The following is a 72089-nucleotide window of genomic DNA, read 5'->3' as shown; positions in this document are numbered from 1 at the left end:
ATGATTTTAAAGACATGTAAATAAGCAAAGTCCACACTTAAAATTTGTCCCTTATTGAGTACTACCAACTTACTCCTGTACTACTAGCTACTTAGCTGGCTGAGTTCTGAATATTATGTTTTTAAGTTGGTCTTAGCAGGAAAGCCAGTGAGACTCATCTCCAATTAATTATCAGTAAATCAGGAAGTGGAGCTATGGATCAAGGATTAGAGTGCTAAGTTTAAGCTACAAACCGGAAATACACAACCTAGGCTCTCAGTTCTCAACTTAGTTCTGACAGACACTCATACAAAAATTAATACCCTATGTGCTTACCACCAAGTATTGTACATTTATATACTTGTAATTTAAGAAATTTTATTTTCTGATGATTGGATAAAAAAGGAACAGAATAACTTAAGAGAGCTAGGCACTGGTGGCTCACACCTGTAAACCTTACTTTCTCAAGTGTCTGACAGCCTCAGATTTAAGATTACAGGGCAGTTTAAAGCTCAAATGGGCATAAAAGTCTGTGGGACTCATTTCAATTAACTACCAAAAACTTCAAGTGGAGATTTGGCTCAAGTGGAAGGATGCAAATTTTGAGGGAAAAAAAGAAAAAAGAAATTTTAAAAAAATCTCATAGGCAGTGCCCAGACTTCGAGTTCAATCCCCAGTGTGTTTTTAAAAGGTTATGGAGTATGTTATCATAAAGTCCAAACTACATTTTTCTTAGAAGGTTTCTATGCTGTGACAATGTACTAAAGCAATAGCTTCAAGGGTTTTAAAGGTTTTTTTGCTCCATTTCATGAAATTTCCATTTAATGGTTAATTGCCTGCTACTTAGGCATCTTTCTTGAGAAGAATTGGTGCAGGAGCATGAGTAAAATCAAGATTTTCACTGCATCGCCACTGGATAAGTAACAAGAAGACACGTTGGAAGTGGGGTCCAAATAACCCTAAGAAGGGGAGATATGTGCATTAGCTTGCAGAATATTTTTAAATCTTCAAGAATAAATCTTCCTCCTTACTCCTCATCAGTCAAAAATTAGGAAGAGGTAACAAATAATGACATGAAAGTGAGGAAACTCTATAGGGGATGGCCACTAAGACCTAACATTCTCACCATGAATTTCCACCTTGTAAAAGTCTCACACTTGTCTGTACTATAACAGGCTAGATAAGAGCTCAAGGTTATAGAACATAAGCCTTTTGTGGTATGATGTGGAATATAGGTAACAACATTCAAATAACTGACCAGATTTATGTGCATAAAATACTTTGGTTGATAATCCCCTTCTTCAAATTAATGGAAATTTTGGAGTGTGTGGTAGAAGTCTTAACAATTACTGACATGTATATGATTTTCCTCAGCATTCTCACTCTGTCTGTAGTGATAGTTGTGGTCCTGGATTCAGGAAATCCCCTCAGGAGGGAAAGGCTGCCTGTTGCATTGATTGCACTCCTTGCTCAGAGGATAAGATGGCTAATGGGACAGGTAAGTTCATGACAGGGAGAAAATTCATACTTTCTCCTGTTGTCCCCGAATCCGTACAATGTAGCAGTTGTGTATTATGATTGTAGCATTGAAATTTTTTCTTCCTTCACTTAGAAATTTAATTGTAACCATGGATGATACTGCTTATTGAAAAAAAATGGGCTCTGAATAACCTGTAGGGTTAATTATTCCATTCTGTTTTATGCATGTTTATTTAAGTAATCATTAATATAAGTTTAACACCTGTCATATTAAGTTGAAAGTATTTTAAAGATCTCCATTTTCTTCAAAATTAATTTTAGAATACAAAGAAAACAGAGATCTTGCACGTTTATTTCCTCATGCCCCAAAATGTTCTTGCAACAGAGCAAGTGCTGGAGTTGAATTTTGTGTAAAAAGCAAGCACAAGGTTTCTGCACAACTTAATTTTAGAGCTTGAAAAGTGAGTTAATTTTTTGTTGACCGATTTCTTATAGGTAAGTAGGAGAGACAAATAAAGCAACTACAAAGAAGGGGTATGGGTCCTTATTTATATTGTCCAGAGACATATGGGGAACACAAGCCTTTATACACACTTTTGGGTGAGGGTTATGAATAGTGCACACAAGGCTGAGGAAAATGAAGGCAACGTGAAGGGGTGTAGAAAAATTTTGGTAGGATATTGGAAATGGCAAGAAAAAATAGGTGTGACAGTCACTATGGGTAGACAAAAGAGAATGTGAGAATGTGTGTTCAGATATGGAGAAGAAATAAAATAATACTCAATATGTCTGGTAATACTTGGTAATATTTGATTTTATGGTAATAAGTATTGAAATATTAGAATTATCTCTATGTAGGTATTTCCTGAAATTATGAACAATATACTAATGGTTGTCTTCCTCACCAGATATGGAGCAGTGTGTGAAGTGTCCATATCATCAGTATGCTAACACACAAAGAAATCACTTTCTCCAAAGAGCTGCAAGATTCCTGGCTTACAGAGAGCCCTTGGGGATGGCCTTGGCCAGCATGGCCCTTGGTTTCTCTGCATTCACAGAAGTTGTTCTTGGGGTCATTGTGAAACATCGGAACATGTCCATTGTCAAAGCTAATAATCAGGCTCTCAACTACGTCCTGCTCCTCTCCCTCATCTTCTGCATTCTCTGTTCCTTGCTGTCCCAACACATTCACCTGCCTTCTATAGCAAACCACATTTGGAGTTGTTATTACTGTAGCTGTTTCTGCTGTCTTGGCTAAAATGATAACTGTGGTTCTGGCCTTCAAGTTCACTTCTCCAGAGAGAAGGATGAGATGGCTGCTGGTGTCAGGGGCTCCTAACTTCACCATTCCCTTCTGCACCCTGTCTAGGTGACTCTCTATGGTCTGTGGCTGGGAACCGCTCCTCCCTTCATTGACACAGATGCCCACTCTGAACATGACCACCACATCATCCTGTGTAACAAAGGCTCCCTCAGTGTATTCGATGGCGTCCTGGGATGTCTGGGCTCCCTGGCCCTGGCCAGCTTTACTATAGCTTTCCTGGCCAGAAACCTGCCTGACACCTTCAATGAAGCCAAGTTTCTCACCTTCAGCATGCTGGTGTTCTTCAGTGTGTGGCTCACCTTCCTACCTGTCTACCACAGTGCCAAGGGGAAGCTCATAATGGCTGTGGAGGTCTTCTCTATCTTAGCCCCCTGTGCAGGGCTCCTGGGCTGCATCTTTGCCCCCAAGTGCTACGTCATCTTATTAAGGTCAGATAGAATTGTTCTACATGGCTTCAGGGACAAAACACACATTGGGAGAAATAAGCCCTCTTTAAATGAAGCTTACTTACTTGATCAAATGTATAGAAGGTCTAGGCTAAATCTATATTTCTTTTTTCATCTGATATGAGTTTATATAGCTGGAATCACCTCAGTGAATAAGTGAATCTTACTCATTTCTCTAGGCATGGTACAGTTATAAACTGTAGCCAGAGTCACACAAATTTGAATTTCATTCTGTGTATTTTGGTTCTACTTACTTCAGACTTACCCATCTCCATTAGCACGTTTTCTTTGTTCACTCATTTTCCCAATTTTGCATTTTTACTTATTTGTCTAAAATGTCATTTTGTTGCCAGTTCTGGAGCTTGAACTTAAATCCTGGGTGCTGTTGTTGTGTATTTTTTCCCTTTACCACTTGAACCACAGGTCCACTTTTGATGATGTGGTGTTTAACTGGAGATAAGATTCTTTAGAGTCTGTTCCTGAGATTTGCTTCACAGCATAAACGTCAAATCATAGCTGATTTATATTGAAGTTCATATTTTATGTTTCCTATTGATTTGAACAATTTCATCAATATGGTTGGGTTAGTATCGCTCAGAAAATCACTGACTATTCATTAATTATCAAGCAGTCAACACTCATTGTAATATATGAGTTCCTCAATAGCCACTATGCAGAAGACAGAGAGCATGTGGCTATCAGAAACAATAGCAAGTTATCAACTCTGAGTAAGAAAAATGATAAAGCAGATGCTCCTTAAGACATCCTGAAAATATTGTACAATTGTTACAGTCAAATGTTGAAGAGAAGTTTAGATGTTGACACTGGTGATAATAAGACAAAAACAGAGGACATTCAAAAGCTTCCTATCCACTAAAGGAGGGGTCATGAGATCAGCAGGGCACTCAAACTTGTAGCAAGTATCACAAGGAAGTACATATTAAATAGACACATATAATGTTTTCTATCTATATAGTTAGTATTACCTGACAAGAGCAAAGGTGTGGTTGGTATGAACCCCCTCATAGCTCCATAGCATGATGTTCCCAGACTTTTGATCTAGTAATCTTTATATTTGAGGTACCAAAAGAGTTGCACTCTGTTACCATCATGGTAAAATGATGTCACAAATTTTTATTTTACAGTTCCTTCAGGAAAGGTAGAGAAAACCATATTCTCATGCACACACACACACACACACACACACACACACACACACACACAATCAAAGGAAATAAAAATCAAAAACTCTTCTAGATGCAGAGAATTAAGATCAAATGCAACCCACAGTATCCATGCTGGTGACAGAAACCAGAATCAGCAAGACACTGGTGGCTCACATTGAATTCTACCTACCCAGAAGGCTAAGATCTCGGGATCATGGTTCAAAGCCAGCTTTGGCAGGAAATACATGAGACACCTTTCTGCTATTGATCAACAAAGAACTAGAAGTGAACCTGTGGCTCAGAGTGGTTGAATGCTAGCCTTGAGCACAAAAGAACTGATAATAAAAAAGACTCAAAGCACCAGCAACTTTGTTGAGCTTAAATCCATACAAATGATGAAATAGGGAAATAATTTATTAATGGAAATTAAACAGTTTCTGACAAATCTCGGACAAAAGACTTATTAGACAACCCTCTCTAGCAACTGTCACTAGTATAGGGCTGACAGAGCATCTAGTACACTTGAAGACCTAGGGTCCACATATAACACTATATGAAAGTGACAATGAACACGGTAATTCATATTTTGAGAACAAAAATGTCTTTTTTCACATATGAAATTAGTGTCTATGTAGAAAATCCCCAAGACATCTGAAAGCATTCCTGAAACAAATGGATTGAAGCAGTATCATACCACACCAGAATAATACACAAAAATACATCATGGCTATATTTACTTAAAAAACTGCACTTTAATAAAAAAAAGAGAGAATACTATATATGTTGCAGAAAGTGATAAGAAAAACAAGGAAAGGAGGTGTTGTTCTTTCAACGGAGATGGTCCTCGGGGATAAGGGCAATGGAGTCACAATGCAGACACTGGAGACAGTTCTCAAGGGCCAGGTCTACTTTATTGCAGAAGCACAACAGCCTATATACATTTTTTACTGATTATAATACCCTACTCACCCTAGCAACCCAGTGTAACATTACCTTAAAGGTTAAGTTATTTACCAGGAAGGTGTGGTGGTGCCTGAGGTGGAAGAACTCCTGACCCAGGGCAAATAACACACAGTGATCTGTGTGGTCTTAGGCGCACAGTGTGCTGTCATGCTATGTCTCTTAGGACAGTGGCATACACTCCAAGGCCAGGCTTGCCTCCCACATCTTCCCCTTCCTTTTGTATTTGAGCAAACATCACTTATGCTAATAAGGCAGTTTTTAATCACCTGGGCTTGTGTAAATTTTAAGAAACATTTCCATAACAGCAGCAACACTAAAACAATTAAGCTAAGCAAGGCATATAGCACTAATTTGTGCCAACTAAATCATCCTGTCAAAGCATCCTATACCTTTCCAAGAAACCCATGCAAAGCCTCAGGAATATCTAGTATATCCAATCGATTATTATTGAGTGTTAAAATACCTTGTTCCATTTGTAGCACGTATTTCTGAAACATTAAATTCCAAGGACCTTGCATGAATAAAGACATATTTTTAAAGATTTTTTTGAGTTACCATGCACTTTATAAGGTGTGACATAAATACTTATGTATCTTAGGTTGCAGAATAGCATAGCAATCTTCCACAACTGAACAACATCCTCCCTGAATAAGTCCAATTGCTGGTGGATAATCCCCATCCTGGTCATTATATGTTGGTTCACCAGTTCCTGTATTTTAAAGGCCTCTGCCATACTGGGAGAGAGAATTTACTGTTTCTACCCTAGCATCAGGTGCCATTTCTTGAGCCTGATTCACCAGATTCTTGATGTCTCCCCATGTGATGTTATGAGCCATATGTCCTCTGGGTCTGCATCCTGTATGTCCCCTCTTGTGTGGTGGTAGATGAGTAATCGTGGTATTCTCCAGTTCCTCTGTCTCCTCCAAGGTCATCTCCTGCAGGTTTTCCAGATCTTCTTCTCCTGTGATTGGTACTGGCTGGACTTTTCTTGCAGGTATCCATAGGATCTTGTCCTTTATCTCTGGAAAGATACAAGCAAAGCCTCTGCCTTGCATTAAAAGGGGAGCAGGTTCCTGCCATTGTTTCATGATGGGGTCTCGCCATCCTACTAAGGGTAGTGTTCTGGCAGTACATGACATAGGACCACATGTCTGTAAGCTGCTGTACGGGCAGATGCATCAAAAGTCAAGAAATTTAAAGTACACAGTGTGAGAGTAAGTACTTCTTGGGGAGTTCATCCCTGAGTTCCCCCTTCTTTTGTATTTAAGCCTTTAACGTTTTGTGAGTCCTTTTAATCATCCTTTGACCATGTGGATTTAAGTAAATAACCGTAATATGAGTAATATGTAGCTGTGAGCACAATGTTTTAAAGGCCTGAGAAGTATGTAAGCAGGACCACTGTCACTTTTAATTTCTTGAGGCAAATTTTACAAATTGTAAATAAATGTGTAGTAACATCTTTATAAGCCTATCCTATGTGACAGGAGGTAAAAAGCAATTCACAGTAAGTGTAGGAGAAATAAAGGAGCAGGCAGTAACATAGTGATCATCAGCAAACTGAAATAATGGTGATGCGGGCAAATGAAAAAGTACTTGCCCAGGAAAATTGGCCATGGCAATTTGCAGGAGGTTTGTAAAAATTCAGTCATAGTCATGCGCAGAACTAAGGCATCAAGCTCACGCCCATTAACTGAATATACAGCATGCCTTAGAACTAAGTGAGGAAATTAAAGCAATCAAAGGGTTAATTACACTCATGAAATGTAAAGCAAAAAATATCCATTAATGGGAGCATTCTGCCAAAGAACAGCAATAGGGAATTTAATAGAATCTAAAATATATAAAACAATAGGTTGAGAATAATCTACATGTACAAGTTGGGTCTCACTAATTGTACACTCAATGACTTTTAAGGCCTCAACCACTTTAGATGTAAGAAGTCTTGGAGAGGCTGTGTTAAATTTGCCCGTAAAATCTGGAAAAGAGGTTGTAACTGTTTGGAAGTAATTTTTAATGAGGGGCGAATCCAATTAATGTCCCACAGCAACTTTTGAAAATCATTAAGAGTTCGCAACTGTTCAGTCTCCTTTCCCTTGTAGTCCCAGACCTGACATCCCATCACACCATTAATTAACCATTTGTTGAGTAACAACTGGGCTGGGACTGTGGAGTTAAGCACCCATCTGAGACAGCACGTCATGCCCCAAAGATTTGCTGGGAGATCAGGCAAAACAAAGGGTTGAAATTCACCTGAATGACTCACCTTGGTTAGCCACCATAGCGTGGCAGAACTCTTTTGAGTAACTTTGGACATGCCTATACCCTGCAGCAGGGTGAGGCTATTTTGGGGGACCAAAAGGGGGTGGGCAGTGTAGACCAGGTATAACAGAAACACCGCTCTAGTGTCAACTAGGACTGTAAAAAGCTTTTTTCCTATGTAAAGTTTTAGGGGTCATTATTGTCCAGTTCTCTGAAGCCAAAAGGCCTTATCTGTGGATCCAAAGCATCTATTTCCCTGGTTAGGTTGAAGAACTCAGTAAAAAGAGGAACTAAAGGAAGTAAAATTGATTGAGCAATGTGAGTAGACGCAGGAACAAGCAATGTTCCTCTTTCCAGTACAGGCATGATTTTAATTTCTCCTGTATAATCATTATCAATAACACCTGGATAGACAATCCTTTTATAGTCCAGGTGAACATGCTCAATACTAACCCTACTGTCCCAGGAGGCAAAGTCTTAAAGAACCATCATTTAGCCCCTGTCTGATCTTAGACAACTCTCAGTCCTGGCCCCAGAAGTAGGAAGCTTCCTCCAGATTTTGGTTGCACATTTATTAATTTGCCCATAAGCAACTTCAGGGTAATTGACCTGTTGCTGAGGGTCATAATATTCATCTGCACCCACCAGCATGTCATAAGATAGAGATGTTGGTGCAGCTATTGTATTTTCCACCTGATCAGACCTTTCCATTCATTCTGCCTTTCATAGCAAATAATCTCCCCCACTGAAGCAGGCCAGAGCAACTGTCTTCCAATCCCTTGGGCATAATGCCTGTCAGGCCAAATTATCAATTACAAATAAATAAAGGGAGCAGTTGCCTCATATTGAGAAGTGGAAATCTTAATTTCTTTTAATTCCTTAAAATTTAGAATACCATACTGCCAGTTGCCTTCATCTAGTAAGACAGGAAAAAGTTGGAAATCCCCAGTATCCTCCCATGGCTCCTTTGCAGTCAATATAGCCTTTTGAACTGCAGACATAGGTGGAGCAGTCTGAATTAGGAGCAGGTGGTAGTTGCCTTCCTCCTTTATCACAGGAAAGGTGGCTCTCACAGGGCCAGGCACGGGGAGGGGCCCATGCCCTGGAGGGTCTTTGTTTTCTTTACAGAGAGTGTCAAAAGACTGACACAGACTTTCTATACTTTTAATGCTCTCACTCTGATGGACCTAGAGGAGGGTCTCTTTATTTTCCTACTGAGACAATGATTTTATAGAAACAATTTCAATTTGGTGATTGGGATCCAGACTCTCTCCAATCATGTTCCCAACAGAAAATATCTGAGGTGGAATAGCATGTTTTCCTGTAATTTTTATCTGATTCTTTAATTCTTGGCCCACATTTTGCCATTTGGCCAAGTCCATGGTTTCCTCCTCAAGATTCTGTATAATCTCAAAAATTTTATCTAGCCACTTTGAACTAATCTAACAGCCCTTTTGCCTTAGAAGGACCCTTAGGGTTGGAGTCAGTGGCAGTGGATCCTTTTCACTCATTACTGCCCAGGGATTATTTCCCTGATGGGATTAGGGGGTTCCCATGGAGGGAGGGGAAAGACTTCCCAGTCTATGAGGTCTTGCTTTAGGTTAGTATATATGCCTGTCCCTTTGTCCTCTGTATTCTTTATCCCCTCTCCTCCTTGCTCTCTCTCAGCTAGATCCTTCTTTTGTTCCTCTGCTAGGAGTACATGTGTTGGGACTTCCTCTTGCTCAGAGAGCCCTTGAGTACAAGCTATGATAGCCATGATGATGGGGTAAAACGTAAGAGGGAGTGTTATTCCTGTCTCAATATCCTTACACCTAGCCAAATGGAGTACTCTGCTCCAACAAGCTCCATCCCATAACCTCTCTCATCTATTAATGGAGCAATGCGAACCACATCAGTCATAAATTGCTCCAAGTCAGTTAGTTTTACTCTACTGATATACTTCCCAAAAGGCTCCCTAGTGTTCTGGCCTGTGCCATGAAGTAAGGTCCCCCACTGAGAAGGTCCACTTACCTGTCCTGCTGCCATAGCCTGCCCAAGGAGCCCCACATTGGGCACCAAAAATGTTGTTCTTTCAATGGAGGTGGCCCTCAGAGGTCAGGGCAATGGAGTCATGATGCAGACACCAAAGAGAGATCCCAAAGGCCAAGTCTACTTTATTGCAGAAGCACAGCAGCCTATATACATTTTTAACTAATTATAATACCCTACTCACCCTAGCAACCCAATGTAACTTATTACCTTAAAGGTTTGGTTGTTTACCAGGTTCTTTTGCTCAGTTCTCAAGAATGAGGAGGGTACGGTGGTACCTGACATGGAGGAGCTCCTGACCCAGGGCAAAGAACACAGTGTTTTGCGTGGTCTTAGGCACTTGCAGTGTACTGTCACACCATTTCCCTTAGGGAAGTGGCATACACACCAAGGCCAGGCTTGCCTCCCACAAGGAGGGAGGATAGACAGAAAGAAGAGACAGTATAAAAACAGAAGTGAGTTATATTTTCAAATAACCTAAATATCACATGGGAAATCAGTTCTATGAAAATATCCCCTTAAAAGTCCAATGAAAAATGTGTGTACTTCCAAATTTTCCTACTAATTTTGAATTATTCATAATCACCACATAATGTTTCCAAATTTGTTAAGGTAATTTATGATGCAATGGGACTTCAGACAACATAAATATCATAGGAATTTTTTAAAAAGAAACAAATTGAGACATATAAGGAGAGAAATATCTAAGAAAACAACCTGAAAAACTCTTTAACATTCACAACATGTGCAAGAGTTTACAGCAGGGAGCTACCCTATTTGGTTTATTTACTTTCTATATGATTGGATGAAAAACCAAAATAACTCAGAATCCCAGATAGGCATAACCAAGGGAGATGATAAAACTATATTAAAAAATGTCTAAGTAATCCTCTGGTGCCCTCTTTAAAGGACCAAAGTGTAACTAGTCATCAAATACACTCCCAGTGACCCTGAAGGTGATGATCTGCAATGCTATTTTTCTTCCAACACTTCTGGCACCAAACCTGTGGTGTTTCTTGAACCCGTTTTCCAACACCAACTGGATGTCCCACAATGCAGTTCTGACACCCCCTAGACTTAGCATAGTCCACGCAAGTTCAGATCTCAGTCCCACCACACTGCCTCCAGGGCAGAAGCCACTGTAAAGCATGTGTTTACTCTGTCTAGGCCCCAGTCACCTTCCAAAGAGACAGAGGGTAGCAACCTCATTAATACGGATTTTCATCGTATTGGATGGTGATTATGAAAAAGATACTCAGAACAAACTAAACCATACACATAGAACAGTCCTTAAAAAAATCATACTACACAACCATATCAACCATCAAAGGCAAAAAATTAAAAACTTTGGCCAACAGACAGAACCTCAAGGTGTCTTTCAGACTGCCCCTTCTAAGGCTTTCTCAACTTCAACAAATTATACTGCCTGGACAACAAGCTGAAGGCAAAGCACAACAGGTGAAATGGATTTCCCAACTACTGTCATCTATCTGGGTAAGCAGCTATGATAACAGAACATTGATTCCAGCCTTTCTGCTTAAAAGCTCCACCATGGAGCCAGCAAAAACATACAAAAAGTTATATGAAACCTTCCACCCCCACTCTTTATTCCCATTCTTTATTGCAAATATCCACATTTCTCTAGGAACCAAAGGTTTAACTAATCAGTGGAGAAACACCTATGAAGCTAGCTTACACAAACTCCAAAAGGTAGTTTTTAAAATGTTAGCATTTGACTGTCAATAACTGGTCTATACTTAAAGCCTTAAAAGTAGCAAACTGCAACTTTACTGTCTCTCTAAAAACACGATGACCACAGGGAAAAACGTTTTTCTAGACTAAAAGCTAATTCTACAACATTCCATCTTCCAATATGAATGAGCATTTTAAAAGAAAAAGAAAAACATGTTGAGACAGAATCAATGGGCCTAATAGGTCAGAGAGGTGAACTCCTGTCTTCCCAATTAAACCTCACCAGTGCACATGCGTGGATACCCAATTATAATAGAATCAACAATGTAGGGGAGACATGAAGTTCACCAAGACCCAAGGGGTATACTTAAAGACTCAAAACCAAACCAAAACAAAAACCAAAATGCATCTCATGAGAGAGAGGGGCAAGGGGCCCATCAGGTCCTCAAGTTCCTGCCCCCACATCAAATCCATACACAAGCCCAAGTTTCCTGCCTCTCCCCCCCATCCCCCCCCCCGCCCAGCCATGGGCCATGCTTTCTTGCCATTATGAGAATATCAACAATGTGGTAGGAGTTCATAGATAATTATAATATCAAGTGGATTTCAATTGTTTAAGGGATGGACGTTGGTAATTGGGAACATCCTAAAATATTTGCAATGCCGAGGAAATAGTACACTGTAATTGAAAGAATATTGAGTTGTAAATATATTTCAGCAAGTGAGAAATCACAAACAATATACCACAATACACTTTATTTCCTACGAGACCAAAGCATATAAATTACCAAACTACAATGAGCAGACAGAAAGCCTGAGAAGTTTATACATCACTTGTAAAGTCTAGACAAATAGAAAACCTACAAACAAGCACAATCATTCACTTGATATTATAATTATCTATGAACTCCTATCACATTGTTGATATTCCCATAATGGCAAGAAAATATTTTCTATTCAGATCTGGGTACAGTCTAGATTTTGTTGCACATTCATATAATTATTACTAAAATGCTTTTCACGCTGGTGTGGTCAGAATTCTTAACATATCTTTTCCTTCTATTTAGAGAAGTCCTTTGAACAATTCCTACAATGGGGAAGTTGGTGACACAGTCTCAGCATTTTATTGTTTTCTTCAGACTATGTCATTTCATCCATTTTATCATCATAAATATGTTGTTGTTTTTAATACTCATGGAGGCTTTTTTATTCCTCTTTTGCCAGAACTCCATTGAGCAACTGTAATAATGGATTCATTTGAAAGACTTTATACATACATATTTTTTCCTGTGGTCTTTTTGATTATCTCTAATACTTTCTTGATATTTCTTGTACAAACATGGCTTCCCCTTGGTCCTAAGTTTTGTTCTCACTTTGTGCCTTTAAGCACATTTATTACACTTCTGACAGTTGTTAGAAAGTGTTGTCTCATTAGCATAGATTCTGAGATTTTTCAAAAATTCGCATTAGTAAATTATTTCCCTTTTCCTTCTGGTCCTCTGATGGCTAACTGAAGTTAACTGCCTCACATATTTCCTGCCAGGGCTGGCTTTAAACCATCATTTTCAGATCTCAGCCTCTTGATAGATCAGATTACAGTGAGCCACTCAGTGCCTGGCTGAGACTTGTTTTTATCACCAGCACATGGATACTACAGATTGAATGTTATCTTAATTCTTTGCATCTTTAAGAGTTGTCAATTTTTATTTTCTTTGTGTGTGTGTGTGTGTGTGTGTGCACGTGTGTGTGTTGTTATCAACATTGGTAACATAAAAAAATTACATATGTAATGTATAAAATTTTGTATGTATAATATATTTAAAGTAATTAAGCAAGAATGAGTTGAAAAGTATACCCAGCCATGGAGAAGCAAATTATTATGAATATATACTTTCCTCAGCTATTACCCAATAAAGCCAGTATATTATGATATACAAAGGAAGTATATTTTTGTAGCAAATAAAATCTATTCTTGAAATTCTGAAAGAACATAGAGAAAGCACAGAGGAAGGAGGAAGAAGGAAAAAGATGAAAGGATAGAGTGGGGAAAGGAAATGGAGAGGATGGGGAAAACTGGTCTAACTAAACAGGTTGAGGAATGTCGCAAATTTCAGGAGTGTGAATAGAAAAACAAAACTACTAAGAAAAATACACTCTACTGCGTATATGAAAATATTAAGAGGAAAATATTAATGAATCATGATTAAGAAGGATATTTGATGTAAAGGCAAAAACAGAGTGTACTTTAAAATTTAGAAAAATATCCATAATCCTAGCTATTCAGCAAACTGGTTTAAAGCCAACCTGCACAGAAAAGGCCAGAAAATCTGATTTCTAGTTAATTTCCACAGATCTAAAAGTAGGTCTGTGGCTCAAGTGATAAAGACCAAAAATAAATAAATAAATAAATGACCTCAGGGAGAGTACTGAAAGTTTAAGTTCAAAGCCCTGGATTGAGAGCAAAAAATAAATTTCAGACAAATGATTTAGGAAGTACAGTGAGGAAACCAGTCAACAGTTAAAATATAATAGTGGAGATGATTGGATAAGAGCACAGTAAATGGAAAGAACCAAAAATATAAAGACTAAAATTCCAATTTACCTGGCTCTGGCTACAACTTGTGACTGTACCATTACTTGAGAAAAGAGCAAGAGTCACTGATGCATCAAAGAGATTCCAAAAATATAAACTAAAATGTAATGGAAAGAAGGAGTGTAGATACATTTGATCACACATGAAGTTTAGTCTTAAGAGGACGTATTTCTCCCAGTATGTGTTTTGCCCCGGAAGCCATGCAATACATTTCTCTCTGGCCTTACCAAGATGATGTAGCACTTGGGGGCAAAGATGCAGCCCAGGAGCCCTGCACTGGAGGCCAAGATGGAGAAGATCTCCACAGCCACCATGAGCTTCCCCTTGGCACTGTGGTAGACAGGCAGAAAGGTGAGCCACACACTGCAGAACACCAGCATGCTGAAGGTCAGAAACTTGGCTTCATTGAAGGTGTCAGGCAGGTTCCTGGCCAGGAATGCTACAGAGAAGCTGGCTAGGGCCAGGGAGCCCAGGTATCCCAGGACACAGTAGAAAGCAGTGAGGGAGCCCTTGTTACACAGAATGATGAGGTGTCCATGTTCAGAGTGTACATCTGTGTCAATGAAGGGAGGAGAGATCCACAGCCAGAGTCCACAGAGAGTTACCTGGATCAGGATGCAGATGGGAATAATGAAGTTAGGAGCCCCCGAGGCCAGCAGCCACCTCATCTTTCTCCCTGGAGAAGTGACCTTGAAGGCCAGAACCACAGTTACAGTTTTTGCCAAGACAGTGGAAACAGCCACAGTGAATGCAACTCCAAATGTGGTTTGCTGTAGAATGCAAGTGACTGTGTTGGGTCGGCCAATATAGAGCAAGGAACAGAGGAAACAGAAGATGAGTGAGATGAGCAGGATGTAGCTGAGAGCCTGGTTATTTGCCTTGACAATGGGGGTGTTCTGATATTTCACAAATACCCCAAGAACAACTGCTGTGAGTGTAGATGAACCAAGAGCCATGCAGGCCAAGGCTATCCCCAGGGGTTCTCCATAAGCCAGGAAACTTGCAGCTCTTAGAAGGCACTTATTTCCGCCTGTGTTGGCAAACTGATGATCTGGACACTTCACACACTGTTCCATATCTGGTGAGGAAGTCAAATAACTATTAGTTCCTTTCAGTACTTAAAAGTAAATTAAGAAATCCCTACAGAGAGATAATTCTAAAATGTTAATACTTAATGGCATAAAAGTATATACTACAAATATTACCAGAGATGTTCAGTATTATTTGTTTTTCCTCATCATTTTCCTATATGTATTCCCACATTCCCCTTTTTTCAGTCTTATTGAAACTTATTTTACTCAGAGTGATGAGAACATATATTATTTCTCGCTCCTTCTAATGTGCTAATAAAAATGTTCTGCACTTCTTCTCATTGCCATAAAAACTCTCAGTCTTATGTGTTCTACTCATACCACAATTCCAAAATTTTGGACAGTAAAGTATGCATTTCTCTCTGTGTCTCAGTGCACTATAAATAGAAGCCCTTGCTTCCAGTTGTTATATTTGTCTCTCCAAGTCCCTGTAAAATGTTAGGCAGCAGAGAATGAAGTCAGGCTTTCAAGCTCTAAAGCCATGATATGCAGAACACTTGTGGCTGCTCTTTACACCAAACCCAAGCCACATCTCTGTTGCAAGAACAGTTCTGTATACTAGCAAACAAAGACATAGAAGATATCTGTTTTCTTTGTGTTCTAAACACAATTTTGAAGATGTAGAACTTGTCCTTAGAAAGGCTTTGCACTGAGTACATTACTGAGTAGTTGAATCAACTACATTACTGTGTAGTTGAATAAACATGCACACAAAAGAGTAGAATAATTGTACACAATTCATAGACTGAGATTTTTTTCTCAAGGAACAGTATCATCCATTGTCACTACTAAATTACAATGTGAAGGAAAGAAGTCTTTGATTCTGCATCCTAATACACAACTTTGGAGTTAACTTACATGGATTGTGGGACATGCGGACGGAGTATGGGTTTCTCCCTAAGTCATGAACTTACCTGTCATATTAGCCATCTCATTCTCTGAGCAAGGAATGCAGTCAAAACAACAGGCAGCGTTTTCCTCCTGTGGGGATTTCCTGAATCCAGGACCACAACTCTCACTGCAGACAGAGTGAGGAGGCTGAGCAAAAGCAGGTATGCAAAAGTAATCAGTCAACGTTTACTGAACACTCCAAAAAGTCAATTTTTCGAAGAGTAGGATTATGAAGCACTGAATTTCTATGCACATAATTTTAGTCAATTAATTGAATGTTATTATAGATTCCATATCTTTTCACAAAAGACTAATGTTCTCTAGCCTTGATCTCTGCCTAGCCTGTTGAGGTACTGAGGAGCATGAAACCTTTAAATTGTGGAGATTAATGTTGAGAAATTAAGTCCTAGCAGCCAGGCCTATGAACTTCTTGGAATTTCTGTCATTATATGTTGTCTCCTACTCATCTGTGATATAATGAGGAGCAAGGAAGATGAATCTTTGTAGCTTACAATGTACGCTGTAAGGTAAAGCACAGACCTGTTTTTACAGGGTTATATGAACACCACGTGCACCATATCTTATTTTTCCAGTGCCCATATGGTGAGAATCTTCTCACATGGGCTCTCACTAAAGATTCCTCTCACCAAAATTCCCCAAGTGGCAGGCCAACTTACCATCGAATGGAACATCCACAGAAGGCAGCAAAATAAACCTTTGAAACACATAAAGTAATTTTTTCAGGTAATTTATGACAGCATAGAAACCTACTAATAAAATGCAATTTATTTTTTATGATAACATTCTAAGTCAATATTTAGAAATATATTTAAGATGTTTATGGCACTTGACTGGGCAATATCCTTGGACTTCTTTTGCTCAGTTGGTACTCTACCACTTGAGCCACAGACTCACTTGAGCTTTTTGGTAAATAATTGTGATAAGTGTCTCCTAGGCTTTTCTGTTGTAAACTGACCTGTAATATTAGATCTAAGAATGTTACTGCCTGAGTAAATAGGATTAGAATCAAGAGCCACTAATGCACAGTGCTGTTAATTAATTTTGTTTCTTTTCTATCCAAGAGGCAATAAATACAATTTCTTAAGTTGGAAATATTTCGATGTGCAATACTGAGATGTTAGTAAACAAATAGGATATAAAAGTATGTGTGTGTGTGTATGTGTTTGCCAGAAACAAGACTTGAATTCAGAGCCTGGCCTTTGTGTGTTGCTTAAAGCTAGCAGTATGGTACTTGGTCTATGATTCTACTTTATGCTTTTTTTTGGTGGTTAGACTGCTTAAAGTGATTTGAAACCATGATATTCACATCTCAGCCACTTTAGGTAGCTAGTATATTAGGAGTAAGTTGTCAACACCCAACCAAATATATTTTGAGGGCTAATTTGCTTATTTACATGCTCTTAAAATTATTACAATTACATCCAACTCACCTCTATAGATTCTATGGCCCACTGTACCGTATCTTGAAATAGAGACATTTGATGTCCATGAAGAGTACATGAAGAAAACTTTCCTATTTTCACCTCAAGTTGAAGACCTTCTGGAAAATTCCAAATGTTCACAATGTCATACTCTGCCTCCAATTTCCTTTGCTCACCCAATATCACTTCATCTCCAGCAGGATTATGAAACTGGATGTGCTTCAGAAAAAGGTGCAGCTAAAAGAGATACAGCATCATATGGTGAAGAACATCCCAGAGTTAACCCTGAAAACCTGAACTAAGAAAAGCTCCTGATTGTATTTCATTTCAGATTCAGAATTCATGAGTAGCAGGCACATAATTAAGTGTATCAAAGACAATTTATGAATGAATCAGAATTAGCCTTTAGAATTCTGGTCACTCAACAAAGATATTTTATGGCCTGTTTTCAAGAGAAATCAGTTGCATGTAAATAATCTCTGTTGCCTAGATAGTTTTCTGAAATCACGAATTTTATGAATGTCTATAGCTAGACCTCTGTAAAATTTTAATATGCAAAGGAGAACTAGATAACTAATGAAAATTATGGATAACTCTATTCACCAGGTCATCTTTTGCTATTACTTAAGAAAATGATAGGGATAAGTTGAATTTACAATTTTCAAAATATTACCTATGGGACTCTTGAGGTTATTGGTAAGTAAAAGACTGGATAGAAATATGGAATACATTTTTTCCTTGTTACTAGCCTACTTTTCCTTAAGGGCACATGAACGCATGTCTAGTGTTCCTCACAGACATTTAACAAGTATTATTTCTTGGGTTTTGGGGAAAATACCTCAATCTGTAATCTCATATAGCAAGAAATCCCTGTAGGAAGTGACTTTCTTCATGGTGTGTGCCATCTGAAACAGAAGGCCATACCTGTGCAGGGGAAGGCACCATCCCTTTTCTATTTCCCATTGTTTGTACTTCTGTTTGATGAAGAAGCATTTCATGGAAAGCCTGGGCCACAGCATACACCGCGTTGTATATATTGTAACTGTCTGCAGACATAGTTATGTCAAAAACTTGCCTAGGCAACCAATCCAATGAGGCATCATTGGGACAGTTCTCCCATGTTACACAGTCAGACTCAGAAGCTGAGCAATTAAAAGAGAGAAACCACAGCCGAGCAAGGAAAAAGTCTTCTGGGTATTTGGAAGGGTTAACTGCCTTGACAAAATCTGTGAATCCAGAAACATCTGGGCGATGGTATGAAAAAATGAGAGGTACATGTAATGAACCTAGTATGAAATATCTCCTTTTCATGGTTAAATCCCACTGTGAATTCATGATAAAAACTTTGCCTTTTATTAAATATTTCTCAATGCACATAATTAAGTGTACAAATGATTCATTATCACCATATATGATGAGAACATTTGCTGAAGATTTATTCATCTGATTATAACGTGCCATGATTTTGAATATAAATGACACGACATGGTTTGGGATTGCTATATCAAAGGCTACACAAACTCTGTTCTTGGCCATTTCTGCTTTCAATTCAGGAAGAATCCACAAGCCATCATCATTTTGCAAGGTTAACAGTCCCACCCAGTTCCATCTGAAGTGAAGCAGCAAGGACACCATGGCAGTGGCCATCGATGTGTCCTTTGAGGCCATCTGATAGAGAGCAGGAAACTTGTTATGGTCAGTCAGGTCATGCTGAAATGGTCCAAAGGTAAGCTAAAGGAATGAAAATTGGATGTTCCATGAGTGACAAGGTTTCTATCCATCACGGTCCCATTCATAATATATATTAAGTAACCAATTGAAGCAGATTAAAAGCAAGTTTTTCTTTTAGTTTTTGAAAAAAGATAAATTTTACATTTTTTAAAGTTATACAAAATTTCAAGTTTTTCATCACCTGTTGGTCTTTGTCAAGGTTTCCATCAACTTCTCCCATCTATATCAACCCCACCCATTCATTGACTTTCCTTGTTCCAGTTTTGCATATGTACTTTGAATATTATCTTACAGTTGCCCACATATCTACTCCTCCCTATTCCCCTACCCTTTTCCACATCCCCATAACACCTAATCCCCTCATACAAGACCTTCTCAGCTTTCTGTTCTTCATTTCTGTTAGTTGATGTGAGAGCTTACACTATGAAATTCTATCCCTATAACTACCACACCTTTTAGTCAGATTAATCATGTATATATGTAACTGGATATATGTGTGTGTGTGTGTGTGTGTGTGTGTGTGTGTGTGTACCAATTGTTTTGATATGGCATGTTCATATTTACATTTAGCATTTCATATTAGAGAACACACAATCCCTTTTCTTTCTAAGCCTGACTTTATTAAAGATCTTATGTACCTGTGTGTGTGTGTGTGTGTGTGTGTGTGTGTGTGTGTGTGTGTTTACATGGCCACAAACTCAGGGACTCATGCACTTCTTGTCTTTTTATCTCAAGAGTAACTGAATAGTACATTACTTCCTGCATTTTTCTTGTTAATTCGAGCTAAATTTACTGAGAGGCTAGGATTACTAATGTGAGATCCCAGAACCAAGCTCAAGATAAATTCATACTTTAAAGATATTTTCAATTTCCTGATTTTTGAAAAATTATTGACAATGTTTAAAACTTCCAAATAATTCCTTTCTGTGCTATAACTTTTCTAATCGCTTTTCCAAACAAATGGGGCTATAGATAGCCCAGTATCATTGAATACTTACTGTTTGATATCACAAAATTTAATAAGTTTATAAAGCCAGTTTCTCCCTATCACTCTCTTCTAATACCTGAAATGGCACCAAATTATATATATTTTTAATATCACCCCACTGCTTCCACTCTCACTTGTGGAAACTTGTAAAGTTCCAGCATTGTCCCAATTTTTGCAGATATTATTCCTGATGGTCCTGTAAGTACTGCTATAGCCTTTCTGTCATTCTTACAGCTGTAGTTTGGAATCTTGTACTTTCCAAAGAGGCAAATGAAGGGATTTTGAAATGTTGTCCAAGCTCCAGATTCAATATCATAGGTTTCAAATCCCAGAGTCCAGTTATATAAAAGATCAGGGTTTTTGTTGATCTCTTCAACAGCAAAAGCCAAGGCCAATACAAACTGGTAGTTCTTGAAGATAAATCTGCATGATGGCATAGAAATTTGGGAGGAGTGTTTCAAAATTTATGACTTTGATGGATGGAATGCTTGCTTCTCTGCCAATGAATATTTTAACACATTCTCCCCTGTTACCACTGGCAAATGATAGATTATTCATTGTATTCTGTGTCTGTGTTTCAATTTACATTGTGTCCTGCTGTGCTTGGTTTGAAGTGCATCTGTTTCTCTTCCTGTTATTTTTGCCTTGGCCCAATTTGATTCTTAGATATACTTAAACCACTTTCACCACATTACCTTTCTCAACCCACAAGTAATGTGTTGTATATGTGGGGAAATAGCTTCAAGGCTGAAAGGCTTTACAGTGGAAGCAACATTAGTGTTTAGAGAGTCTCGTGCATAGACTCTGAACTTGATTTTCTTCAGAGGAGTCAACTACAAGGCCTCTTTCATTAGTTTCCTCATTTATAACACCTGTGCTCTTATTCCTAGGTCTTCAGCTAAATCTCCTCTAACATTAGACTTCTCTCACTCATAATTCTTCCTTAAAAACTAGTCTCCAAATTACCCCTGCCTAAGAATCTCAATTGCTTTCAAACTGATCGACCAGTGTTAACATCACACATATCAACATGACTAAACTCTAATTGTACACTTAATGTTCGCAACAACATCTGAAACCAGATGAACAAAACTAAACAAAAGATCAAATCATGAATACCTAATTAATCATGAACCTAGTGAACAATGTATCAGAAAGAATATAGCCCTCTTCCCAAAATAAAACCAAAGGGTTTCAAAATGGACAAAATCGCCATGAAAATAAAAGAAAAATGGCAATTAAAGGAAACTTAATTCTGACAGAAAACAGAGTAGGCAATCAATGACTAGAAGTTATTTCTCAAAATGCTTTAAAAAACAGTGTGATAAACCAGGTATCAGTGGTTAAAGCCTGTAATATGACCTATTGAGAATCACAGTTTGAAGCTAGCCTGGGCAGAAAAGTTCATGAGACTCTTCTCTCCAATTAACTACTTAGCAAAAGCCAGAAAAGTGCACTGTGGCTCAAGTGGTAGAGTACTGGTCTTGATCACAAAGAGGCTCAGCAACAGCCCCGGGACGAGAACAAAAAAAAAAAAAAGCTAAAACCCAGAGTGGTAACTATGACTAATGAAAAGAAAGAAAGGCCACACAAGAAATTTCATGGGCTTAATGAGACTAAACCAAGATTATCAGAAGAATTCATGGCTTCCACCAACAGAAAGATAAATCAATTAAGAGCTAGAAAGGGAGCCCAAGAGGAAAATTAGTCACCCAACAAAAGGATATGAGAGAAAACACAGACAAATCCAAGAAGGTAAATAGGTCATCGAAGACCAAAAGGAAAATTTCAATAAAGAGGCAGTAACCATCAAAAACCATTAATTAGAAGGGAGAGGGGAAAAAAATCAAAGTAGAAAGTATTGACATAAGGATTGAAGTTTCTTAATCCAAAACATAAATTAAGATGAATAGGTATTAAGGAAGAAAATAAAAAAGCGTAACAATGAAAGGGATATAAATATATTTAACAGAATAATAGTAGAGAATGTCCCAGACCTCCCAAAAGACAAGGGTATTCAATTTTGAGAAGTCTCTAAAAGGGAACATCAGAATGGTGAGACAAAGGATAAAAGGCAAACCAATGTAACAGCGATACTAACAAGACAGTATGTTGGAAATTAACTGCACAACTTGGGGGGAGGGTAACAGGGAGGAGGGAAGATGGGAGAACACTGAAGGATAAGGTAACAAGTTTCACAAATGTTCTCACCACCTTATGTAATGTAACTGCAACCCCTCTGTACATCACCTTGACAATAAAATTAAATTTAAAAATTAATTAATTAAATTATACAGTTAAAAACAAACGAACAAACGAAAGAATCCTCTAGAACTCCAAACAGACCAGACTGGAAAAGAACACCCCACCACAACATTGTAATCTGCACAAAATCAATAAGGAGCAAGGAAAGGATCCTTAAGCTATCAGAGAGAAAGATTGATTTCTTACAAAGAAAAAGTGACCAGGATAACCCAGTAGTTTTCTTAGGGATGCAAAGCTGTTTCAATATATTCAAGTCAATAAAATTCAACATATCAAGAGAATCAAGAAGAGCCCCACACGATCATTTCAATGCATGCTGAAAATTTTTTGACAAGATTAAATATCCCTATATGATTAAAACTCAGGAACTAGGAATCTTTCGAACACTCCATAAGATAATAAAGACTGCATAAGACAAACATAGAGACATCATTATACTTAATGGTGAAATGCTAAAATCATTTCCTCTAAAATAAAAAAAATGAGATGAAAATATCCACTCTCTCTACTCATCTTCAATATATTACTAGCAATAGCAGTAGTTGGAAGCAGAAAAAATAAAGGGGAACCAAATAGGGAAGTAATTAAGCTATCCATTTTTGCAGATGACATGGTCCTGTATTTCAAGAACCCTATACATTCCTCTCCATTTTGTTTGCAATGATCCAGAAATTTGGCAAAGTACCTTGGAATAAAAATAACCCACAAAAATCAGTAGCTTGTCTATATGCCAGAGGAGATCAAGACTGAAATCAGGAAGGCAGGGCCATTTGTTATAGCCTCAGCAACCAGCACCACCACCACAACAACAAACCACTCTCAGGATTAACTTAGCCTATGATGTGAAAAAAAACACCCACCTATTATGAAATTTTAGAAATCTTCAAAAGGAAATTAGAGCAAATAGAAGAAATAGAATAGCCTTCTATGCTCCTGGATTGCAAGGATTAATGTCAGAAAATGGAAATAAAGCCCAAAGATAACAACAAATTCATGGCAATACCCATCAAAATCCCAACAACATTCTTTATTGTTTTTGGTCGGTCATTGGGCTTGAGGGCTTGAACTCTGGGCCAAGGTGCTGTCCCTGAGCTCTTAGCTCAAGACGAATGCTCTACCACTTAAGCCACAGTACCAATTCCAGTTTTCTGGTGGATAATTGGAGATAAGAGTCTCATGGACTATTCTGACTGGGAAAAACAATCCTCACATTAAGAATCTTTGATAATGCATAGATAACATCTGAAGTTTGTAGCATATCTGACATAAAATAATGGCACAGTTCTTAGTTTGAAATGGCAACTAATGGTCTACAGTAAAAGGGACACACACACACACACACACACACACACACACACACACACACACACACACAAAGTCTTGGCATTTGAAATCAGAGCCTGGATGCTAATCTTGAGCTTTTTTATTCAAGGGTAGTACTCTGACACTTGAGCCACAGCTCCACCTCAACCTTTTGCTGATTATCTGGACATGGAATACTCATGCATTTTCATACCCAGGCTGGCTCCAAAGATTGATCCTCAGATATCAGCATACTGAGTAGTTAGGATTACAGTTATGAGACCCCGTTCTACAATAAGTATTTTATCAATATCCTGTAAACACAAATGTTACCAAAGAAAACTTCTCAGACCACTAGCCTTTGGGGAAGAAAATGAGTCTGAAGCCTTTTTGTACAGAGCTCATTCCACTGACTCAGAGTGTTTGTAATAACATCACTTCATCCTCTGCAGTGACTTCTAGGATGGAGAAGATTCTGGGATTCCAGGTTAAAGTGAAGAGCTTACAGACCTGGAAAGAAGAAGATACATGGAAGGAAAGCTGAGTCCTCTCCTACTAGCAGGCATAAATTTCCTGAAGAGCAAATGCAAGATACCAGAATGAAACTGAACTGTTTCTGGTACAATAGAAATGGATTGCCCTGGTAGAGAACACAGAAATATTCATGTGCGCACACGGATACTCCAGCCATTGCCCATCCTGAGAATAAACAGCACATTGAAATAAACTGATGAGTGACTTACGGCTTGGTCTCTTCATGCCCAGAAGCATCACTGTTACTGCGATCTGCACCCAAAGTGTAGAGAGGGATAAACCCAGCAATCATTGCATCTCCATCCAGGTGCGCTCGGGGCTTCAGTGTAGAAAAACAGCTAGTGCCTGCCAAGGAACTGACAGGGAGGAGAAGCTGGAGAAGAAGGAGTGTGAAAATCAAGGAGCACATCTCGGGAGCGTCTGCCAATCAGAAATTCTGAGTGAAATTGAGGCACACTGTTTCAGGTATGCACATCCATATATCTTTGTATAGGTGTATATGTATCTTTTTATTAACAGGGATGTACACTATAGTCCACATTTCAGAAAACCCTGTTATGAGTCCCTAGGAAGAGTGTAAAAATCTTTCCTAGGGCTCTACATCTGAGGCTCTGCAACCAGGAGAAAAAACATGAGTTGGAAAACATGTTTTCAGATTCTCCTTCCACCTAGGTTCAATGATTTCCTCCAAGACCATAGATAATGAGAGCCTAGGGAAGCTATTTTTGATGTAGTTGGTCCACTATCTGTGTTAAGATACTGATTGCATGGAAGCCATTTGGGGTGAGGCAACTAGATTGCATCAGAGAGTGCCATGGCAGGTGCATAGTGAAATGGTCTAAAAATGTAGGCCAGTGAGATATCAAAGTTATTAGGGACACCAGAGGGTCTATTCACCCACCCACTATCCATAAGAGACATAATATATTGCTGGTCAATCCTGCAAAGTTTCAATATGAATTCTGTGCACACAGGACACCACAAATACACCCATTTACTTATTGCCTAAGTAAGAGATGCTGCTACTGAAACCAGCAGCATCTTATTGAGGTATAGACATGGAATTTGGTTCTAATATATTTTGACAAGTAGAAAACATAGAGTTAGTTTTGCTACTGATTTACCTTTGAGTGAGAGAAAAAATGTACTCTATAACCACATGTCATGTTGTTAGAGCCTTGCATCCTGAAAAAATATTCTCAATAGGATAACCTAAACAAGCTAAAGTTAATACCAAAATTTAGTTGCATATCTGCATTCTGAACTGTGACATTCATACAAGTAATTTTTGATAAACAGGATAACATAGAACAAGACCAGGGTCTAGAGCTGGCTCTAGCTCTTGAAGTAATGATAGACACACCAACAGAGGGGCACGAGGGTATTGTCTAAGAATTTTTTTTGTGTGGACCAAAAATGAATTTGTCAGGTGATTTGTCTACAATGGTGAGAGTGAAGCTAGCATTGATCATAGTTCTCCTGCTAGGCTAAGTGCCACAGTCAGGGATGTAGCAAAATCCATCTCTGGCCTTCAATACTTAATGAATACTAGGGTTGATTATAGAGCTGCATGAGGCAACAAGGTGCTATACATTAGTGTTTTCAGTCTTCGCAAAAACAAAGAAAGCCCTGTTTCCGTAGCATACTCAAACTGTAACCTTCAATAGAGAATTTTCTTCAGCTCCACTGTTGTATTTCAGGCTCCTCTTACTTTTAGCCCAAAGCCAGGGTTGAAACCTCTTCAACGTGGGGCCAAAGCTCGTCTAGGGCCCAGATACCTTCTCTTTGTCAGTGCCTGGCATCTGAACTCTCTCATTTGGCTTTGCTGAGCTCTTGGACATTCCTCTGGACCAGGAAGAGGAGAGCACAGCATTCCAGGCATAACTCATACTTAGAGAGTTTCAGCCCAGCTAGGAAATCAGTATACTGTGTGCATTCACTGACCTCTCAGTAGTCACCCTCCACCTATCCTGATAAAGGTGATGACATTTTAGGTAGATAGGACAGAAAATGAATAAATAAACACCATGAATTTCTTTATCCTCCTTTTTCACCCTGTGTTTGCTGGGATCACTGATTGTTGCTGTTGGCTCAAAGACTAACACAACACAAGCTAAGCCCCTTTGGCTGCCTAGGCAGTGATATTATATGAAACCCAAATAGTTACTGACAGTAGCCTCTGACAGGAAGCCAGAGACCAAGTGTTCTAATTAGCCCTACCATTTTCTGAAAGATTCATAGCCTCCTTTCTCTGTCTTAAAGACGGTTTGTTACAGAACTGAACTCTGAGCTGCAGTCTCAACTGGAGTTCACAACAGTACCTACCCTCCTATATCTTCTCCCTCCTATATCTTCTTCCTCCTGTAGGGAAAGCCTCATACCTCAGGGCTCTATGGAACATCCCAATGATCACCATGCCAAAAAAAAAGCACCCACCCTGAAGACCAAAACAGACTCAGTTTGTGAGTTGGTCCTGTGATGTGAAGTTCCAAGTGGAATAGGGGAGAATTTCATCATACCTACAGTCCATGATAGCTTCACACCTACTGAACCTGTACAGGAATCCTAGTTGTAATGACCAACTCTCCATTGCCTAGAGCCCAGCAGAGCTGAGGTTTTCCTGATTATCTCAGTAAGCTGTGCTCAGTGCTCAGATAAATGCAGTTACTCTGTAGGTGGTTCATAGGTATGCAATATAGGAGGACAATAAGTTCCTTTCCAGATAATCCTGTGTGACTAGAATATCTCAGTCTGCTCTACGTCTTCCTCGCTCTATCTATACACAAGAAAGGGATACTCCTTTCTGACAGAATCTGGTGCCCCATTCATAAATAATTCTTCATTTTCTCAGGTGTCAAATAATTGAAGCTAGACCAAGGGAATGCTGTCTTCACAAGGAAATAAAGGACAGCACACTCCACAGGGCCAGCCTAAACCAGCACCTGTCTGGCTCCTAACAGTGCTGGCAATAATCAATGAGGGTGCTCACAGCAGGCCACTTCCCAGGCTCTATTTGCTAGGCTTCACCGGAAGGTCAAGACTCTCATGTTATTAGAAGTGTTATCAGCATTTGAACAGACAGTTCAATGCATATTGGGTGCTGGCAAATTTCTGGCACATGGACAGGAAGTATGGGTTGAATATTTTAAAGAATACACCAATTCTAAGAAGTAAAGTGTAGTTCTGGAACAGCTTGTGGAAGGTTCATCTGTGCCCAGATAACTATGCAAATGTTTTGTTCATGAAACCCAAATGGTATCAATGATGACAATGTACACATACAATGATTCTAAAGAGATAAGATGCTGCTTTGGTCAGTCAAATCACAGGTAAAAACTTTCCTGTATTACTCTTGTGATGAGAAATGTATGAGGTTTCCTACTTGTGTATATGGACAACTTGTCAACTATTTAATACACCTTAAATTCTTAAACACAAGAAATGCACAAGTGCATCACATTACAAGCTTCTGGTCTGTATCCTGGAAACATCTCCTGGCTATAGGAAAGAGTTCCAGTCTATGAGACAGGCAGGAACACTGTGGCTGCAAAGGATCAACATGTGTACACACAAAGTTCAGTGAATATGAGCAATGATTTACAAATGGGATTACACCAAGTAAAACCTCCATCACAAGAAAGTAAACAGTCATTAGAATGAATCAATGGCCTACAGTATTAACCAGCTAAACAACTGGCACTTGATGAATAACCAGAATATAGAAGAAGGTCAGAAAACTAAGGAATGAACACATCAAATAATACATTGGCAAATGAAGGTATAGATTCTTCTTTGGCAAATGAAGGTATAGATTCTTCTTCTTTTCTTCTTCTTCTTCTTCTTCTTCTTCTTCTTCTTCTTCTTCTTCTTCTTCTTCTTCTTCCTCTTCTTCCTCTTCTTCCTCTTCTTCCTCTTCTTCTCCTCTTCTTCTTCTTCTTCTTCTTCTTCTTCTTCTTCTTCTTCTTCTTCTTCTTCTTCTTCTTCTTCTTCTTCTTCTTCTTCTTCTTCTTCTTCCTCTTCTTCTTCTTTTTGGTAGTCCTGGGGCTTGAACTTCAGGTCTGAGTACTGCCTCTGGCTTCTTTTTACTCAGGGTTAGCACTCTACCACTTGAGCCACAGGACCCACTTATGGCTTTTTCTATATGTGTGGTGCTGAGGAATCAAACCCTGGGCTTCATATATACGAGGCAAGCACTCTACCACTATTCCATTTTCCCAGCCCTATAGATACTTCTGAAATACAGAGATAAAATGGATAATAAAAATACACAAAGAGCTTTTCAACATCTTTGGATGTTGAAATGCAAAAACAAATGACACTGAATTTTATCACTCTCCAGTAACAAAGTCTATCATCCAGAAACCTAGTAACAGTGCTGTCAAGGATGAAATGAAAGTGAGAACTTACACACAATTCATGGGGATGTCATTTTTTGTAATCACTATGGAAATATATGTAGTTTCCTCAAGAAACTATACATAGATTGAGATATGAACAGACACCACTACCTTGTGAAACTGACGTTCATTCCATGTATGTGTCAAACTAAACACTCTGAAAAGCTAACATGTACTACCCAAAACTTCAAAGTTATGAAATCCAAGGTAACGAGTATACAAGTATGAAAGGCCAGTGCAAACCTCACTAGAATGTGTTTATTCCTCCTATCATTTTAAAGTACATACGCTGCTTTGTTTATACTGTGATGCATATGTGCATCTACTATTGCAGCCTTCTGTGAAGTGTATTCACTGCCCTAATGTAGCTCTATTCTCCATCGCCATTGAGGTCTCTGCATGGAATTTGGGTCTTCTATATACTGACAAGTAGAAATCACACAGATGATTTGATATGGATTTATTCTTGAGATAGAGGAGAATGTTCGCCATTACCACATGCCCTCACACAAGTGCATCGTGAAAAAAAAATCTTGATCTATGTTAGCATGTTTAGTGAGATTTACCCATGTGAAGGTGAAACTTAGGAATGCAAATGTAAAACTCAATTTGGGCATTGACCTTGACTCATTGGATTAATTTAATTGAGGATACTTTTATGATATTCTGAACTCTGAATTTGTCAAAATGTATTAGACACAAATTTTATGCACAAATTTCAATAAAATGCTGCTGATTTCAGCAGCATCACTGACTAGCAGGGAATAGAAAGTAGGTGCATTTATGGAAACCTGACCTAATCAACCAGCAATGTTCTGTCACTGTTCTGGATAGTGAGTTTGTGAAGTGAACTTTGGTTGACATCCCACTGGCATATACTGTTTTCTGGCCATTTCACCATGCACCTGACATCGCCTCCGCTGATGCAATCCAATTGTATCATCCCAAATGGCTTTCATACACTACTTTCATGACTCAGATGTCTGACAAAAATCTATCAAAGTTAACCTCATCCCAAGGCCTCACTATCTGTGGTCTTGGAAGAAAGAATAGCACCTGTGATGAAGAAGGAGAATCTGCAATCATGTTTTCAACCTGTGTTTTTCTCCTGGATGCAAAACCTCAGATGCAGAGCCCCTGGGAAGAGTGTTACACATTCTTCCAGGGGACTTACAAGAGCTTTTCAGGAAAGGTATTTTACAATATACAACTCTGTCAATAAAAAGGCACTTATGCACATAGACAAAATGACTAAAATATATACACCTGAAACAGTAGGCCTCTCTTCCAGCCAGGATTTCAGCTTGGCAGATGCTTCAGGGATGTGCCCATTGATTTTCACATTCCTTCTTCTCCATTTTCCCCTCCCTGTTAGGTCCATAGCTGGCACTAGCTGCTTTTCTACCAAGAAGTAGAGAGCACACATGGATGGAGATTCAATGATTGCTCTGCTTTTCCCTCTCTACAGATTCAAGTAACAGGGATGCTTCTGGGCTTGAGGAGAACAAGCCATCAGTGACTCATCAATTTGTTTCCATCTACTGTTTTATTCTCAGGGCAATGGCTGAGGGAACTCTGGGTGTGTAGATGAGTGTTCTTTGTCTTCTTTACCCTGACAACCCATCTGTACTATAACTAAAACAGATCCGTTTCATTATTTTATCTTCCATCTACTGTGGATTAAATTTCTACCTGCTAGCTAGGAAAGGAATTTGATTTCCTTCCAGATAGATTGTCTTTCCGGGATTGTAAAGTACTTCACTTTAAACTGTAAGCACTTCACAATGAAGTGATATTATTAAGAACAACCTGAGTCAGTATAATGCTGCAGACACAGTTCATTCCTCACAGGCCAGTGGTCTCAGATCTTGTCTTTGGTTACACTTACATTTTGAGGACACTGAAAAAAAAATCTGTATTGTAAACTGCTGGCTTATGAGGGAATACTAACTACAAAGGATTGTGGTATCTGAGGATCAAGGTTTGAAGCCAGCCCAGGTATGAAAATCCCTGAGACACTTATCTCCATTTAATCACCCAAAGCTGAAACTGTCACTTTGGCTTAAATGGCAGACCTCTAGCATTTAGCAAAAAAGGTCAAAGACAGTGTCTAGGATCTGATTTCAAGCCCTTAGATTCATTTTCTGGCTCCCTGTCTGTTTCTTTTTCTTTGTTTCTCACTCTTTTACTTTAGACAAACCAAAATTAAGCAATGTGTCATTATTTCCTGTCACATATGCTCCACAATCCAGGTTTACCAAGAATTATTACAGAGTCTTTATGGGAGAATTTTATCTACCTAAGATGAAATCTTCTTTACTCATTCAAATGCATATCCTTGGCTATGGTCTGTAGCAGAGGGTTTCACTAACAAATGGATACGCAAGAAAAATAGGAACAAAGAATGAAAAATGACTATGGAAATCTTCAAGGAACCCTACCAGCCTATTGGACACCCATTTCAAGAGAAAATGTCATTGCCTCTATCGTGTACTCCTTTTCAACTGATGGTATGAGTGGTGTAGCCAGAGATATCTGCCCATAGATGGGATCAGTAAGTAGTCACTTTCCCTTTTGTACTTGTCCTGGGAATTCAGGGCCTTGGCACTGTCCCTTGGCTGTTTGCACAAGGCTAGTCCTCTAGCACTTGAGCCACAGCTCCACATCACACACTTTTTGGATGTTAAATAGAGATGGATTCTCTAAATTCTTCTGATCATTTTCAGCTTTCTCAAGTAGCTAGGATTCCAGGTATGAGCCATCACTGTTTAGCTTACCTTGCATTCTTTTTTTTTTTTTTTTTTTTTTTTGGCCAGTCCTGGGCCTTGGACTCAGGGCCTGAGCACTGTCCCTGGCTTCTTCCCGCTCAAGGCTAGCACTCTGCCACTTGAGCCACAGCGCCGCTTCTGGCCGTTTTTTTCTGTATATGTGGTGCTGGGGAATCGAACCTAGGGCCTCGTGTATCCGAGGCAGGCACTCTTGCCACTAGGCTATATCCCCAGCCCCTTACCTTGCATTCTTGAATGGTCTTTTCTGTCAATGCTTATGCCCAAGATTGGAGCCACAACACCGCTTCTGGCTTTTTGTTGGTTATGTGTGTCACGGACTTTTCTGATCTAGTTGCCTTTTACTCAGGATGCACAGGTCTCATCCTCCTGATCGTCTAGAAATTCAGGCATGAGCAAGCAGCACAGGTTGCTTATTAATTTAATTTTAATTTTCTGGGATTTCTCCAAACTTTAATCTGTATATATAAAACACCAACACTGCAATCATTATTGAGGGGATTTAAAAATATTTTGTATTGAATGTGTAAAAATCATAATAAGATGGGATCCATTGTGATACTTCCATACAAGAACACAGAATATTTTGAATAATTTACTTCCTTCCTTTGGTTGTTCTAATAAAGAAATAGAGCAAATTTCAGAAGTTACCTCTGGATATCAGATCATCAGCATGAACAACTAACTACATGGTTTGATTTATACAGAGATAGATCCAGGTAAAGATATTCATGAATGACAAATAGTACTATATGTTGGGCTCGGTAGCCTCTCCCAGTGTAGGGAACAAGGCTCAGCTACTCTTCTTTTCACACTCCCTTTCACGCCCTCTCCCCTAGTCACCCAGCCCGCAGATGAAGCTAGGGTGGGGTGGGGAGCCAGCACCGTCCTGCCGCACTTGGCAAATCCCAGAAAGCATGCCCACCTCCTTACCAATAGACAAAGTCGGCATGGAGGGGATTGGCCAGGATGCCGATAGGCTGAAAGCTGTCACATGATCTCCCTGAGCTAACGTCACTCGAGAGCCCTGAGCCAGGGCGGGGCTGGTAGGGGCCGGGCTGGCTAGGCTGGGAGATGCCTGGGCTGGCTGGAGAGTTGGGGGCTGGGTGCAAGGGCGGACCCAGAGAGGGCAGCCTGCTTCCGCATTCCCCCAGGGCTTGGGGGAGGGGCGTCAAGCCCCTCCATCAAGTCTAAGGATCCCAACAACTATATACAGTCCACATATGAATATATTGGAAAAGTAATCACCGAAGTGGGAAACCTCAAGTTCCCATGGCATTATGAGAAGAACTTTACAAAGACAGAAATAAGCAATGAAAACATAAACTCATTCTATCTCGATAGAGGTGATTTAAGGCACACATAGGCAGAGTTTTTCTTAACAATTTTTAACTGGAATCTGCAGGTATTTAATTCATTATAAAATTAATATATATGAAGTAACGTTTACCACAAGGGAGCAGCATTTAAAAACCATGTTTCTAGTATGCATATCCAGCCCAGAACTCATCTCCTGATTTTTTTGTGTGCTTGATATCATCATTTAAAAATGCATATGTCTTCTGCCATATTACCATCTTCCAATTCAAACACTTTTCTGGCCCTAAAATTTCAGCCTGATGTTTTCCATTCCTTCACTGCCTACATCCATTTTTCATTTCCCATGTAACTGCTATTTTTGTCTGCCTTGATGGGTAACTCATTCTAGCTTTGATATGTATTGTTCTCATGGTTTAAATGTTTCAACATTTTTTTATATTTGTTTTCCAGTTACAATTTTTAATTCTTAAAGTTTCTATGCATGTGCCTGTTAGTCAACTGGACTGTTTCCTACTGGTATTTAAATTTTGAACTATTTTATACTATAGTATCAATCCTTTGTGAGATGAATATGTAGCAATAGTTTCAGCCACTCATTTGGCTGCCTGTTTCATTCACTGTTCTTGCGTGCTTGCGCGTGCGCGCGCGCGCACACACACACACACACACACACACACACACACACCCCAGATAGTAGATGGCAAAAACTTGGCATACAACTTATACAGGATTCTGAACATTCACACAGTGAGACTAAAGGAGGATATTCTCACAGAACAGCAAAACATAGGCTCAACAGCTATATTAATATGATTTTAAACTGATGTTTACTAAAATGAGCTGCCAAGCAATGGAAACGAGATTTTTTTTGTGACTTAGCTTGTTGAGGTTGATTCTCTGTCTTCTCCTTTGTCACTGTATTTGATTTCTTTTTTGTGTGTTTTGCTGAGGGTGAGGAGGAGCAGAGAATGGTTTTACAAATGATGAACAATTGCATCACTGATACTAGACACTGGATTGAAACTGAAACATAAAAGTTCTCAGGGAATGGATCTGGAGTGAATACTGAGAGAAAATGAGGGGAAAGGTGGGATCCTTCAAAAACAAATGTACTCATTACATGATTCATGTAACTAATCTTTGTATGCCTCACCTTTAAAAATTGAAAAAAGAAAAAAAAATTGGAATAAGCCAGTGCATACTTTGTTTTTTGTTTTCTTTCCCTTCTAATTGGTCACTTTTGATGGCTTCGATATCTTTACTGAAGTTTCCTTTTTCATCTTATATGGACTCCTTTACTTCTTTTCTTTATCTTTGTCTCTCTCATATCTTTTGCTAGGTAACTATGTTGCCATTTAATCCATATCCATCTTGTGATATTCATTTAGGTTTCTCTTTGTAGATGCCACGAATTCTTCTAATACTCTTTAGTTAGTCTTATCATGCTCATGGATTCTATGGTGTAGGTCTGGGAATATGGCCTAGTGGTAAAGTACTCGCCTGTATACAAGAATTCTATTGTGTATATTTTTTTTCTTTTCATAAACATTTTTATCACAGTGTTTTTAAAGCATTTTTTTACAACTAGCTTCTAGGTCTTTCATTGCCTGCCCTATAGCCTGTTTATTTTCTGTAAGAATTAAGCTTCCTTTAATTGCCACTTTTCTTGTATTTCTATGGATACCTTCTGTCTATTTTGCATCATTTGATTTCCTTGTTGCCTCCATTGTTTACTTCTTTGAACAACGTGGATTACTTTCATGATAATAATTTTTTTAGAATGTGCATTAAAGACATACTATTGCACACATAGACTTGCCAAAAAAACTAATGCAATTTAATCCTCTTTATTCACCTATTTTCTTTCCTTTTCATTATCTCAATCTAAATATAGTGGTTACAGGGTGGGATTAGTGCAAGTTCCCATGCTGGCCTAGGAAAAGTTGGATTTCAATGTAAAGCTTCCTTAAAATTCTTTCCTCATCCCTAATGTGGGAGGTTCCTCTCTCCATGATGAGTGCCTAGAATTTGATGACTGCCTCTGTCATTATACAAACAAGATATTTTAGCTTTTATTCTGGTTGATATTGTGGGAAAAGTTGTTCATGATGTTGGGTCTGTGAGCACAGCTTGGTATAGAACCTTTATTACATGACACTTTGCTTCACAATGATGTTATTCAATTGAAGATTTGTTAGTTTGACCTACAATACACAACATAACCTGTTGTTTTGAAACACAGGGTTTTTCACACAAATAGAGATAGTTACCCGAGGTGAATATAACAGAATATATGGTGTCCCATGAAAGCCTACTCCATTTTTACTGGAAAATTTAGCTGTGGTCCATGTATGTGGTAGTGGAGATCTCTCTCTCTCTCTCTCTCTCTCTCTCTCTCTCTCTCTCTCTCTCTCTCTTATTGATAGGTTGTTCATCAATTCTTTTTAAATTATATTTTTCAAAAACTAAAAGAAAAACATAGGGGGCTGGGAATATGGTCTAGTGGCAAGAGTGCTTGCCTCGTATATATGAAGCTCTGGGTTCGATTCCCCAGCACCACATATTATAGAAAATGGCCAGAAGTGGCTCTGTGGCTCAAGTGGAAGAATGCTAACCTTGAGCAAAAAGAAGCCAGGGACAGTGCTCAGACCCTGAGTCCAAGGCCCAGTACTGGCAAAAAAAGAAAGAAAAAGAAAAAAAAAACATAGCTTTCATGAATTTCACATGATTATACAATATACAACATTACTGGGATTATAATGAGTGTAAATCTTCTCATTTATGATCCCTGTCCTATTTTCATTTCTTTTAGCTAACCTGTGGACCTTTTCATCATGCCCTGAGTGACCATAACAAGTTTCCTGCTCTCTATCAGATGGCCTCAAAGGACACATCAATAGCCATTGGCATGGTCTTATTACTGCTTCACTCCAACTGGAATTGAGTGGGACTGATCATCTTGATGAGAATGATTTGTGGATTCTTCCTGCATTGAAAGAACAGATAGTCAAGAACAGGATTTGTGTAGCATTAGAGCTAGCATTTCCAAGTTCTGCCATTTCAAATGTTTTCAAAATCATGGCATATTATAACCTGATTAATATAAATTCAGCAATTATCATCATCATATATGATGATAATGACTCCCTACTGTATTTAATGATGTGTGTATAACAATTAATAATAAATAGCAAAGTGTGTTTTTTTTTTTATCATGAACTCAAAGTGGGATTTAACCATGAAAAGAAGGCCGTACCTCTCATTTTTTTACACCACTGCCCAGATGATTCAAAAAATTTTTCAAGGCAGTTAGCCCTTCCAAATACCCAGAAGACTTTTTTCCTTGCTAGGCTGTGGTTTCTCTCTTTTTAATTACTCAGATTCTGAGTTTGATTGTATAACTTGGGAGAACTGTCCTTCTGAAGCCTCCTTGGATTTGTTTTCTGGGCACATTTTTGACATGCCTATGTCTGCAAACAGTTACAATATATAAAACACTGTGTATGCTGTGAAACAGGCTCTCCATGAGATGCTTTATCATCAAACAGAAACATAAACAATGGGAAATAAAAGAAAGATGCGGTCTCTTCCTGTTCAGGTAAAGCCTTCTGATGGGATGGTCCACACCAAGAAGAAGGTCAATACATAGAGAGGTTTATTATTGTATGAAACATTTCAGGTGTTTTTCCAACACCCAAAAAATGATACTTCTTTTAATATATGTGAGATTCTCTGTATATGTGTTCACGTGTTCTTCAGGAAAAGCCAGCCATGACAAAATGTATTGCATGTTTCAAAAACTCTCTTATTTACAAACAACCTCAAATGCAAATAGCTAATATTTTGAAAAGTGTAAAATCAACCTTTCCCTCTGTATTTATTAAGTAACTGAAAATGAAGACCTCCTGCATGGAATTCTCAGTGTGTCTCAAAAGTGATTAAGTTTTGTTCTGCTTAACATATTAAAATGTAACACGCTTAAATTATAGGCAATCACAAAATTAGTATATGTGGAAAACCAAAGCTAGCGGACTGAAAATTGTCTCATTCAAAACTATTGACATGGAGTTGTTCTCTCTTTTGAAGAGGCCTTCCATTTCTTTGTTGAGTGACCAGGATTCAGAAACATCTTTATTCCTCCATATCTTTCCCTTTGGGATATATCATTATCTGTCTCTGCTATTCTTGAATTCTGGATCCGAAATGTAAGCCAATCAGGAGTTTCACTTAGGTTAGGTTTTCCATCTTAACCCTTGTATGTACTTCACCACAATGTGATGTATCTCTTTTAGCTGAAACCTTTTCTGAAGAACATCCAATTTCACAATCCTACTGGAGATCAAGTGATTTTGCAAAAGAATAGGAATTGGAGGCGAATATGACATTGTGAACATTTGGAATTTCCCAGAACATCTTGAACTTAAAATGAACATAGAAAAATTTTCTCCATATATTCCTTCTGGCCATCAACAATCTTTATCTGAAGATATGGTAGAGTGGGCCATGGAATTAAGAGAGGTGTGTTGCATCTCTTTGTAATGACTTTAAGGACAAATAAGTAATCAAAACTCATTCTTAAAATTGGTACTTTATTGTGTGCCACCAACATACTTCAGCAATACTAGCTACTTACCTGGCTGAAAAATGAATATCATGGTTTCAAATCAGTCATAGTAGGAAAGCCTGTAAGAGTTATCTCCAATTAACAATCAATAAACATGCAAATGGAGTATTAGAGTGTTCCATTAAGCACCAAGCTCACATACACAGCCTAGGCTCTTAGTTCAAGACTTAGGACTGGAAAACAGACACACACACACACACACACACACACACACACACACACACACAATTCATTCCCTATGTGCTTACTAACAACCAAGTATTGTATGTTTAAGAATTTACAACTTAAGGGGCTGGGGATATGGCCTAGTGGCAAGAGTGCTTGCCTCATATACATGAGGCCCTGGGTTCAATTCCTCAGCACCACATATACAGAAAACGGCCAGAAGTGGCGCTGTGGCTCAAGTGGCAGAGTGCTAGCCTTGAGCAAAAAGAAGCCAGGGACAGGTCTCAGGCCCTGAATCCAAGCCCCAGGACTGGCAAAAAAAAAAAAAAAAAAAAAAAAAAAAAAAAAAAAAAAAAAGAATTTACAACTTAAGAAATTGTATTGATTTATTGTTGGATAGGAAAGGAACAAAACAATTGAACAGGGATGGACTCTGGTGGCCCATACTTGTAATTCTATCTACTCAGGCAGCTGACTGCCTCTCATCTAAGGTTACTGGCCAGTTTAAAGCTCAAATGGGTAGAAAAGTCTATGAGACAGTTATCTCAATTAAGTACCAAAAGGTCAAGTGGAGATTTGGCTAATCTTGAGGAAAAAAAAAAAAAAAAAACCTCAAGGGTAGTGCTCAGACTCTGAAATCAATTTCTAGAGTCATGTTCATTGAGGATATCATCACAAGATATAAAATGCATCTTTTAGCAGGTTTCTATGAAGTGGCATGGTATTGGAGGAATTACATGTTTTAAAGGTTTATTTTGCTCCAATGTGGAAGTCACATTCAATGGTTAGTTCCCTTCTACTTAGGCATCTTTGATAAGATGAATCAATGAAGGAGCCTGAGCCAGAAGACAATTGTTACAGTATGACCACTGGAAAAGGAAGAAGATATGATAGGCTGGGGGTTCAAATAACCTTCAGAAAACGAGACTTGTGCATTACCTTCCAGCATCCTTTTAAAGCTTCAGGGAAGATTATTTCTGCTTACTCCTCCTCAGTAACAACTGAGTGGGAGATAATCATTAATGACATGAGTTAAAGGAAACTGATAGGATTGGCAAATAGGACTTATTTCTCACCATGAATCTCCCACCTTCCTTTAAAGGTTTCACACTCCTCAATAGTTCAACAGGGGATCCAGGTTATAGAATAAAATATTTTCATGTTATGATGTGGAATCTCTAACAGCATTCAATTAACTGACCAGATTATGTGCATAAAATAATTTGCTAATAATCCTATTCTTTAAAATAATGGAATTTTTGGGTGTAAGGTAAGAGGGTTTTTTTCAATTAAATTTTATTGACAGGTGATGTGCAGAGGGAGTACAGTTACAAAATAAGGTAGTGAGTACATTTCTTATCATATTTGTTACACCCTCCCTCATTTTTCTTTCCCTTCCCTAATTCAGGTAAGCATATGTACAATATCCAGTACACCCAAATCATATACAATAACCATGTGGAGTAAGGCAAAGGAAATTCACATAGAACATTAAACATAACAACAATAATATCCTCCTGTTTCCTTCTCTTGGAGTTCTTTTTGCTTATCCTCATCTTATATAATCATATATAAATAGCAGTTGAGCTATTGTGATCCACTGATAGGTCTATCCTAGACCTTTTTATGTTGTTTAGTATTTGTTTGGCTTTAGATAAATAATGTAAAGTTGCTCACCCAAACACATGGAAATCACATTTGAAAAGAAGTCTGCAGACCTGGTCTCTACTGTTCTCCCCACCCCCCACCCCTAACAATCATATATCAAGGATCCCATGCTCCTTTGTTCTCTGTATTCTAGGCTTGCCTCATTCAACATTATTTGTTCAAGATCTGACCATTTACCTGTGAATACCATTATTTTACCATTTCTAATCTCTACGTAGTATTCCATTGTATACAGGTACCACATGTTTTGGATACATTAATCTGTAGTGGGGCATCTGGGTAGTTTCTATATTTGGCTATTGTGAATTGTGCAGCAATAAACATGGATATGCAGGTGTCTTTATGGTATCCTGAGACTTGTTGTTCAGGATAGATGCCTAGGAGTGGTATGGCTGGGTCATAGGGTATGTCTATGCTGAGCTTTTGGAGGAACCTCCATACTGTTCTCCAAAGTGGCTGTACTAGTTTGCACTGGCATCAACGGTGGAGAAGGGTTACTCTTTCCCTACATCCCCCTCCTCCAGCATTTGTTTTTGCCTGAGTTTAGATTATAGGCCATTCTAACTAGGGTGAGGTGGTATCTCAGGGTTGTTTTCATTTGCATTTCCTTACTGCCAGGGATGTTGAAAATTTCCTCATATGTTTCTTTGACATTTTTATGTCTTTCCCTGTGAAGTCTCTCTTTAGCTCCTTTGCCCATTTAATAATTAGTTTGCTGGGTTTGGAGGGGGTTAGTTTCTTGAGTTATCTGTAGACAACAGATATTAGGCCTTTGTCTGTTGCTGTACTGGTGGAAATACTTTCATATATGGTTGGCTGTCTTTCTAGATTAGTGGCTATGTCTTTACCTGTGCAGAAAGGTTTTTATTTTGTAGTAGTCCCTTTGTTGAGTCCCTCCCCTATCTGTTGTGCTCCTGGAACTCTTTTCATGAAGTTCCTACCTGTGCCTATAAGTTCTAGTGTCTTTCCTACTCTGTCCTTCAGTAGTTTCAGGGTTTCAGGTCTGATGTTGTGGTCTTTAATCCATTTTGAGTTGATCTTTGTGCATGGTGATAGGCAAAAGTCCACTGTGAGTTTTCTACATGTGGCTGCCCAGTTTTCCCAGCACCCGTAGTTGAAGAGGCTATGTTTTTTCTATTGTCTTTATCTCTTTTGTCAAATATCAGCTGTCTTTAAATATGTGGATTTATTTCTGGGACTTCTATCCTATTCCATTGATCTTCAGGTCTGTTTTTATACCAATACCAAGCTGTTATGATTTTCTCTACAATAGAGCTTGAAGTCTGGTATTGTGATACCTCCTATTCTGCTTCTTTTGTCTAGAATTGCTTTGGCTATTCTAGGTCTTTTGTTCCATATGAATTTGTGGGTTGTTTTCTCTATTTCACTGAAGAATGTAGCTGGGTTTTTGATGGGGATTTCATTGAACTTGTTTATCATTTTGGGCAATATGGCTATTTTCACTATATTGATTCTGCCTACCCATGAGCATGGAGGTCTTTCCATCTCCTGGTGTCCTCTTTGATTTCCCTTTTTAGATTTGTATAGTTCTCATTAAACAGCTCATTCAGGTCTTTAGTTAGGTTAATCCCTAGGCAATGTATTTTTTTTTAGCTATTGCAAATTGTATTGTTTCCATAATTTCCTTTTCTGCTTGTACATTGCTGGTGTACAGAAAAGCTGCTGATTTTAGTGGATTAATTTTGTAACCTGCTACTTTGCCAAAATGTTTTATTAGTTCTAGGTTTTGGGAGACTGAGTTTTTTGATCCTTCAGATATAAGATCATGTCTTCTGCGAATGGGGATAGTTTGATTTCTTCTTTTCCAATGTGGATCCCTTAAATCCCTTGTCTTTTCTTATTGCTATGGCTAGGGATTCCAACACTCTGTTGACTAGAAGCAAGTCTGGGCATCCTTGTCTTATTCCTGATTTTAGGGGAAATGCTTTTAGTTTCTCCCCCATTTAACATGATATTATCAGTTGGTATGTTGTATATCGCTTTTATTGTTTTAAAGAATGTTCTTCTATTCCTATTCTCTCCAGGGCTTTTGTCATGTATGGCTGTTGTATTTTGTTGAAGGCCTTTTGGGCATCAACTGAGATAACATTGTGATTCTCGGTGTGAGCTCTGTTGTATATTGTATGTTGTATATTGTATAATTTTCTTGATCAGTTTCTGGTTCCTGTTAGCTAATATTTTGTTGAGGAGCTTTGCATGTGTGTTCATGACTAATATTTTTCTGTAATTCTCTTTTTTGTTGTTGGGTCTTTCCCTGGTTTGGGGATGAGTGTGATATTAGCTTCATAGAATGAGTTTGGGAGGAATGATATTTATATATATATATATATATATATATATATTATATATATAATACCTTACACCTTAGGTATATACATCATATATATATGTGTATATATATATATATATATATATATATATATATATACATGGGTGTGTTCTCTGTTTCATATTTTATTATCACATTTAGATTTACCTTTCACATATGAGGGAACACATGCCCCTTTTCTCTTTCTGAACTAGACTTCATTCAACATAAGATCTTTCACTGGTATATAGGTGTGTGTGTGTGTGTGTGTGTGTGTGTGTGTGTGTGTGTGTTAGTATAGGGGCATGACCTCAGGGCCTCATGTACTCTTTTTTTGCTTTATTCATGAAGGCTAACCCTCTACCTCTTGATCCACATATTACTTCCCAAGTTTTGCTGATTAGAATTAAGTTTCCTGAGAACATAGGTATATAGATGTGAACCAGCAACATAGAGCTCCACATATGTTTATACTTTAAAGTCACTTTCCATTAACTGATTTTTTTAAAAAAATTATTTATAAGGTGCAAAACTTTAAATAAGCCTTTTGTTCTGCTCTAACTTTCCCATTCCCCTTTCCAAACAATTGGACTACAGGTATCCAATTACCTCAAATGCTTAGTTTTTTGTACCTCAAATTTTCATAGGTTCATAAATCCAGTCTCTTCCTCTCCACTTCTAGCATCTGAAATGTCACCAAATTAGACATTTTTAAATATTACCCAACTCCTCCCACCTGTGGAAACCTATAGAGGTTCAGAAATATCCCAATCTGGGCAGATATTATTCCTGTTGGTCCTGTAAGTATTGCTGTAGACTTCCTCTCTCCCATACATGTGTAGTTTGGAGTGTCATACTTCCCAAAGAAGCAAAAAAAGGCATTTTAAAATGCTTCCCAAATTATATATTTAACATTACAGATATCAAATCCCAGAGTCAAGTTATGTAAAAGATCAGGGTTTTCATTGATCTCTTTAATAGCAAAAGTTAAGGCAAAAATAAGCTGGTAGTTTTTGAAGATAAACATGTAATGAGCATAGAAATATAGGAGCAATATTTCAAAACTTGTGACTTTAGTGGATTGAATGCTTGCTTTTCTGCCAATGAATATGCCCAAACATTATGTCAGTTTGGAGTAGAATGTGAATGTAATGTCTTATTCTTGTATATATGATTATGAAAGGACATGAAAGGAATTTGTCCTGAGTGAGATTCAGAAACTCACTTAAGCAGCAGAGCCGTAGCTGACATTGCAGTTTTCTCACCCCATAGAAACTTGTACTCCTAGAAAGACAACCAGAGTAAGTTCTAACAGTACAGGGATTCTGGCCAGGAAGGAAAAATTGACTTTGCTCATGTGAAAACACAGATTTGAGCTCCGGGCGGCGTCCCGCTGCCGTGCCAGTGCCGGCGCCGGCACAGCGCCTGGCACAGCAACCTGCACTCTGTGTGGCTAAAGCACACAGCGTAGACCAGGGAGAAATCCTCCAGATGGAGGCTGAGCATGGACGACCTGAAATCGCAGAGAAAGCGTGAGTACCCCACAAAAGATATTCTCACTCACGCCCACAGAGCACCTTCTAGAAGGTAGCCTTTCCCCCACTTCCAGAGCAAAGCGCCATCTTTGCCACTGGCATAGGGTCAGACCAGATTGGAACTAAAGCGGGCTTGGGGAAAGCAAGGTCAAAGGAGCCATCTTTGAAAAGGGCAAGAGGGACCAACCAGTGAGAGCCAGCTCTGCCCAGGAGAACGCCCCCTGCCCTGGCAGGAGGCGAGTCCTGGGCCTCAACTTAGCCAGAGGTGCCCCAACCTGTCTGCTGGAATTTCTAAATTTAAAGCGAAAGCAGCGAGCAGCTCCCAGCTGCACAGAAACACCAGACGGGGGAACAAACAGTTACTGGGACAGCTAAATGGTCCCGTCACAGAGGAAGCCCAATTCCCAGCCCAAAACGGAGCTGCATTCCATAGCCACCTCCACCAAGGAGGCCACCTCCCCCAGGCAAGCAACTCTCAGCCTGGTAAAACAGGCCAGAGGCGCCCTGCCCTGCTGAGTCCACAGCCTATTCAAAGCCAGGCATCAAAGGCAGCGGCCCCACAGCAGACAGAGGAGCCACAGTTCCTGAGACTGCTCACGTCCCCATCTACAGAGGATGCCCAAGGCCTGCCTGGAAGCTGTGCGAACCACAGAGACCCAGTATTGCACCAACAAGGGAGAAGGTTCAGAAGAGATCCACCCCTTGCAAACTGAAATCAAGTCAAACCAGCCAATCAGGAAAATAGACTGCAGACCATTGCAAGGAAACCAACGACTGGGGAAAGACTACCCAAACAAGGAGGACTCCATTTTTTTTTCTTTTCAAACATTTTTTAAACTTTAAAAAAATAATTTTTTCTTTTAAATTTTTTCACTTCTGAAACGTCGTTGGTTTTTGGTTTGTTTGTTTGTTTGTTTTCCATTTTTACCGGTTTGTTTTATCAAGTTTTTTTGTTTGTTTGTTTGTTTGGATTGTTCCTTTTCTGTTTTTTTTTTCCTTTTTATTTTCTTTCATTTTTAAATAATTTTCCTCTGTTTTGCACATGTGTCTTCCAGTATTTTTACTTTATTTCTCTCTTTGCGTTCTCTTTCTTTAAAAATTACTTTCCTGTGAATAACACCTCCACTGTTTTCTGCTAACTCTCCATTGTCTATCATTTTAACATTGTTCTTTCTACTGATTCTACTCTTCTCCACATTTCCACGTCGCTGAAACTAAACCAAAATCACCACCCCCGCCCAATACATTTTACTCTATTCTCTTTATTACCTCCAACTTACCCTCCGGACTTACTGCCTGGACTTCCAGGTTCCATTGACTCCTGGTTATTGGATAGAGGGTATCCCAGATTAATCTGAGTGAATCAAAGGGGTTCATAGAGAAAGCCAGTCCTAAAAGAACTTAATATAAAAACAAGAATTGCGTATAGGGTTGTAACAGTAAGTAAGTAACTACTGAATACAGAGCCCAGGATCCGTTGTTATACTGAATTGTATTTAGGAACACCAAATCTAATTTTATACACCAGTATAAAAGGTATCTGTATATAATTGTGAACTTGTAAGATTTACACAACAGTGCTTGGTAAGGGCTGCTTTGGGTCTTAAACGGAGCTCACAGGTGCTGGTAGATGGGCATTCCCAATCCAAATGGGCAGAAGGAACACAAGAAAGATGGCAAACAATGAAGTCTTATCCCCCACTCAAAACAAGCAGGAAGCAGAGCAGTCAATCAAAGACATAGAAGAGAACCCCCAAAATGCTCTACAAAGTCTACTGATAAACATAATAAATGAAAAGTTTGAATCTCTTCAGTCAATTATTCTAGAGAGTGAGGAGGCAAAGCAAAAATTAATGGAGAATTTGATGGCATCCACAAATAGAAAGATAAATGAACTTCAACAGTCAAATGAAAAGATAGCTACCCAGCTTAAAGATTTGAGAGACAACAATCAAAGCCAAAGTAATGAAGTTAATGAAGTAAAGAAGTCCACACAAGACCTAAGAAATGACATGGAAATCATTAGGAAAGACCAGTCAGAAGGAAAAGAGATTTGAAGTCAAGTAGCTAGCCTACAGTCTCAACTAACTGAAGCAGAGGATCGAATCTCAGGAGCTGAAGATTCCTTAGATTCTATGGAGAAAGATCAAAAATCAATACAAATCCAGTCCAATTAACAAAACAGATCGCTACAGGAGATTCAAGACACAATCAGGAAGCCCAATTTAAGGATAATAGGTATTGAGGAAAACTTGGAGAAAGAGGTTACTGGGATAGACAATCTATTTAACAGAATATTAGCTGAGAACTTCCCAAATATCCAGAAGGAAAGGCCTATACAGATACAAGAAGCATTTAGAACCTCAAACCGACTAGCCCAGAATAGGACATCCCACCGACACATTGTGATCAAAACAGGATCAGTAGAGTACAAGGGAAGAAGCCTTAAAGCTGTTAGGGAGAAGAAAACAATCACATATAAAGGAAAAGCCATCCGAATTACCCCAGACATCTCAGCAGAGACCATGAAAGCAAGGAGAGCCTGGAATGAAGTATACCAAACACTAAATAAAAATAACTACCAACCAAGAATTCTGTAGTTCTCGCATCGTATACATGAAGCCCTGGGTTCGATTCCTCAGCACCACATATATAGAAAAGGCCAGAAGTGGCACCCAGGTACCCCAAAACACAGTAGAAATTAGTGAGGGAGCCCTTGTTACACAGGATGATGATGAGACCATGTTTAGTGTGTGCATCAGTGTCAATGAAGGGAGGAGAGGTCCCCAGTCAGATTCCACAGACAGTCACCTGCATCAGGGTGCAGATGGGAATGATGAAGTTAGAAGCTCCTGCTACCAGCAGCCACCTCATCCTTCTCCCTGGAGAAGTGACCTTGAAGGCCAGAACCACAGTTACAGTTTTGGCCAAGACAGCAGAAACAGCTACAGTGAATGCAACTCCAAATGTGGTTTGCTGTCAAATGAAGGTGACTGTTTTGGGATGGCCAATAAAGAACAAGGAACAGAAGAAACAGAAGATGAGTGAGATGAGCAGGATGTAGCTGAGAGCCTGGTTATTAGCCTTGACAATGGGAGTGTTGTGATGTTTCACAAAGACCTCAAGATCAGCTGCTGTGAGTGTAGATAAACCAAGAGACTATCAGGAAAAGGCCATCCCCACAGGCTCTCCATAAGCCAGGAAACTTGCAGCTCTTAGGAGGCACTCGTTTCTCTGTGTGTGGGCATACTGATGATATGGACACTTCACACACTGCTCTATGTCTGTAAGGAAGACCAATAAACAGTCCCTTTTAAGTACTTAAAAACAAGTTAGGAAATCTCTATATTGCTATAGTTCTAACATGTCAATTCTTACTACCATAAAAATAAGCATCAGCAATTATTGTGGGACATGTTTAGTACTATCTTTATGTCTTCAGCAGGTTCCCACACTCCTGCCCACTTTCTCTTTTTTTTTTTCATTCTGTTTCAAACTATTTAACCCACAGTGAATATCCCACATGTAATTTCTTCCCATTTTTGATACACTAGCATAATTTTTATGAATCTCTTCATGCTGCCATAGAATTCTCAGCCTTGTGTTTGGTACTCAAACCCCTTATTCAAAACTGTGGGTAGAAAAGCTTACAATTCCCTGTATGATTCTGTGCAGTATTAATAGTAGCCCTATATTCCTTACTTATAGTTGATATATTTGTCTCTCTTACTAACGTGAAAAGCAGTCGAGAACAATGAATCAAATCACCCTTTGAAGCTCTAAAGTCATGGTAGGGTCAACCTTGTCCCTACTTTTAACGTAAAACACAACCCAGAGCATTTGCACCACTGTAAGAACTTTTCTGGGCACCAGAAAATAAGGATGTGGAAGAGCTGTGTTTTAGGCTAAATATAATATTGAAGAAGAGAGAGACTTTGTCCTTAAAATGGCTTTGCACTTAATATGATAGAATTTAATTTATATTACTGAGTAGTTAATAGGTATGCATACAGCACACTAAAAACATCGATCCCATGCATAATTCAGAGCTCATGATTTATTTTTTTTCAATAAGCAGTATCATCTATTGTCACAATTAAAATACTAAGTGAAGGAAGGGACACTGAAACAACAATTCGAATACACAACTTATGCATAGACTTGCTGGATTCAGGGATACCAAGAGTATGTATAAATTTCTCTTTAAGCATGAACTTACCTCTCCCATTAGCCATCTCATTCTCTGAACAATGAGTGCAATCAAAGCAACAGGCAGCCTATCCCTCCTCTTGGGACTTCCTGAATCTGGGACCACAGCTCTCACTGCAGACAGACTGAAGAGGCTGAGGAAAATCAGACATGTGTTCATGATTTGTTCATGATCTGTTCAGATTTTTAACTAACCTACTTTTAGGTTTTAAAGAATGTGATTATTAAGTATAGTGTTTCTACGCACACAATTGTAGTCTGTTTATGTAATGCTGTTATAGATCCCACAGCATTCCACAAATGGCTAACCTGCTATGGTCTTGAGCTCCATCTAGCTGTTTGAACTACTGAGAAGGGAAACCTTTAAAAGGTGGAGAGAATAAATTCTACTTGACAAACATATGGTGCTTCTCTGATTCTGTGGCTTTCTGTTTTGTCTCCTTGTCATCTGAGACATAGCAAGGATCAAGGAGGAAAAATCATCTTTGAAGCTATAAATGTATGTCAAAATATAAAGCCCACACCACCCTTCCTGGGATTATGTGAACCCCCGGCCCATCATATCTTTATCTAATTTTTCCTGTGGCCATGTGGTGAGAATCTGCTTCTCACAAAGCTTCCTTCAATAATTCCTCTCGCCAAAGATGCCTAAATAGCAGAACAATTAGCCATTGACAGAAATCTCCATGTCTGGAAGCAAAATAAACCTTTTCCACACAAAAGCTATCCCTTGGATACTTAGTCATGGTGTAGAAATCTGCTAAGAAAAATGTAATTCATATGTTATGATAACACTCAAAATCAACATTTAAAATCACACTTTTGTTTTTTATTTTTGGTACTAATTCTGGAGCTTGATCTGAAGGTCTGGTCAATATCAGTGAACTTTTTTCCTCAACGTTAACACACTCCGACATGACCCACAGCTCCACTTCAGCTTTATGGTAGTTATTGAGATAAGAATCTCAAAGAACAAATGGGACAACATCAAACTGCAGAGCTTTTGCAGGGCAAAGGACATAGCTTCCAAAATAAACAGAAATCCCACAGACTGGGAAAAGATCTTTACTGGCCATACAATGGACAAAGGCCTCATGTCTAAAATATGCAAAAATAAAACAATTAAATTACTCCAAAGCAAAACCTCAAAGAACCAACAGGCCACTCAACAAGTGGGCTAAAGACCTAAAAAGAGACTTCTCTGAAGAGAAAATGAGAATGGCCAAGACACACATAAAGAAGTGCTCTACATCACTGGCCATAAAAGAAATGAAAATCAAAACAACATTGAAATTCCACCTCACCCCAATTAAGAATGTCCATTATCAGGAAAACTAACAATAACAAATGCTGTGTGTGTGTGGGGGGGGGGGGGGAATGTGGCCAAAAGGGAACCCTACTACATTGTTGGTGGGAATGTAAACTTGTTCAGCCACTCTGGAAAGCAGTATGAAGATTCCTCAGAAAGCTAAACATACAGCCCCCCCCCCCCATAGCTCAGCATCTCCCACTCTTGGGCATCTACCTAAAAGATTACAAACAAGAACACACTAAAACCACCAGCACAACAATGTTCTTCGCAGCACAATTTGTCATTTCTAAAATATGGAACCAACCCAGATGCCCCTCAGTAGACGAATGAATCAGGAAAATGTGGTACACATACATAATGGAATTTTATGCTTCTATCAGAAAAAATGACATTGCCCCATTCGTAAGAAAATGGAAGGACTTGGAAAAAATTATACTAAGTGAAGTGAGCCAGACCCAAAGAAACATGGACTCTATGGTTTCCCTCATACGGAATAATTAGTACAGGGTTAGGCTAGTCAGAGTGGATCCCAAGAGCCCAATAGCTATACCCTTATGAACACATGAGATGATGTTAAGTGAAATGAACTCCATGTTATGGAAACGAGTGTTATATCACTATCATAATTACTTTCAACATGCCATGTGAAACTGTAGCTCCTTTTGTTGATGATCCTCTTGTATCCCCTACCTGTGGTTGTCCCTGTGCTATCACTGTATCTCATCTGAGTATCCTGGATACTCTATATACTGGTATTTGAGCTAGGGAACAAAAAGGGAATATCAAAATTGAGAGACAAAGGATAAAAAGACAAATGACTCCAAAAGCAATACTTACAAAACCATTTGGTATAACCAAATGAACAACTCATGATGGGAGAGGAAAATGGTGTGTGGGGGGGGGGGGGGGCGGGGATGAGGAAGGAGGTAACAACAAAGCTACAAGAAATGTATCCACTGCCTTACATATGAAACTGTAACCCTCTGTACATAACTTTGACAATAAATAAGTAATTATTCAGAAAAAAAGGAAAAAGAATCTCCAAGAATTTTCCACCTGTTTGGGCTTTAAACTCACCTGTATAATCTTAGATCTGAGCCACCTGAGTAGATATGCTTACAGGCATGAGCCATCAGTGCCAAGCACTGTTAAAATATATTGCTCCTTAATATCCAAGATCCAGTCAATACAATGTCTTAAGTTGGAAAAATTTAAAGGTGCAATACTGGGTATTAGAAAACACATCAATTATAAATTGTGTGTGTGTGTGTGTGTGTGTGTGTGTGTGTGTGTGTGTGTGTATGTGTGTATACCAAACCTAAGGTTTGAATTCAGGACTTTGTTGCTTAAGAGTTGCACCCTTACAGCTTTTTTTTTTTTTTAATGATTAAAAGCTTTCCTGTTTTGACTGATTTCAAGCCATGATCTTCAGGTCTCATCCAGCTAAGTAGCTCATAGTATTATATGAGTAAGTTGCTGGCACCCTATCAGGTATGAATTTTAAGGGTGAATTTTGCTTACTTATATGTCCTTAAGATCATTACAATTAGCTCCAGCCCACCTTTGTAGTTCCTATGGCCCAATCTACCATATCTTCATATAGAGACAGTTGATGAATAAGTAGAGCACATGGAGAAAACTGTCCTACTTTCACCTCAAGTTGAAGACCTTCTGGAAAATTCCAAATGTTTACAATGTCATACTCTGCCTCCAATATCTACTTCTCATTCAAAATCACTTTATCTTTGGCAGCATTGTGAAATTGGGTGTTTTTCAGAAAAAGGTGCAGTTGAAAGAGATTCATCATCTTATGGTGAAGTACATCCCATATTTAATACAGAAAACCTGAACTAAGAAGAGTTCCTGATTGCTTTTAATTTCTGACTCATAATTCAAGAATAGCAAGTACACCTGATAAAGTTTCCCAGAAGAAAATCTATTGTGGAATAAAAATAATCTTTCTGAACCATGGTCACTCAGCAAAGGAATAGAAGGCCTCTTTTTAAGAGACCAATTTTAAGTTGCCTAGGAACAATTTTCCAGTATCACTAATTTTATGCATGTCTATAGTTTCAGCATGGTAAAATTTTGATATATAAAGTAGAGTGAAACTAAACCATTTATGACTAACACAACTCATGGAAAAATAGTGAGTTTACAGTCTTGAAAACAGTAGTTATGTGCATGTTGAAGTTATTTGTAATGAAAATAATGTTACTGGCCTGCTTTTCTTTAAAAGTACCTGAATACATATCAATAGTACATACACAGATATCTAAAGAAGATCTTGGGGTTTGGAAAACTACCTGAAATGTTTAATTTCATACAATAAGAAATCCCTCTAGGAAGATATTTTGCTTCTGGTGTGTACCTTCCAACAGTGAAGGCACTACTTGTGCAGGGGAAGGCACTGTCTCTTTTCTGTTTGCCAATGTTTGTGCTTCTGTTTGATGAAGAAGCATCTCATGGAGAGCCTGGGCCACAGCATACACAGAGTTGTATATATTGTAACTGTGTCCAGACATAGTCGTGTCAAAAATGTTTCCAGGCAACCAATCCAAGGAGGCCTCACGAGGACAGTTCTATCATGTTACACTGTCAGATTCAGAACCTAAACAATTAAAAGAGAGAAACCACAGCCCAGCAAGGAAAAAGTCTTCTGGGTATTTGGAAGGGTTAACTGCCTTGACAAAATCTGTGAATCCAGAAACATGTGGGTGATGGTGTGAAAAAAATGGGAGGTAGCATGAAATATTTCCTCCTCATTGTCAAATCCCACTGTGAATTCATGGTACAAACTTCTCCTTTTAGTACAAGTTCCTCAACATACATCATTAAATACAGTAGGGTTTCGTTATCACCATATATGATGAAGAAATTTGCTGAAGATTTATTAATCTGGTTATAAACTGCCATGATTTTTAATGCATATGACAAAGCTTGGTTGTGGAAAGCTAGCTCAAAGGCTACACAAACTCTGTTCTTGGCCATCTATTCTTTCAATTCAGGAAGAGTCCACAAGCCATCCTCATTTTCCAAGGTTAACAGTCCCACCCAGTTCCATCTGAAGTGAAGCAGTAAGGAGACCATGGCAGTGGCAAGTGATGTGTCCTTTGGGGCCATCTGATAGAGAGCAGGAAACTTGTTATGGTCATTCAGGGCATGATCAAAAGGCACAAAGGTAAGCTACAGGGAATGAAAATTGGACAGTTCATGAATGAGAAGATTTAAAACCATCACAATCTCAGTCATTATGTATATTAAATAACCATTAGAAGTAGGTTGAAGGTGGGTTTTCCTTTTAGTTTCTTTTTTAAAATAGTAAGTTGTTTTTAATCCATCTATTCTCTACTTTCCTGTCCTGCTCCACATCCCTTGAATATCTACCCCTCTCAGACAAGATATCCTTCAACTTTCTCATGTGTGTTTTTAGACTATTAATTGATCAGAGAGGTTACATCATGAAATTCCACCCCTATGTGTACCATAGTTTAATGAGACTGATCATATACATACATATATGGATATATGGATATGTGTGTTCCATATTTATCTCATTTTCATGTTTTAGATGTAGCATTCACATAGAAAAGAATGTATTCAACATATTAACTTGCACAGGAATGTGCCTGTTTTTGCAAGTACAGTGCCACAAACTTAGGGACTCATGTACTTCATAGCTTTCTCCCGCAGGGCTATCACTCTACCACTTGAACCACACATTACTTCCTGGTTTGGGTTTTTTTTTTCTGGTTAATGAGAGATAAATTCCCTCCATTGCTGGGATTACAGTTAGAGGCAGCCATACCCAGTTTAACAATCTTTACATTTTAAAATCATTTTCCATTTTCTGTTTTTTTTAAAGAAAATTATTGACATGGCCTAAAACTCTAAATAATCCTTTTATGTGCTCTAACATTTCCTTCCTCTTTTCCATACCAAAGGAAACATAGATACTGCATTATCTTTTAAATGTTAGTCTTTGTATCACAAAATTTGATAGGTTCACAAATCCTGTCTCATCCTATCATTATAACACCTGAAATGGCACCAAATTAGACAGGCTTTAATATCCTACACCATTCCCACCTTTACCTGTGGAAAATTGTAGTGGTCAAGCAGTGTCCCAATTCGGGCAAGTATTATTCCTGATTGCTCTGTCAGCACTGCTATAGACTTGCTGTCACTCTTACAGTTATAGTTTGGACTCTTGTACTTCCCCAAGAGGCAAACAAAGGGAAATTTAAATGTTGCCCAAATTCCAAATTCAACATCATAGACATCAAATCCCAGAGTGTAGTTATGTAAAGTTCAGAGTTTTTGTTGATCTTTTCAATAGCAAAAGCCAAGGCCAAAATGAACTGGTAGTTCTTGAAGTTAAATATGCATAGGAAGCAAAGCAATTTAGCAGGAATATTTCAAGACTTATGACTTTGATGGATTGGGTGCTTGCTTCTATGCCAATGATTATGATAAAATATCACTCCCAATTGGGATGGAAATGTAGTTTCTTGTACTTGTAAATAGGATTAGGTAAGAGTGTGAAGGGATTTTGTCGTGAATGAGATTCATAAACTTGGTTTAATTAATCGAGAGAGAGAGAGAAAGAGAGAGAGAGAGCTTACTTTATCCCCACAACCACTTCATCACACCTATTTCATTAAAGACAGATTAGGTTTTCATGAGACCCCAAAAATTCTGTTGCCTTTATCTTGGGTTTACCTGTCTCTACCTGTGTGAAAAAATCTTGTGGTTGAGTCATTCAGTTGATACTATGTGGCTATAGGGCATCCCAGATAACTAACAAATCTTTCATTTTCTTAAGAGAAAATTTGCTTCTTGAGAAGCAAAGTGTTGTTTGAGGAAATTTCTACAGTAAGCTCTGCTCACAGACCCATCACAGGTAACAGTTCTTCCTACAGTATCAATCAGAACAAGAGCTTAAACATTGGGTAAGGAACTCATATCCTTATTCATGTAGCAAAAGCAAAGACATACTTCAGAAGTTAAGAATAATAAGAAGTTAAGAAGTTAAGAAGTTAAGAAGAATAAAAGGGAAAAGACATTCTCAGACAAGCATAGTAAAGAGATAGATCTCCACCAAGCTTATTCTTCAAGAAATAGTAAAGTAAGTCTTTTAGTCCAAAAGGTATAATACATACAAGTAAGAGTAACTTGCAAGCTGAGACTGTTCTAATATTGTCAAAATGGTAGCAAAATCATATAAATAATTCCTATAAACAGGAAAAATTATTAATATAATGATGTCTAGTAATTGCTATAGAACCATTTAAAATTGGAAATCCAATATTACAAATGATGGGAGGAATATAATGCCATTGCTGTATTCATTTGTATTTTAATATTTTTGTTAAAATATTAAATGAAGAGGTTTAATTAAAAATTAAATGAAAATATTTTATTATAACATTTCTGTACATTGACTTAGGCACTTGGATCATAGATAGCCCTCTATTACTTATATGTATATTTTCACTTTTTCTTTCATCCTCATCATCACGAACAGTTGTCATCATTCCAAAATATCTCACTATAACCTATTTTAAGCCTCTGAATTGCCAGAAAACCTATAACAGGCAAATGAAATTTTAACCCAGAAATCAAAACACAAGTATAAACTCAGTAACCACTGAAGTCTCTAAAAAGAGAGAGAATAGGAGAAGCTTCAATAAAACTGGAAAACAAGTAACATAATGGCAGTAATTAATCTATCAGCAATCACAGAATGGAAATTCTGCAAATAAGAGCTAGAATCACTGAATGAATAAAACACTCAAGGCTGGGGCTGGGAATATGGCCTAGTGGCAAGAGTGCTTGCCTCCTACATATGAAGCTCTCGGTTCAATTCCCCAGCACCACATATATGGAAAACAGCCAGAAGTGGCGGTGTGGCTCAAGTGGCAGAGTGCTAGCCTTGAGCGGAAAAAACCAGGGACGGTGCTCAGGCCCTGAGTCCAAGGCCCAGGACTGGCCAAAAATAAAAAAATAAAATAAAACACTCAAGGCCAATAGGTTGGTTTTGATACAGTTAATTCACCACCAATGGCATTCATTGACTGTAAGAAAGGAGTAGAAGAGGGGAATTCACCCAGAAGATGGCAGAATGAGATCAAGGAACAACCTACACTCTCTCTGACCAAGCAGAGTTTTAGGGTCCTTGCAGGCACTTCATATGTATAGAGTCCCACAAACATAAGCTATAATTAAACATAGATATACACTAATCAAGAAGATTATAAACTGATTGCTGAGCATACTGGAATTATAAAACCCAAATCTCTAAAACCTCACTGCAATAAACCAGACAGATCTCCTCTGTAGGCAGCTAATACTGCAAGGTACACTTCCCACCAGCACTTAAAAAAGAGTCCAAATGATAAATGCAAAGACACTTGCTCTTGCAATAGGCATCAGATAGGCTGCTAAAATTTCTTGAAATGACTTATAGTCATTTTTCCTTTTCCTTTTCTTTTCTTTCATAGCTAGTGAGACCCTCTGCTACAGAACAAAAGCCAAGGATATACATATGCCCAAGTAAAGTAGATCTTATCTTGGGCAGATAAAATTCTTCCATAGGGATCTTTAAAATGCTGACCTGGCTGGTAAGGTTTGGATCGTGGAGCATACCTGACATAAAATAATGACACGGTGCTTAGTTAGAAACTGTAAATACTTTTCTACAGTGTGTGTGTGTGTGTGAGAGAGAGAGAGAGAGAGAGAGAGAGAGAGAGAGAGAGACAGAGAGAGACAGAGAGACACAGAGACAGAGAGACAGAGACAGAGACAGAGACAGAGAGACTACAGACAGAGAGATAGAGAGACAGACAGAGAGAGAGAGTCCTATGGTTTGAAATCAGAGCCTGTATACTGTCCTTGAGCTTTTTTTTTTTTTTCTTAAGGATACCACTCTGCCACTTGAGCTGCAGCTCCACTTCCAACATTTGGTTGCTTATTCAGAGATAAAAGAATTGTGGATTTTCATGCCTCAGTTGGCTTAAAAACCTCAATCCTCAGACATCAGTAGTTAGGATTACAGTCATGAGCCATTAGCTTTCACGAAGAAATTTTATCAGGGTGCTCAAATTATAAGTGCTACCAACGAAAAAAAATTCAGACTATTGGCTTGTGGAGAAGGAAATGTGTCAGCAGCATTTTAGTACAGAATTCCTGCCACTGACTCAGGTTGTTTGTAACATCACTGCATCCTCTGCAATGACAGCTTGGATGAAGGAGATACAGCTGGGATTGAGGACAGCTGGGAGTGAAGAGCTTATAGGAAAAGAGAAGCTCATGGAAGCTACAGACAGAAATTTACTCAACTGTAGATGCAAAATAAAACAGCGATACTGAGAAGTTTCCAGTGCAATAGGAACAGGTCATCAGGGTAGAGAAGACAGAGAACATTTATGTGGATATGTAGAGTTACCTCATCCTGAGAACAAATGGAAATAAAATGATGAGTTACTTGTGGTTCGTTTTTCTTCATGTCTAGAAGCATCACTGTTACTGTAATCTGTTCCCAAATTGTAGAGAGGGAAAAACCCAGCAATCATCACATCTCCATCCATGAGCGCTCGCTGCTTCATTGTGGAAAAACAGCTAGTGCTGGCCACGGACCTGACAGGGAAGTCAAGTTGGAGAAGAAGGAATGTGAGAGTCCAAGGACACATCCCTAAAGCATCTGCAGATTTGAAATTCTGGCTGGAATTGAGGCCCACAGTGTCAAGTATGTACACTGTAACCCATGTTCTTTCATTGAAGCCTCTTGCGAATCCCCAGGAAGGATGTGTAAAACTTCCGTGGGGCTCTGCATCTGAGGCCTTGCATCCAGGAGAAAAACATGAGTGAGAATATATATTTGTAGATTCGCCATCTTCTCCCCATGTTCTATGATTTCCTCCAAGACCACAGATAGTGAGGCCCTAAGGATCACATTATCTGTAATATATTTGATCTAACATCTTTGTCAAGGAACTATTTGCATGGAAGCCATTTGGGAGGATGCAACTGGATTGCATCAGAGGAGGCCATGTCAGGTGCATGGTGAAATGGCCAGAAAGAAATCTATGCCAGTGACATCAACCAACGTTTTTGGGGCCTCAAACTCAGAGGATCGATTTACTCCCACAATGTCCATATCACCCATAGGACATTCCTGGGTGATCCAGGCAGATTTCAAGAAGCATTCCATGTGCAGATGCCTCTACAAATTCACCCATTTACTATTACCTTCAAAAGCATTGATGCTGCAGAAACCAGCAATTACAAATCAGTAAGTCTATTTGTGAGTTGCACAGTTGTATGCTCAAATTTCACCTTCAAACATGTAATATTTACTAAAAATATTATCATAGTTAACATAGATTAAGATCTTTTACTGGTGCAGTGATCTGAGAACATATGGTAATAGAAGAAGTTCTTCTCTATCACAAGCCTAAATGAATATCAAAATCAGTTCTTACGATGTCCTGTGTGCAGTTATTTCTGTATTTTTTTCTGTTTTATTTTTCTATACCCTTTGTCTTGTATGAGTTTATCTGATCCATGGGAGGGAGAGGGAATCACAGAAATAGCAGGACAAAGGACAAACCAATGCAACAATGGTACTCACTAGACACTATATTGGAAGTGAACTCTATGACTTGGAGGGGAGGGGAATAGGGAAGTAAGGGAGAAGAAATGAGGGAGGGAGTAAGAGTGTTTAAAAACAAATGTACTCATTACCTAACTTATGTAACTGTAACCTCCCTGTTCATCACCTTTAACGTAAAAATATAAAAAAATCACCTCCATATTTTCCACTCAAACTGCTAGTAAACATCATGCTAGAGAAGAATATTACTTTTATGTGGAGTGTGTGACTCAACTGTACTTTGGTGGCTTTTTTCTCATTTTGATTGCTATATGCTGAAGTTATGTTGTTAAGATCACTATGAGTCTATCTGCCATCCATTTGTGGACAACACTTTCACATCATCTAAAGTGAGTTCTTACATTCTTATTCTTATTTTCTGTTACTATGGCTAACACGGGTTCATGGGGACACTGAACTACTGTGACACAAAGACCATCAATGACGCTGTGACATACTCCCTTGCTAGAGATACCCTGCACCAGAACCTCTGTCAAAGCACTGGTGGTTTGCACTGTAGTAGGTACCATCATTCCTTTGTTTGTTGTTATCATCCTAGCATCTTCCAAATCATCTCCTCTAAAGGCAGATCCAAAGCCTTCAACACCTGCTGCTCCCATGCAGTTTCTGTTTCCTGTTCTTTGGAACAGAAGCACGTGTGTATTCAATACAACTTCTTCTGGGTCAATGAATTAGAGAAAAAGGTCTCTTTTTGGGGCTGGGGATATAGCCTAGCGGCAAGAGTGCCTGCCTCGGATACACGAGGCCCTAGGTTCGATTCCCCAGCACCACATATACAGAAAACGGCCAGAAGCGGCGCTGTGGCTCAAGTGGCAGAGTGCTAGCCTTGAGCAGGAAGAAGCCAGGGACAGTGCTCAGGCCCTGAGTCCAAGGCCCACGACTGGCAAAAAAAAAAAAAGAAAAAGGTCTCTTTTTGCTTTATACTACTGTAATTCCCACGATGAACCTTTTTAATCTACATTTTCAGGGACAAAGATGCCAAAGTGGTGTTGAGGAAAACATTGATTTGGAAAGAATTTTCATCAGGAAATATCTCCCTGTATGTTTGGTTACAGAGATGAAGTTTATATTTTGTTGTCATAGTTGAATTGGAAATACCATTGTTTCTTCTTACGCTAATGATGACTTGAATATCCTATAAGATATTTTGTAATTTTAATCAGTACTGTGCTTTATTTTGCCCATCATATATATATATGTGTGTGTGTGTGTGTACATATATATGTCCTTTTTCATGTTAATAATAAATGTAAGAATTTTTTTGCTTTTTTATTTTCATTTTAGAATTTTTTTCTTCCTTTACCACTTTTTTTTTCAAATTTTTATTATCAAACTGATGTACAGAGAGGTTACAGTTTCATACGTTAGGCATTGTATACATTTCTTGTACTGTTTGTTACCTTGTCCCTCATACCCCCCTCCCTCCTCCCCCTTACCCTTTCCCCCTCCTGAGGTATTCAGTTCACTTACACCAAACAGTTTTATTGTGAAGTAAAATGATCTTTGCTGTCTATAATCAAATACCTTCTGGATGAAATTGTTTCTTACACAGGCTTGTTCTTTTTTTTCTCATTTCTTATTTCCATTTGAAAAACATACACAATTTATCTCTATTCTTGGCTTTTTCCCATCCATTGGAAAAGAATATGAATACATTTAACAGGAGTAATTAGCAAAAAATGCAAGGTCCTATCTACAAAGCATATCACCTGCAAACCACTGCGTGATTCTAGTCATTGTGCAGCATTAAAACACTTCAGGCAAAATTTTTATATTTATTTTTGTATACCAAAATATTGTACAGTAAATCTTACACATGCACACAACCACACACACACACACACACACACACGTATGTGTGAATGTAGCTTAGCTATATATTTCTCTACATTTTCACTAAAGGTTGGCAGCATGTCACTAGAGCCACAGAGCACCACTTCTCACATTTTGGTGCTTAACTAGACAAAAGAGTATGCAACGAACTTCCCTACTTGAGCTAGCTTTAAACTGTGATTCGGGGACCTCAGCCTCCTGAGTAGCTATGATTAAAGATGTAAGTCACCTACAGTGGGTTAATTTTAGCTTTGTAATGAAATACTCAAGACTCAGTTATAGTACTTTTGTTTCTTGTCTTCTGAAATACTTTATTTTATTGCACTAAATATGAAATGTGAAAAAACATTCTATTGTAAGTATCAGTTGTACTTTGGGTTTAGATAATATGATATCTCCCTTTGGTTGGCTTTTTAACCTCTCTGTACATCCCTTTGACAATAGATAAATCAACTTAAATTAAAAGAAAAGATAAACAATATTCTTTATATTGTGAAAGTGAAGGCCTGTTGATTTCAAACAGTTGAGACATGATTCATTCAAGTAGTACAGAGTTTTTAAAACAAAAACCTTGAAGTGTTTTCAGATGTTTATAAATCACAGAATAATATTAGAAGAAAAAAGAGCCTAGCAATATATTAAATATATATATGCATCTATGTTTAAATATGTTAAATAATGTTATAAAATTAAATAATATGTTAAACCATAACAGTAAGGTATACATAGTCAATACATATGAGGTTTCTAATGCTCCATGAAATTATAGAATTTAAGAGCAGTATTTCAATCTCAATTTGTATTTATTTTATGGAGGTATGTAATATACTTTCTGCCATAAAACTTATTATAAAATCGATATTCCATAATGGCCAAGCAGAAGTAATTTGGGGAAAAGAGATAGAACGAAAGGGGAAGACTCATTCTAGGAGAACTAGTATGAGAACCAAAACTCATTTCAGAGAATAAAATAATGTGTGGCCATTGCAATTCTAGTAGGAGTTTAGAAAGAAAGGGGAAATTTTCAAGCACAAAACTATTTTTATTTGTGAATAGAAAGACTCTAGAACCAGATCACAGGGGTTCATGGGCTATCCCAGGATAGGATAAGGCTTAATTTGTGTAGTGTTATATTCTGAGGGCATGATAGCCTGGGAATAGTTAAAACAAGACTATTTTCTGAGGTCTTCTAAGTTATTTCTCTTATGGATCTTTAGATGGTAGATCCTATTATTTCAGATGAAAGATTTACAATAATTTGAAAGAAACATTCAGTGTGTGATCCTATATTGTGGCAATACATTTTATAGAAGACTATGTGATATTACCTATCCTTTGAGCAAACAAGCGAAAGATTACAACACTGTGTGTCTTTCCCAGAAAACAAGTTTGCACGATTTGCCTAAAATATGTTTCCTATTCTTTTTAGGAAAGATTGAGGTGACCCTTTTTTTTGTCATAGTACTGTATTCATTTAATTCGTTGTTCATGAGATATTCTCATATACTGCTGGTCAAATGGCTAAGTGTTTGCTACTATCAGAGAAGCTGGGAGACTCTGTAGTCTATGTAACAATCCTTAATCATTAAAATCTTATGGAAACTGACAGTTACTATTTCACTGGTTCTAATCATACTTTCTAATGCATTTATCTCAGATAAAGAAAGAATAAAAAATAATCCAATAAGGAATTTTTAAAAACATGGTTTTATGAATATTGTTTATGCTGCTTCAGAAAACCATTTAAATATTTTACTGTAGTTGTATTTAGTACATTACCCAATGCAACTTTATGTGATTCCCACCCTGAAAAAAATACTATTTACAGAAAATTTTGAGTCTCAAAATTTCTCTTTGGTCTTTATTTATGTATTTGTACTTATTAACATTACAAAACAAGCACGATAACCAGAGAAAATCATATTAAGTGATGTAAGCCAGACCAGAAGAAACACAGGCTCCATGGTTCCCCTCATTTGTAACAATTAGTATTTGTCCAGGATAGTCCTAACAGAGGATCACAATAGCTCAATAGCTATGTACATAGGACCATATAAAATGATGATAATCAAAGTGAACTCCAAAATATGGAAACAAGAGGGATTTTTTTGTTTATAATGTGCAGTATGTCATTCTTTCTTTCTTCTTCTTTTTCCCCCTTTGACTTATTCCCTAGAGTCACTGTTTTTTAATCTTTTACCCTGTGTCTTACACAGATACATTTATCTGATTTGGGGAAGGGAAGGTAAATAACAAAATGGTGGGAAAAAAAGGACAAAGGGTGAACTAATGCAACAGTGATATGCACAAATTCCTAGGTTTGAAATGAACTTTATAATTTGGGGAGGGGGGAGTCAGAGAGGAGAGAAAGTGGGAGAAAAATTAGGGAAGGGGTAACAATATTCAACAAGAAATGTACTCATGGGAGCTGGGAATGTAGCTTAGTGGTAGAGTGCTTGCCTAGCATACATGAAGCCCTGGGTTCAATTCCTCATTACTACATAAACAGAAAAAGCCAGAATCTGTGCTGTGGCTCAAGTGGTAGAGTGCTAGCCTTGAGCTAAAGAATGACTAGGAAGAGATAAGTTTACGTTAAAAATATGCTAACTGAGCAAAGAATATCTCAGTGCTATAGCTGCAAGCACAGAGCCATAGGATTTCTGATTAACTGATTGTCTTACAGAAGGATTTTCTTAGGGCAGCTTTAACATCTATGTTCTTCAAGCTGTAGGTTAAAGGGTTCATCATAGGAACCACAATGGTGTAAAACACAGAGGAGATATTCCCCTCATCCAGAGACCCAGGAGTGGAAGGTTTGAGATACATAAAGCTCAGGATCTGACAAACAGAGATACAGCAGTTACATGAGAGCTGCAGGTAGTAAAGGCTTTGAATCTACCCTAGGTAGATTTTATCTTGAGGATGCTGAAAACAATGAACGCATAAGAGACAAAGAGGTTGGTACTGGGCAAAATGATGTCTTTGGTCCCTCCACCAAGAACCTCTATCTTGGTGGCATAGGTGCTGGTGCAGGAGAGCTTGAGCATTGCCATAACTTCACAGAAAAATGATTGGTGTTGTGTGCATCACAGAAGGTCAGACGAGACAAATCCTGTTTCAAGCAGAGAATCAGTGAACCCCACAAAGTATGAAGCAAATACAAAGTAGGAACACACTTTAGGGGACATGGCAGTTTTGTAGGGAAGTGGGTTGCAGATGGCCATATAGTGGTCATAAGCCATTGCTGGCCGTATGTAGCATTCAGTAATGACAAAGAAACCAAAAAGTAAAGCTGGGTCATACATCCTGCATAAGAGATGGCATTCTTTCTCAGAATAAAGTTCATCAACATTTTGGTAGAATAGCAAAAGCCTGTGAGAGACAAATTGAAGAGGAAAAAGTACATGGGCATGTAAAGGTGTGAATTCAGTGGAATTAGAATGATCAAAAGCATATTTCCCCAGGCAGTGACTAAATATATTACTAGGAACAGAATGAACACGGGGATCTGCAAATCAGACTGGTCTGCTAAACCCACCAGAATAAATTCAATCACAAGTGATTTATTTACAAGATCCATTCTTCTAGATCATTCTTCTCTAAGAGAATATGTGGACACATAAACAAGTGAAATAAGAAGACATTTAGATATTCATAGAAAATAGCCACCCACAAATACTAGGTCCATTCTGTGAATGTCAGGAATGCACCCAGTCCATAAATCCTGTCTTTAATTCTGTTTTCTATGGTAATATCAAACAACATAGTGTTTTTCTTATTATAGTCTTAAACACAATATAGTTAAAAACATCACCCACAGCCTACACAACAAAGCTCGGTGTTTTCATATGGTAGACAAGAGCGTGGAACTGGATGGAGCTGCCATTTTCTCATCATCTCATTGCTTCAACCCTCTCTTCGGTAGTAAATCAGAGACAGAAATCCCAGCAACCATTTGCTAAAATCGGAGACTGACCATAATGTACTGGTGTTGTATGTACAAAAGCTGCTTCTAAGTGATTCTTAGAATGCTGATTAGGTACCCCATGTCATAGTAAAATATGCAAATGTAGACGATCGCAACTTCTGTCTGCAGAGAGAGATCTGCTGTTTAAAACCCTGTACTTCTTGGATTTTCTGACGGAACTCTCAATTTTTTGCTCAGAAGACTCTTACACCTGTTTTACTTGAATACCACCATTGCATCAATTATATTTCTAGTTCTCTGAATTTTTTTTTTTTTTGGCCAGTCCTGGGCCTTGGACTCAGGGCGTGAGCACCATCCCTGGCTTCTTCCCTCTCAAGGCCAGCATTCTGACACCTGAGCCACAGCGCCCCTCCTGGCCGTTTTCCATATATGTGGTGCTGGGGAATCGAACCAAGAGCTTCATGTGTAGGAGGCAAGCACTCTTGCCACTAGGCCATATTCCCAGCCCCTGAATTTTTTTTAAAATATAAAAAACAGGACATGAAACAGAGACCAAAAAGCATGACAATGAAAAAACAAACAAGCAAACACTTCATGATCTCTTCTACATGTGTTACCTTCAAAAATATCATTCACCAAAGCAGAGAGTAGATTGTTTGTTACCATGAACAGTGAGAGAGAAAAATCTGGTGATTTAATTTTGGCCAAGGCATAAAAAAGGTTCAATTTTACACACAATTATTTAATGTAACTAACAAACACCTGTTAACCATAATGACCTATACCATATTTTGTAACTAGAAATTGCGGAGGTACATTTTAAGTTTATCTTCTCAGTATATGTGTGCTCACATATTAAAAACACAGGGGTAGGCCTACAAGTGATGGACATATTCATTAGATATTAGATCATTTTGCACAATTTATTTTGGAAAAAATGACAATATGACTTACATATATTATCTCTAATGTTAATTATATCTTAAGTTGGTAAATAGACAGATTAGTTGTTAACATAAATAAATTTTTAAAACGTATCCTCTTGGGAAGGGAAAACTTTGTTCCTGCTTATAATGGTGATTTATCACTGTGGTCCTGGCTTATAGGGCATAACTTGTATCTCAGGTTTTCTTCTTCAGATTCGAAGATGAGGCATAAATATTCATCTACCTGTGCTACTGGTCAGAATTTCTCATGAAAATGTGTGGGTGTCTAAACAGATGTGGGAAACAAAGAGCTTTGTAATAAATAAAATATTTGCAACCTAAGGGCCACTAGAGTGGAGCTTCACATGAGTTTAAAGACATAATGCAATTTAAAAGATGACTCAATCTCATGTCAGTGAAAAACTAGATTTACTAAGACCACAAGGCTATTGGATTTACTCGGTAGTATATAATGTGTCTTTTGTGCACTAGGGATCATTATTATGCTGGCATATTACATTCTCTTTTAGGGATTGTACATCATTTGTATTGGATCAATTGTTGCATCTCCCTATCATTTTGGTCTCTTAAGGGACATCTATTTTTTATTTAGCTCTTTTACTGTTTGTTTGCCTATCATTAATAGGAATGGTGACATCTATATTCACAGAGTTATGTTTTACACATTTTCAAAATGTAGATAAACTTACTTCACATATATTTTTTAACCTGAGACATGTCTGAAATCAATTTTATTGGTCTTTATCACTTCTAAAGCTTTATATAACACTTAATGCTTCCTGAATATTTTATCCAATATGCAAATATTATAAGAGTAAAGCCAGAAAAGTTGCAAGTCCTGTTATGAAAGAATGAGGGTTATCCCCTCATCCCAAAACCAGGCAGGGACTCATCACGGAATGAGGACTATAGACCGATCTCCCTGATGAACATAGATGCAAAAATTCTCAACAAAATTCTGGCCAATTGACTTCAACAGGTCATCAAAAAAACCATACACCACGATCAAACTGGATTCATCCCAGGGATGCAAAGTTGGTTTAATATACACAAGTCAATTAATGTAATCAACCACATCAACCGGAGCAAGCTAAAGAACCACATGGTTTTATTTCTGGAAGTGGAGAAAGTGGTCGATAAAATCCAGCACCCATTTATGCTAAAAGCCCTGGAAAAACTGGGATTCCAGGGAACATTCCTGAATATAATCAAGGCAGTTTATAACAAACCAACAGCAAGCATAACTCTAAATGGGGAAAAACTAAAGCCATACCCTTTAAAATCAGGAACAAGGCAGGGATGTCCACTCTCTCCCCTGCTCTTCAACATAGTACTAGAATTCCTAGCCAGAGCAATCAGGCAAGAAGAAAATATAAAGGGGATCCAAGTAGGAAAAGATGAAGTTAAACTTTCTCTCTTCACAGATGACATGATCCTATACCTAAAGAATCCCATAGACTCCACCCCCAAGCTACTAGAGCTGATCCAAAACTTTGGCAAAGTTGCAGGATATAAAATAAACCTGCAAAAATCAACGGCCTTTCTCTATGCTAATGACCCAAACACCGAGGCTGAAATCAGGAAAGCAACTCCCTTTGTAATAGCCCCCAAAAACATAAAATACCTAGGAATAACCTTAACCAAAGAAGTGTTTCTGACATGGTTTCTCAAATCCATCATGGTACCTCTGTTCCTAAGTGCCTCCTTTAATGTGTGTTGGGGGGGGGGGGGAGTGTAAGATTTACTATAAGATATTTTCATATACACAAATAAATATAAAAATTTTGCCCAAAGAATTTTAATGCTGCACAATGCCTATTACCACATAGTGATTTGCAGGTCAGACTTCACATATCTATGAATTATTGGTGTTAAAATATAGTCATCATATTCCTTCTAAGTGGATGATGAAGAGCAAACAGTAGAAACAAATTTCTTATTTTTTCAAATGACAATAACAAATTTAGGGCTGGGGATATGGCCTAGTGGCTAGAGTGCTTGCCTCGTATACATGAGGCCCTAGGTTCTATTCCCCAGCACCACATATACAGAAAATGGCCAGAAGTGGCGCTGTGGCTCAAGTGGCAGAGTGCTAGCCTTGAGCAAGAAGAAGCCAGGGACAGTGCTCAGGCCCTGAGTCCAAGCCCCAGGACTGGCCAAAAAAAATATATATATATATATATAGTCATCATATTCCTTCTAAGTGGATGATGAAGAGCAAACAGTAGAAACAAATTTCTTATTTTTTCAAATGACAATAACAAATTTAAATAAAACACTGCAAGCCTTTGAAAGAAACAAATTCATCCTGAAAGTATTTGATTATAAGATCATTAACTTTCAGAATTAAAAGCTACAATAGCAATAAATAAGAAATAAAATATTCCTTTATGTATATACATATTCATATATGTTAAATGGGTGAAATGAAATATACTGCTGATAAAAATTGGCAAAATACCTTAGAAGATATTCAAGTAATCATTACTATAATAAGAAACAATGGTATTTCCAATTCAACTGATGTGAACATAGAGATTGTATATCTGTAGCTACAGATAGATACTTCCTGATGAAAACTCTTTCTAATCAATGTTTTTCTCTCCACAACTTTGACATCTGTATTCTTGAAAATGTGGATTAGAAATTTCCTCATGGGAATTACAATGGAATGAAAGAAAGAAAAGAGTTCCTTCTGATTCGTGGAGAACTTGTGTGACATATACAAATGCACATGTTCCAAAGAACAGGAAAACAGCAATTATGTGGGAGACACAGGTGTTGAAGATTTATATCTGCCTTTACAGGAGCTAGTGGAGAAATGGCTGGAAAGAACGAAGGCATAATTGATGAGAATGATGAGAATGAATTGAGGACTACTGTCTCCACCACATGCATCCCACATCACCTTGATATAAGTACTGCTGCAGGACATCTTTAGCAAGAGAGCATGTCGCAGAAATAGTCATTGATGGTGTTTGTTTCACAGAAGTTCAGTCTCCACATGGACCCACAAAAACTCAATAACCCCACCAACAAATGGGATAAAGACTTAAGGGATATTTCTTAAAGGAAGAAAAAAGAATGGCCAATAGACGCATGAAGAGATATTTTCCACCTCTGGCCATAAAAGAAATGGAAATTAAAACAACATTGGGATTTCACCTTAACCCAGTTAGAAAGGCCATTATCAATTAAACTAATAATAAAAAAATGATGGCAGGGATTTGTCCAAAAGAGAACATTACTACACTGTTGGTGGGAAAGGAAACTTTGGAAAGCAGCATGGATGTTCCTCAAAGAGTAAACATACAGCTTCCCTATTTCCCAGCAATCCCACCCCTGGAAATATACCCCAAAGCACATAAACAAGGCCACACTAAAGCTACCAGCACAAACATGTTCATTGCAGCATTAGTTTCCATAGCTATGATATGGAATTTGCCCAGATGCCCATTGGTAAAAATAGATAAATGATTCAAGAGAATGTGAGATATCTATCTATCTATCTATCTATCTATCTATCTATCTATCTATGAATTCCATGCTTCCATCAGAAAGAATGGTATTTCCCCATTCATAGGGAAAGGAAAGACTGGGATAAAAGTATATTAAACAAAGCAAGCCAGACCCAAAGAAACATAGACTGCATGGTTTCCCTCATTGGTGATAAGAGTTCAATAGTTATGTGCATATGATTATATTACATGATATATTACATGATGCTTATTGAAATGAACTCCAAGAAATGAAAACAAGAGGATTATTTTTAGTATGTTGTTTACAGCTAATTCTTTCCCTTTTTGTTCATTTTGTTTATTTTCTGTCATCAATATTTTCAATTCTGTATCCTGTGTCTTGTGTATAACTTTCTCTGATTTGGAGATGAGAAGGGAAATCACAGAAATGGTGAGGCAAGGGATGAACCAATGCACCATCTATACCAGACTCTATATTGGAAACAAACTTTACAGCTTGCGGAATGGGAGTCAGGGAAGGGGGAAATGGCTGTAAATAAGGGAAAGGAAAGAACCATTCAGAAAGAAATGTACTCATGACCTCATATGTAACTGTAAGCCCTCTGTAAATCACCTTCACAATAAATTTTTAAGGAACATCAATTCAATAAAGAAATCACCAAAAATTTGCCAATCTCAAGAGAGAAAAATCTCACCCTCCTGTCAGAGGCATAAAGAACAGGATCCAAGGAGAAACATAAAAGAAAAACATACAAGAGACTGTGGAAGTAACCAGAAGTCTTCCATCAAGAAAAGGCCCAAGATCAGATGGAGTCTCAGCCCAATTCCTTCCATATCTTTCTGAATGACACATTATCTTTCTGTCTTATGGAAGTGTAGAATTCCATTGTTTCCAGTCTTGAGCCACTTGTTCCTTGAGTGACTGCTGGCTACAGAGAGATTCTTAGTTTGTTGCCTGTGGCTATACAAGCCTCACATATGTATACACAAGGCCAACACATGTGCTGATCCAGTATTTGCTGTCACAGACCTTCTTCCTCTAGGAACACACTGGCAGCCATCTTCCCTGGACACTGTGACCAGCTATCCCATGGTGCTATAAGTTGTGAATGATCCTTGTTTTTCCAGCACCCAGATATTAAGGAGGTAAAACTTGAGATAAAGAACTCCAGTATGAATAATAAAAACAAGGAAATGATTTGTTTAGGCAGTAACTTCCTGTTTAAATCTCCAATTAGCTCAGTAAATAAGAGCAAATATTGACCAAAAGGATTGCATTCAACTTAAAACCTTTAGCACAACAAAGTAAACAATCACTAGACTGAATCTATGGTTTCAGGATCATCGCTTCCTTAGGCAATAGTCAATGGATATGTTTGTGAAGGCCTCTGGACCTGGAATTCTTTTTGAGACTTCATTGAATCAACCACCAATATTCTCCAATGGTTTTGGACAATGGGTGTGTGAATTTACCATCTGGATATGATCTTTGTTTGAAATCTCACTGGCACGGGTTTGTGGGTTTTTTTGTTTGTTTGTTTTGTTTTGTTTTGTTTTTTTTGGTGGTGGGGGGAGCTTTTACTGTGCAATTGAAATAGAATACTCAGATGAAATCCAGGTGCATCTTCCCAAATGCTTTCATGCAAATATTTTCTTAACACAGACACTGGACCAAATACATCAAAGATAAATTCATCCCAGGGGCATCACTATCTGTTCTCCCTAAGGAAATCACAGCACCTGCCATGATGAAGGACAGTCTGCAAACATGTTCTCCAACTGATGTTTTTCTCCTGGATGCAAGGCCACAGCTGCAGAGCCCCAGGAAAGGGTTTTACACATTCTTCCTGGAGATTCACAAGAGTCTTCAATGATAGTTGGGCTACAGTGTACATGTCTGTTAATAAAAAGACACACACACACACACACACACACACACACACACACACACACAACTATATGTGAATATATCTATCTGACCCTGTGGGCCTCACTTCCAGCCAGGATTTCAGCTTGACAGATGCTTCAGGGATGTGCCTTTTGATTTTTCCACTCCTTCAGCTTCTCCTCCCTGTTGGGTCCTTAGCTAGCACTAGCTGCTTTTCCACCATGAAGCACCAAGCACACATAGAGGGAGATGTGATTATTGCTGGGTTTTTCCCTCTCTATACTTTGGGAACAGATGAGCTTAACAATGATGCTCCTGAGCATAAAAAGAACAAGTGGTAAGTAACTCATCATTTTATTTCCACTTACTGATTTGTGCTCAGGATGGGCCATGTCTAGGGGAAGTCTAGTTGCACACATGAATGCTCTATCCTGGTCTCGCATTCCTATGCAAGAGAAACACCGTGGGTTCATCATTTCACTTTGCATCTACTTTTGAGTGATTTTCTGCTTACTAGTAGGAGAGGACTCTGGTTTCCTTCCATGTAGCTCTTCTTTTCTCCAATGGTAAGATCTTCATGATTTTTACTTCAGTCTTACTCCCCTTTTGTTTTGGTAGAACCTCCCCTTTGCTTTATTGACCACTGCTACTGTGTTTTCCTACTCTATTTATTTTTCATTTTCTTAATTTAAGTCTTATTATAAAGGTGATGTATAGAAAGGTTACAGTTACCTAAGTCAGGTAATGAGTCCATTTCTCTTTGAACAATGTTCCCCCTCCCTCATTTTCTCCTGCTTCATGACCTCCCAACACCCCTCCCTCCATGTTGTGAAGTTCAATTCCAAATGAGTATTACTATTGAATTGTTTCACCCTTTGTCCCACTACTTCTCCTTGATTCTTTCATTCCTTTTACTAATCTGAGGTTTGTTATTTCTAGTTCCTTGAAAGGCAACGCAACTTCTATCGTTCAGTATCTGTCCTCTTGAGTTAAGCAAAGATTGTTACAGTTTCCTATGGTTTCCATATCTATAGTTTTTTTTCATTAATTTATTTATTCTGCTATTTTCCATTTTCAGAATTTTATTGTAAAGATGATGTTTTAGAGGGTTTTCAGTTACATAGCTTAGCTAATGGGTACATTTCTTCTTGACCAGTGTCACTCCCTCCCTCATTCTCTCAGTTTTTTTTCCCCTCCTGACTTCTCTCTTTGCCAATCTATATAGTTTATTTCCACAAAAGTGTCGCATAGATACCACTGCTGATTTGGATCACCATTGTCTCACCCACTCTGTGCTTCCCATTCCCCACTCCAAATGAGATAACCTGACACAAGAGAGAGCATAAAGAAATCAATGAAAGTGAGAAGAGTGAATAAATCAAAGAAAAAAGGAAAGGAATAAAATAAAGAAAAAAGAACAACAGACAACAAGAGGGGGAAAGGAGAAGAACAAAAAGTACATTAAAACCAAACCACATTTCTGATTCCTTGAGATGCAGTGCAAGTTCTTTAGTTCAGTATCTGTCCTCTTGTTTTAAAGAAAGGTTACAGTTTCCTTTTATTTCTCCTTGTTTTATATCCTTATGGTTTTCATTTTCATTTGTTCCAGAGGTCTCTTTTTTTTTTTTTTTTTTTTTGGCCAGTCCTGGGCCTTGGACTCAGGGCCTGAGCACTGTCCCTGGCTTCTTCCCGCTCAAGGCTAGCACTCTGCCACTTGAGCCACAGCGCCGCTTCTGGCCGTTTTCTGTATATGTGGTGCTGGGGAATCGAACCTAGGGCCTCGTGTATCCAAGGCAGGCACTCTTGCCACTAGGCTATATCCCCAGCCCTAGAGGTCTCTTTATTTCTTGAAATTTGTCTTGGAAAAACAATTCACTTTACCACATATTAATCATGTAATTAATTAGAAAACTTTTAGTTTTATTTTACTATTTAATTATAGTTGATGTATAATTCATTTAAATTTCATGTTATGTATATATTTTTTCTGTTAATTTCTAGCTTTACTACAGTGTGTCTGCATGTTCTCAATATCTTTTCAACATTTTAAAAATCTGGTGGCTTTGTGTTCCATCCCATGATTTCTCCTGGAGAACATTACTATGTTGATGAGAGAAGTTTTATTCAGAAGTTGAATGAAATATTCTCTGTTGGTGGGTGTCAGGCTTTCTTAAACCATTGTGAAATTTATTATGATGCCTCCTTCTTGAATTTGTCTGCATGATCACTCCATAAAATTTTCAGCTATTATTGTAGTGAGGACTACCTTAAAGTCCACTTAAGACTGTTCAGTGGTTGGATACTGTGCAAATACACATTTAAAATTACTATTTCATCTTGTAAATTGTTCCCTTCATCATTATATTAGAATTATGTCACTTTTTGTTCCTTTGATTAATGTCTATTGGATGTGATGAGGTATATAGATACTTCTGGTTTCTTTTAGATTTCATTTGCATGGACTGCCCTTGCTTATACTCACTGAAGGCCACTGATAGTAAAGTGAGTTTCTTGGAATCACCCTGTCCTTTGGCCTTGAGTTTTTAATTCATTCAGCTACTCTAACTCTTATTGGTAGAACTTCCTGCATTTCTTAGGACAAGCATTATTACTTTTAGGCATTCTCAACCATTAAGAAAAAGCCCCAAACATAAATATTTGCGTTCTTAAATACTGTTGTCAACTTTCTTCACATGGGTTCAATTTTGCTTTCAGGTTACTCCTCCATATGTGTTTGTTCAATATCACTATTTTCTTCTGTTTTGAAGTTATCTATAATATGGCTTCCATTGTAAAGTTTTAGATATGCATGCAGTGTA

The 72089-nt window shown here is 38.2% G+C and overlaps 1 protein-coding gene and 2 pseudogenes across 1 annotated transcript; 1 reads left to right on the top strand and 2 right to left on the bottom strand.

The window, feature by feature from the left end:
• LOC125341348 overlaps positions 1-3988 on the top strand; it is a 4140-nt pseudogene extending 152 nt beyond the window's left edge.
• A 10099-nt stretch (positions 3989-14087) lies between these two features.
• On the bottom strand, positions 14088-57794 carry LOC125341347 (vomeronasal type-2 receptor 116-like). The gene is made up of 9 exons (XM_048333360.1): positions 57537-57794; positions 52617-52736; positions 24386-24549; positions 20210-20498; positions 18524-19087; positions 18281-18469; positions 17366-17593; positions 15938-16061; positions 14088-15010 (listed from the first exon to the last, which is right to left on the bottom strand). The coding sequence occupies exons 1-9, from the start codon at positions 57792-57794 to the stop codon at positions 14088-14090; spliced, it is 2859 nt and encodes a 952-aa protein (XP_048189317.1).
• Positions 57795-61692: 3898 nt separating this feature from the next.
• Positions 61693-62608, bottom strand: LOC125341346 (annotated as a pseudogene).
• Between the last annotated feature and the right edge of the window lie 9481 nt (positions 62609-72089).

Source organism: Perognathus longimembris, chromosome 24, assembly GCF_023159225.1.
Source record: "Perognathus longimembris pacificus isolate PPM17 chromosome 24, ASM2315922v1, whole genome shotgun sequence".
In the NCBI taxonomy this organism is placed as follows: Eukaryota; Metazoa; Chordata; class Mammalia; order Rodentia; family Heteromyidae; genus Perognathus; species Perognathus longimembris.
The sequence above is the reverse complement of the archived record's forward strand: the minus strand, read 5'-3'. Positions and strand labels throughout refer to the sequence as shown.

Excerpts from the sequence above, each read along its gene's own strand:
- LOC125341347 (XM_048333360.1), bottom strand. The coding sequence starts at position 57,794 with ATGGGAGCAGCAGGTGTTGAAGGCTTTGGATCTGCCTTTAGAGGAGAT. Across the intron at positions 24,550-52,616 it reads ACCACTACAATTTTCCACAG|CTTCTCCTCCCTGTCAGTTC; the intron begins GTAAAGGTGGGA and ends CTTCTTCTCCAG. Across the intron at positions 20,499-24,385 it reads GGGCATGAAGAGACCAAGCC|ATTTATCTTCAAGAACTACC; the intron begins GTAAGTCACTCA and ends GCCATCATGCAG.